The 66,520-nt window shown below is 45.8% G+C and overlaps 12 protein-coding genes across 14 annotated transcripts in view; 6 read left to right on the top strand and 6 right to left on the bottom strand.

The window, feature by feature from the left end:
• Nucleotides 1-7,812, bottom strand: part of LOC107192387 (protein KIAA0100) — an 8,010-nt gene extending 198 nt beyond the window's left edge. Inside the window, exons 1-16 of the mRNA XM_015581627.1 lie at nucleotides 7,696-7,812; nucleotides 7,499-7,625; nucleotides 7,201-7,392; nucleotides 6,800-7,051; nucleotides 6,414-6,575; nucleotides 6,108-6,320; nucleotides 5,760-6,027; nucleotides 5,457-5,679; nucleotides 5,257-5,375; nucleotides 4,862-5,182; nucleotides 4,346-4,788; nucleotides 2,132-4,232; nucleotides 1,795-2,039; nucleotides 657-1,713; nucleotides 351-568; nucleotides 1-221 (exon numbers count right to left, since the gene is read on the bottom strand). The exon at nucleotides 1-221 is cut by the window's left edge and continues 198 nt beyond it. Coding sequence (XP_015437113.1) covers nucleotides 1-221; nucleotides 351-568; nucleotides 657-1,713; nucleotides 1,795-2,039; nucleotides 2,132-4,232; nucleotides 4,346-4,788; nucleotides 4,862-5,182; nucleotides 5,257-5,375; nucleotides 5,457-5,679; nucleotides 5,760-6,027; nucleotides 6,108-6,320; nucleotides 6,414-6,575; nucleotides 6,800-7,051; nucleotides 7,201-7,392; nucleotides 7,499-7,625; nucleotides 7,696-7,754 — 6,221 coding nt within the window. The 5' untranslated portion in view covers nucleotides 7,755-7,812. The remainder of the gene's footprint in view (nucleotides 222-350; nucleotides 569-656; nucleotides 1,714-1,794; nucleotides 2,040-2,131; nucleotides 4,233-4,345; nucleotides 4,789-4,861; nucleotides 5,183-5,256; nucleotides 5,376-5,456; nucleotides 5,680-5,759; nucleotides 6,028-6,107; nucleotides 6,321-6,413; nucleotides 6,576-6,799; nucleotides 7,052-7,200; nucleotides 7,393-7,498; nucleotides 7,626-7,695) is intronic.
• A 227-nt stretch (nucleotides 7,813-8,039) lies between these two features.
• On the top strand, nucleotides 8,040-13,603 carry LOC107192718 (tRNA-dihydrouridine(16/17) synthase [NAD(P)(+)]-like). The gene is made up of 9 exons (XM_015582042.1): nucleotides 8,040-8,221; nucleotides 11,456-11,737; nucleotides 11,814-11,973; nucleotides 12,056-12,251; nucleotides 12,334-12,582; nucleotides 12,711-12,856; nucleotides 12,942-13,042; nucleotides 13,123-13,281; nucleotides 13,380-13,603. Exons 2-9 carry the CDS (start codon nucleotides 11,456-11,458, stop codon nucleotides 13,536-13,538), a joined length of 1,452 nt encoding a protein of 483 aa, XP_015437528.1. The 5' UTR covers nucleotides 8,040-8,221; the 3' UTR covers nucleotides 13,539-13,603.
• On the top strand, nucleotides 9,288-11,240 carry LOC107191591. Its single transcript, XM_015580656.1, has one exon. The coding sequence runs from the start codon at nucleotides 9,288-9,290 to the stop codon at nucleotides 11,238-11,240; it is 1,953 nt and encodes a 650-aa protein (XP_015436142.1).
• Nucleotides 13,604-13,810: 207 nt separating the features above from the next.
• Nucleotides 13,811-15,865, bottom strand: LOC107192116 (protoheme IX farnesyltransferase, mitochondrial). Its single transcript, XM_015581315.1, has 7 exons — nucleotides 15,845-15,865; nucleotides 15,616-15,741; nucleotides 15,258-15,534; nucleotides 14,963-15,158; nucleotides 14,718-14,893; nucleotides 14,306-14,623; nucleotides 13,811-14,206 (listed from the first exon to the last, which is right to left on the bottom strand). The coding sequence occupies exons 2-7, from the start codon at nucleotides 15,694-15,696 to the stop codon at nucleotides 13,911-13,913; spliced, it is 1,344 nt and encodes a 447-aa protein (XP_015436801.1). The 5' UTR covers nucleotides 15,697-15,741; nucleotides 15,845-15,865; the 3' UTR covers nucleotides 13,811-13,910.
• Nucleotides 15,866-16,668: 803 nt separating this feature from the next.
• Nucleotides 16,669-19,987, top strand: LOC107193376 (ubiquinone biosynthesis protein COQ4 homolog, mitochondrial-like). Its single transcript, XM_015582812.1, has 4 exons — nucleotides 16,669-17,375; nucleotides 18,588-18,935; nucleotides 19,226-19,449; nucleotides 19,790-19,987. Exons 1-4 carry the CDS (start codon nucleotides 17,115-17,117, stop codon nucleotides 19,968-19,970), a joined length of 1,014 nt encoding a protein of 337 aa, XP_015438298.1. The 5' UTR covers nucleotides 16,669-17,114; the 3' UTR covers nucleotides 19,971-19,987.
• A 1,882-nt stretch (nucleotides 19,988-21,869) lies between these two features.
• On the bottom strand, nucleotides 21,870-27,488 carry LOC107193188 (discoidin domain-containing receptor 2-like). The gene is made up of 14 exons (XM_015582592.1): nucleotides 27,398-27,488; nucleotides 27,147-27,252; nucleotides 26,492-26,717; nucleotides 26,046-26,193; nucleotides 25,444-25,748; nucleotides 25,142-25,358; nucleotides 24,407-25,060; nucleotides 23,969-24,126; nucleotides 23,446-23,610; nucleotides 23,265-23,374; nucleotides 23,015-23,191; nucleotides 22,847-22,939; nucleotides 22,615-22,756; nucleotides 21,870-22,542 (listed from the first exon to the last, which is right to left on the bottom strand). The coding sequence occupies exons 1-14, from the start codon at nucleotides 27,486-27,488 to the stop codon at nucleotides 22,213-22,215; spliced, it is 2,922 nt and encodes a 973-aa protein (XP_015438078.1). The 3' UTR covers nucleotides 21,870-22,212.
• A 2,600-nt stretch (nucleotides 27,489-30,088) lies between these two features.
• On the bottom strand, nucleotides 30,089-32,129 carry LOC107193340 (protein prune homolog). The gene is made up of 6 exons (XM_015582747.1): nucleotides 32,091-32,129; nucleotides 31,422-31,663; nucleotides 31,079-31,350; nucleotides 30,709-30,950; nucleotides 30,453-30,611; nucleotides 30,089-30,376 (listed from the first exon to the last, which is right to left on the bottom strand). The coding sequence occupies exons 1-6, from the start codon at nucleotides 32,124-32,126 to the stop codon at nucleotides 30,194-30,196; spliced, it is 1,134 nt and encodes a 377-aa protein (XP_015438233.1). The 5' UTR covers nucleotides 32,127-32,129; the 3' UTR covers nucleotides 30,089-30,193.
• A 427-nt stretch (nucleotides 32,130-32,556) lies between these two features.
• Nucleotides 32,557-43,171, top strand: LOC107193342 (type I inositol 3,4-bisphosphate 4-phosphatase). Its single transcript, XM_015582749.1, has 18 exons — nucleotides 32,557-32,923; nucleotides 33,386-33,588; nucleotides 35,506-35,598; nucleotides 36,429-36,584; nucleotides 36,695-36,895; nucleotides 37,333-37,487; nucleotides 37,560-37,732; nucleotides 37,834-37,975; nucleotides 38,082-38,197; nucleotides 38,284-38,370; nucleotides 38,480-38,640; nucleotides 38,718-38,901; nucleotides 38,991-40,222; nucleotides 40,493-40,758; nucleotides 40,846-41,063; nucleotides 41,356-41,681; nucleotides 41,771-42,038; nucleotides 42,173-43,171. Exons 2-18 carry the CDS (start codon nucleotides 33,471-33,473, stop codon nucleotides 42,303-42,305), a joined length of 4,029 nt encoding a protein of 1,342 aa, XP_015438235.1. The 5' UTR covers nucleotides 32,557-32,923; nucleotides 33,386-33,470; the 3' UTR covers nucleotides 42,306-43,171.
• A 533-nt stretch (nucleotides 43,172-43,704) lies between these two features.
• On the top strand, nucleotides 43,705-48,202 carry LOC107193341 (protein scabrous-like). Its single transcript, XM_015582748.1, is given in 4 exon segments — nucleotides 43,705-44,415; nucleotides 44,769-45,108; nucleotides 46,544-47,162; nucleotides 47,165-48,202. Coding segments are annotated over 4 exon segments (1,980 nt in total). The 5' UTR covers nucleotides 43,705-44,182; the 3' UTR covers nucleotides 47,953-48,202.
• A 162-nt stretch (nucleotides 48,203-48,364) lies between these two features.
• LOC107191599 (zinc finger protein 782-like) lies at nucleotides 48,365-50,232 on the bottom strand. The gene is made up of 3 exons (XM_015580669.1): nucleotides 50,080-50,232; nucleotides 49,819-49,998; nucleotides 48,365-49,210 (listed from the first exon to the last, which is right to left on the bottom strand). The coding sequence occupies exons 1-3, from the start codon at nucleotides 50,230-50,232 to the stop codon at nucleotides 48,365-48,367; spliced, it is 1,179 nt and encodes a 392-aa protein (XP_015436155.1).
• A 2,841-nt stretch (nucleotides 50,233-53,073) lies between these two features.
• Nucleotides 53,074-59,395, bottom strand: LOC107193280 (SCY1-like protein 2). The gene is given in 17 exon segments (XM_015582685.1): nucleotides 53,074-53,184; nucleotides 54,932-55,070; nucleotides 55,072-55,309; nucleotides 55,404-55,460; nucleotides 55,553-55,722; nucleotides 55,903-56,071; nucleotides 56,255-56,498; nucleotides 56,607-56,760; nucleotides 56,959-57,104; nucleotides 57,197-57,311; nucleotides 57,398-57,528; nucleotides 57,698-57,843; nucleotides 57,984-58,067; nucleotides 58,293-58,413; nucleotides 58,575-58,796; nucleotides 58,985-59,119; nucleotides 59,243-59,395. Coding segments are annotated over 17 exon segments (2,481 nt in total). The 3' UTR covers nucleotides 53,074-53,127.
• A 3,557-nt stretch (nucleotides 59,396-62,952) lies between these two features.
• The window catches only part of LOC107192723 (DDB1- and CUL4-associated factor 11), a 3,958-nt gene continuing 390 nt past the window's right edge, over nucleotides 62,953-66,520 (top strand). The window contains exons 1-11 of one of the 3 annotated variants that reach the window (XM_015582058.1): nucleotides 62,953-62,993; nucleotides 63,100-63,208; nucleotides 63,658-63,781; nucleotides 63,851-64,097; nucleotides 64,173-64,319; nucleotides 64,414-64,595; nucleotides 64,663-64,755; nucleotides 65,012-65,258; nucleotides 65,341-65,496; nucleotides 65,575-65,681; nucleotides 65,767-66,520. The exon at nucleotides 65,767-66,520 is cut by the window's right edge and continues 390 nt beyond it. In XM_015582058.1, coding sequence (XP_015437544.1) covers nucleotides 63,129-63,208; nucleotides 63,658-63,781; nucleotides 63,851-64,097; nucleotides 64,173-64,319; nucleotides 64,414-64,595; nucleotides 64,663-64,755; nucleotides 65,012-65,258; nucleotides 65,341-65,496; nucleotides 65,575-65,681; nucleotides 65,767-65,922 — 1,539 coding nt within the window. In that variant the 5' untranslated portion in view covers nucleotides 62,953-62,993; nucleotides 63,100-63,128 and the 3' untranslated portion in view covers nucleotides 65,923-66,520. Of the gene's footprint in view, nucleotides 62,994-63,052; nucleotides 63,209-63,657; nucleotides 63,782-63,850; nucleotides 64,098-64,172; nucleotides 64,320-64,413; nucleotides 64,596-64,662; nucleotides 64,756-65,011; nucleotides 65,259-65,340; nucleotides 65,497-65,574; nucleotides 65,682-65,766 lie in introns of those variants that run through there. The other 2 variants (XM_015582050.1, XM_015582066.1) reach the window with 2 other exon arrangements.

The raw sequence follows: 66,520 nt of genomic DNA on the forward strand, positions 1-66,520 counted from the left end.
AGTCTAGCTTTATCCTCTTCTTGCGGAGCAGACTCTTCCTGTGGACCTCGCGGCTTGATTTGTAACTTCTGCTTAATAGCTTGACTCAATATTACCCGTCTAGAATCACTTTTCATAGCCAATAAGAGATCAAGCCATGTCCAAGTAACATTATGGTACTCTAACGTAGGTATTACAAGAGCAAAGTCACGGACATCTTCTAAATTTTTCTCTTTGTTTCCCTGCAACGAAGCATATGATCTGAACACTTTGTAACTATAATGGTAACCTCAATCAGTGAGAGGTCACTCATCGAACTACACACTGTTCGAGGCTGCCCGCAAACTGTACCATTCAAAAAACAGATATACCTTATAAGATACACGAACTGGAACTTCTGGTATTTTGATGTATATAAACAGTTTGTTTTTATCCGCCCTCTCTTTCATCTTTTCCACATCGTCTCTTCTTTCCATCGGTACATAAAACGAGGAATCCCGTTGTGGTGCGGGTGGTTCCTCTATTCCTTCCGGATCTCTCTCGGGAAAACAAAACTTCAACATAGTGTTGAAAAACTTCTTCGTTAATCCTAAAATAAACAGGGAGGGAAAACGATGGATATAGTCTGCCCACAAGTATTGGATAAAGGGGGGAAAAAACAGAAAATCTCAATTTACCTATCGTCAGGGGAACCACATTAATTTCGAAATGTTCTTTCACAGATATTCCCGCAACCGGCGCCTTTTCTCTGCAAAAAACTCGAAGGGCTCTCTGTCTGTCAACGGGCATGTTGCTTTGCAACTCCGTAGGCGTCAATACTTCCGTGTAAATTTGATTCGGTAGTAAATTGGTCATTCGAACGTATCCCAATTCGAGAAGATGTTCAACCGAGTCGTCCGTTTTGCTGGTTTTCGTGTACAAGAAATTCGTTAAAATCAGATCGGCAATTCCCAATTGACCGTCCGCGTCCGTCAACCTCCACTGTGCGTGTTTGAAACAGATTTCAGCGACTCTCGCCACCGCTGCCGGTTTGTCCTTCAAAGTGGTGGACGCTGTGGCAGGTGCGGTAGTCTCTTTGTAACAGCTCAGCATCACATCGAGTTCCTCGGCTTTCGCGGCGAGTTGTTCCTTGCATTCGAAAACTCCCGCCTCCAATCGTTCCATTTCAGCGAGCAACTCGGGACTGGATTCCTCCGCCAGGGCTTTTTGAACCAGATACGTTTCCCGTTCCAATCGTCTCAATTTCGCCACCAATCCGCGCACGGTGTTTTGCAATTGTTGAATCGGCCGTCGTTGAGCCTCGACCGAGTGAAGCTGCAATTGAAATCTCATTCTCTGCAACCGTTCCGACGCCTCTTTTCGTCTGGGCTCCACGTAAAGCAGCAGATTATTCACGATATCCAGAATCATAGCGTACTGCAGCGAATTCGTGCAAACGTCCAGATCGTGATGCATTAATGTGAATGCATCGGCAGCCGAGAGGTCCTTCCTTTCCCATGGGCTAACCTCTTCTCGCGGTGGCGGTGGTACCTGATCAACGTATCCAACGTCTAGGGCTTGACCGTATCCAACATAGAAAAATTCGCATTTGCACCGGGAAACGATACGTTGGAGCTGGTGTTGGGGTCCACCACCGCCGCCAACGGTCTGACTGACAACTCCGCCGACACTCTGCCCGGAGCCTACCAGCGCCGGCACATCCGGTAAACCAGCTATGACCGTCGAATCTTTTTCCTTTGGTAAATTACGATAATTTCTTTTAATTTCTCCATTTGCACGTGTTTATTTCATATAAGTCGGTATTTTGTAACTCACCTGAATGTTATCCAAGGTCAACCACATAATATTATCATCGATGTTCTCGTCAATGTTGGCGCTGACGGTCGCATAATACTGCATACACTCCAACGAACCGACCCATGTCGTCTTCGACACCAATGTCCTCTCTTTCCATACCGGTTGATGAATCCTCTGCAATATCTCCGCCTTAGCAGCGGATAATATCACGTAGCCTCGTGTCTCGATACCTTTCAGCAATACCTGACTGTTCACCAACGCGACTGAAAGTGCCATAAGATGTTAGGTCTATTTCTTGTATCTTATCTGTGGCTATATTCGAGATACAATTAGAACGCGCACGATCGCCCCATACTTAGCCAGTTTTTGTGAAGAACATCGTCCTGGTGACAGGCTGCCAGTCCACGAAGCTGTTGCCCTCTGGTCTGCACGGAGAGATCGTCGCTAAATGCAACCGGTTTGTTCGCAGCCTCCGCTATCAATCTCTGTAACATCCCGACAGCCTCACCCTGTTGCGGTTTTGTCGCGGACGACGAGCTGATTTGTGCGGGTAAAGGGGTCTTTTGTGGATCGACGGCCCTCTGCCGATTTTTGTGCGGTGTCGACGAGCTCTCTCTGTGGAAGCCCTTCAACGCGGCGGTGGAAAGGTTTTTCTTCAGCTGTTGCGTTTTGATGAACGAGTCGAAAAGCGCGAACGCCACGTCCCTGTTTGTTTTAGTCCAAGCCCCTTTGAGATCGTGCACGACCAATCGATGGGTGGGTGTGTCGCCGCCGCTCAAACCCGCGACCATCGCCTCCCTGCCGTAACTGACACGGGCCACGCTCAAGCAATAACACTTCTCGACCGGCTGCCGTAACGACGCGGTCTCCTTGTCCTCTTGTAACGCGCTCTTCAACCATATTTCAGCGTCGCTTAGCTCGCAGTTCATATAGACCACGGACCATTCCGCCCGAGGCCGATGTATCAGATCGTCGAGGATAGGATGCAACGATAGATTATGTTCGCAGCTGCAAGCCACTCTGCCGCCGGTCACCTCGAATCCCCGTTGCATCGCGAAGGACATCCAATAGCTAACGTGAAACCGATGGAACGCCAGTGTTAATCGGACTTTACGATAATGCCGACTAAGCTGTTTCTTTCGGGGTCTGATGTTTTTGAAGAGGGGCCCTTTCCTGGTCGGCCTGGTCGCCCCGGACAGAATGAACTTCAGGTTCTCGAACCATCTGAGAGTGCTCCCGTATAGTAACGCGGTTGGTGCGCTGCTCAGGGCCGGTGATCCGGTCGGCTTCGTCTCCAGTGACAGGCTCACGTTTAAATTCTGCGAACGGAACGCTCTGAACGAGTCGTGCTCCTGGTTACTGGAATACTCCGGCAGTCTATCAGGGGCGCAAGGAATCGCGGCATGGTGATCTCTCGGATCGCCCAAACAGACCCAGGCTAACTTTATGCTGAGACGAACATTCGGCAGATGGAGTAACCTGCAATCATCGTACTTGCTTGCCGTGCGAACGTACACGTCTAGATCACCTTTCACGATTATTCGGCCTTGCGTCCAATCGAGCTCGAGCCCCGTCCACGTCAGCTCCATTTCCTCCGTGGTGTTGTATGGATCCAGCGAGGCGTGCAACAACACCGTCAGCTGCTTCACGCAAAGTGTCAGCCTCCCGTGCAGGGCCAATCGCATTTTGTCCCAGAACGGTAACGGGGGACTCGGGTCCCGCGACGGATGTAGAATTTTCTCGAAGCTCAGATTGCATTGCGCGATCACCGGCTCCCAGCACGGGCCGAATGCGTACCTGAACTTGTCGATGTCCCAATTCAGATCGTGGTAATACTTCAACGACGTCATTCCTCTCTCGACGACTATATCCTCCCACGGCGCGCCGATCTCGATTCGTACGGTTCGTCTGGCCCTAGGTGGCGCGAGCGCCTCAGCGCCAGCCAACCTGCCCCAGACGCTTAGACTCTCGACCAACAGCAACGGCTGCGGGAAATCCCGTAGGTGTAACTTCCATTCGGCACACTTCAAGCTTATCCCGCGGACCCAGAGCGTGCTGAACTCGAGGCCATCCTCCGGCCAGGGTGTCTCCGCGTCCATTTCCCGCAGGGACCTGACCGCGTTCTTCGTGCCGTCGATCGACGGATCGGCCAACGCCAATATCTCCAGGTCCAGCATAGACCATGCGAACAGTCTCGTACGTGCCGGGCCGGCCCGTTGCATTTGCTTCCATCGTTGCACGTAAATCTCCGCGTTCTTCTTATTCAAGCTTGCGTACAACTCCTCGACTTTACCCTGCGGCAGCAACAGATGGGCCCGACAAAGCTCTTGGACTTTCGCGTCGAGCATCGCTTGCCGTTTCAAGCTCTCCTTGTACTCGTCCTCGAGAAGCTCGTAATTGTCCCGCAATCGTACCTCGAACGGATCGTCGCTCACCTCGAATACCCATTCCTTGATCTGCAACCCGCGCCAAAACATTTTCCTCCCTGAATATTCGACTGCGGTGTATTACACTCGAAATATTATATTACAATTGTACATACTGAATACCGTACAGTCGTGAGACCTACCTTTATGATCAGGTCACAGGGCAACGCTTTCATTTTTTTACCCCTCGAAGATGAATGAATCTCCTTCAGCCATTTCCTTATGCTGAACAGTTCATTTTGTATCGCGTCCGTGAACTGATGCTCGTACGGGAAACAAGCCTTCACCGACTCGATGTTAAGCGTCCAGGTTTCGTTCCAATCCAGAACGAAACCCTCGTTACTCTGTCGTTCGACGCGAATCTCCTCGTTGTCCGGCACTCGGACCAGCTCGAAGCCTTCTATCATAATTACGTCGGCCATATCTAAAGTGATGCGAATGTAGCTCAACCTCCATTCCCCTTGGGACCAACGCAACTGATCCGACGACAGTTCCAAAAAGTGTTTCGGGGAAATATCGATCGACAAGCTAATACCCCCGGTGGCCAGAACATCCAACACTCGCTTCCGTTCTTCAACCTTCTCGCCTGTGGACGAAAATTTAGACCACGATAAAATTAATCGTGAATCGTGACCGTGCGTTGAACAAGAGCAAAATACCTTCGACGCTGACCGGAGATTCACCTCGACCTATAATGGATCGAAAATCTGTGGACTCTAGCCAGAGTTGCAAAAGTCGTAAATGTAAATTCGGGCTCCAGGCTAAATTTGTGCCGTCCAAACTAATGTTTACCGTTTCAGAACTAACGGCGCCTTTGCATTTTCTTACAGCCAAGAACGGATGAGCTAACGCTTGAGCGTGTTGACAAATAATCGGCTCGTTTTTATTCAGTGTGATCGCGCTTACACCCTCGGCCACGGCTACCAATCGTTTCGCGCTGTGCTCGAAACTGGCGGCATCCAAGCGCATCATAATAGACACTAGAAATTAATAGAAGCGTCAGAGAAACGTCGACGCTTGACGCAAAGCTTGTGCACTACGTGTACATACTTACGATTATTTTCCGCGATAAAGAATGAATTACAGTTCGTAACTTTGAGATTCAATTGAATAACATTGTCCGTATCTCTGGCTTTATTCGTCGGTTCGGTTCTTCCGTATCGTTGACAGCACCTTTGAAACAAATTTAACACTTACGGAACGGTGTTATTGGATGTACATTACGTAAAATTTGTTTTCAGTAGTACGACCCACTTGAACGCTTCTTCCAGGAATCTTGCAAGTTCTAAACTCCATTCGGTCACAAGAGCATCGACAGCAATTCCAATAGCATTGGTACGCGTTGTAGCTAAGAGCACACCTACGGATAGAGGCGTACCCCATCGATGTGACGTTTCCGAGGTAGCGGTATTGGGACCGTTTAAAGTACAATACAACGATTCCACTACTAGCTCCGTATTCCAACCATCAGTCGTGTCTATCGGATAAAACCAACCTTTATTAAACTCTATTCGTAAAGAGAAATTCGACGCAAATGATCACGTGTCACATCCGCACCTGTAAGTGTATTTAAAGAATATTTCATATGAGCCACGCTGCACGAGACTTCATCGACATCCAGTAACTTGATGCTCAGGGAGGAATCGTAAAGTTCGGTGTTCACTCTTACATCCGACCAAGGTAATTTATCCTTTAATGTTATACCACTAACGGGCCTTGAGATTTCGTGTTCTGCACTGCACAGTATCGTCTCCCAATCTTTGTAATCGTAAATGATTGAAAGACTGTTGATTTGCGTGGTAGTTTCTAAAATGTTCCGATCCACCTGTCCAAGGTCAACATCGCCGAGTCTTTAATAGAGTGCAGCAAATAAAAATCTAGCCGCGACATGTAGTATACTAGTACCTTTGAATTTATCAACAACGATCGCAGCGTCAAAATAGGAAGTTTGCTACGAACGGAGAGCCCATCCAAGCTTAAAGTAAGATTCAATTGAAAGCAGCTAGGCTGGAATTTCGTACTAATTTGAAGGCCCTTCATCGTACCTTCTAAACCAAGCACCATACCGTCTTCTCCGCTCGTGATCACAGAGGAATTACCTATTTTCAGTGTGAAATCCTGCAAATAATATTTAGGCTCGTACTTGCAGCGACACATAACGGAACATACAATAGCATTCGCAGGATCGAGATGTCTGATTGCGAACTTTACCTTCGGTATAACTGGCGCCAGTCGAGTTAACAAATCGTCGGAAGGATCACCGTCTGTCCTTGAATACGAAGACGCGTCAGTCAACGAGCTCCTGTCTTTGAAGAAGGTAACTAGTCCCGCACCACCGGAACCCTCTGTCTGCATTATTCCGATGTACAATTTCTATAAATTAGATCCTGCTTGATTCCACTTTATTCCCGTTTCAAAGGAGAGTTGTTTGGGATCGTCCATTAAGTGCGCTGAACACAAACAGCTACCATTCAAAGCCTTGAGCAAAATCTTTGCATTTTTTATATAATGTATTTTCAATTACTCTACGAGTCTCGGAATCGTCATGCGAAAACTAACAGTGCGTGCACGTTGTAGACAGAACATTTTTTCCTCACCTCCACCGAAAGTTCTCCATGCGCTTTTAGTGTAGCCTCTGCCGTTCCCGCAAACGATATTTGCGACAGACACGCGTCAGACGAATGTCGTAACAATTTCATCGCACCGCCAACAACACCGGCAGACGCGAAAAGCGTACGCGCTCCATGGACAACGCTACCGTCTAAACTCAGACTCTCCGCGCTACCGTTCGCGAGCCAGCCGTTGCCCAATATCAAAAGACTTAGATTCTCTATGTGTACAGCCATAAACTGAAAAAATTCAAGACAAAAGACGAAGTCGATTGGATGCACCTGCAAAACTGGGACTACTACTGGATTTTTGCATCCCTGTAGTTGTAAATTATACTATTTGTTTACAGTATGTTGTATGCTCTTTCGGGTTCGGTACTTAAATATACCTGTACAAATGTTATGATTATCGGAGGAATCTTTTTATTCTGAAAGTCCAACGGACTCGCCAGATTTTTCGTCGAACATGTGACTTTGGTCGGAACATCTTTATTTATTCTAACATCTTTCATGATCACAGCCAAAAGTTTTGCTACGTCACTGCTGAACAGACTGCTGCGTATAGTAATTTCCTCCACCTGCTGATAGTGGTTGTAATTTATTAAAATCTGCCAGTGTAAAAAGCTTCTCGATGTGTTAACAATATACGCAAGATTTTTCAACGAAAAATCTCCGGTGAAAACTTACTAACGTGAATCCATTTTTAGAAACATTTACGTCCCGAAGTATAAAATATGGTAGTGAAATGTAGCCGACCCGTAAATAAATTTTGTATCGTCTCTTCACTAACCATGCCACAAGTCTAGGTATTATCCTACAAGACGAGTCCAAAACATTATTGTTATTGTACTACGGAAAAATTACGAAGCAAAAGTTAACCTTACCACGTGAAACTGCAGTAGAGAACAAAGCAAACTATGCAAAAGACAAATAAGCCTGTCATCTCTGCAGATCATCCAACGTTGTAGAAATACAAAATGATTCGTTTCAGATCATTACAAATTGTTGTTGGACGAAGCAAACAGTTTCAATGACAGCATCATCAGAAGCAGCAACATCGAAATTTCCTAAATAAAGTAGCGTTATCGATAGTCGATAACTAATACTCGAATCGCACAAATGTCTCCTGAAATTGTCGATGTATCTATCGATCTTTCGTCATCGATTGTTTCTTCGAGAACAGTTACGACCATACTCGTTTCATTCAGTGATTGTCAGTGATGTAAAACTGACGTGAATTGGTGCAGGTTACATGAAGAAAAACACGGTTATTCTTGTATATCTCATATAAAACACAAACGCTTCTAAATCAACGCATGAAACCAAGTATATTTCGTGGTGGTTTCGCCGATAGCAGAACAGCATCACGTAAAAACGCAGATAACCTATACGTTGGATCACGGAAGTAAGGTTAGTCAATGACCGTGTTCGTAAAGTAGCAGATTTTAAGGATTTAGCGATTAAATATACCACGTGTGTGACGATATTTGTCACCTATTGATAAAATAACCACGCACAAAATATTTGAAACATGTTTGAAAACTTTAAGACGTAAACAAAAAATTTAATAAAAACAAATCATTTGAATAAACTTGAACGATCGTTCATGTGACGAAAGAGACCCATCATCTCTATTCATGTAAAATGTAGATAATAAATTAAATGGAAGATTCCAAAATCCTTCAATCCGTTTCATCTTATTAGCACGCAAAATATCCTCGCGATTCGTAATTCTATTCGAAGATCAACAGGTTCTTTGTCGCTCAATCAAAATCTTGGGATTCCGCTTGACACATATCGAAAAAAAAGCGTAAATCGTTGATTCGAACCGTGGTTTTTATTCAACATTTTTCAACACGTTCGAAAATGCAAAGTCCCCATTACATATTCAAAAGTGTGACACGCATGAATAATAAGAAAGGTGGTGCAGGGGGATACGAATTAGATCCATAAAAGTGGAAAGAAAGGAACGATTAGAGCGTAGCGTGTGCACGTGAGGAATCGTATTTTAGACAGAATAAATTAATCGGGCACCACTGGCAACGTCATCCGTAGAAAACAAGGATAGATACATATTTTTGAGAACGTTTACGCGACTACGTTGCCATGCGAGTATCGATTCGATGAGCCCCGATTCGTATGTCGCGAGGGCACATTCCGTCAAACGGTTCGTTCGACCGAGTTTCCCCGAGAATTCTCGAGGAGTCGCACGATGTCGCGTCGTTGCAGCCGGACAGTTTTCACGAGCATTTAATCATTCAATCGGCAACAAAGTCACACGTAATCGGAACAAGAGATACAGACACGGAAATATCAGGCGACTGAGCAGGAAACAGGGAAACAGAAGCAAGAAGAGGCGCGAATTCGAAAGAGCAACCTGATACGGAGAAATGGGCGAGAAACAAGGAGACGAAGAGGAAGGAGAACGGAAAAGAAAAGGTGGTTGATCGGAAACGGGGCGTGAAGAACGACGGAAATGCGAAATAAAGTCACCAGAGGTGTCGTATGGAGATGGTGTTCGAACGAAACCGGGTACACGACTCCGGAACGGAGAAAATATAGACGCGTACACGGGCTGCAGTTTCCGTTGCATCCGCAGCAAGTGTTCGGTTGGATTGTGATTCTGGTGATCGCGGTGAACACGTTCGCGGTGCTGACGCCGTTAATCGAGCCGTGCTCGCGTTCGGTTTTCTCGATCGTGATCGCGACGATATTCTTGACGCATTGCTGCTCTCATCTGACGGTGCTGCTGTTGGACCCGGCAGATCCTCGTGTCAGATCCCAGCCGGCGAATAAAGTGCTGCCGGAATTCGACCGAACGAAGCACAGCCGTGTGATCGAGAACGGTCGGTGTCATCTTTGCAACATAACCACCGACAGCAAACGCACCAAGCACTGTTCGATATGCAACAAATGCGTCGCTCGGTTCGATCATCATTGCAAATGGCTGAACAACTGTATCGGGGCTAGAAATTACAAGGCCTTTCTCGTTTGCCTGATCTCTGGGATTTGTGGCAGCCTGTTGGTTGCCGGCTTATGCGTCGCCGAATTGTTGTTCGCGTTGCTTCCGAATCGGACGTCGAACGGGAACACGAGCATGGAAAATACCACCGCAACTACCGATTCGTTGCCACGGGCCGTTTTTTCGATCGCTCCTGTATCCGACACAGGCTCTATCATCCTGATCTCAGCGATCGGATTTCTCTCGGCGATCGCGGCAATTCTTTTGATTCATCTGTGCTTTTTCCACGGTTACATAGCTTGCCTCGGTGTGACCACCTACGAGTACGTGCGGAATAAACGCGAAAGGAATATGACCACGGCAGCTGTCGCAGCGGCCACCGCTGTCACCGCCACTGCCACCACCGGCAATATAATCGCGAATGTCATCGAGAACGCAGCCAAAACCAGCGGACTCGTGTTGAGCAGACGGGACGACGCAGGCACGCATTCACCTTGCCCTAACACCAACAGAAACATAGCCGCCTTGATCGAAACGGAATCGAGTCGAGACGCGATCGAAACACGTATCATCCGTCCACGGAACGACCAACGTAAGAACTTTCGACTTTGTTTCTCCTATGAGATCGAGTCAACGTCGAACGAAACTTCGATCGAATTCTCGTCCCAGGTTCCATCCAGCGCGAAACGCAACCAGTCCACGATCGTGTTCCGTGACTCGATCGATCTCGTCGGCTCGTCCACACCGTCACCGGTCTCCTGTTGCTTCGCCGCGGCCAATTCATTGACGACACGTTGCCGTTCGACGAGCAAGACCAACGCGTCGAAGAAACGACAGAGCAACGACTCCCTCGAAGCCGTCCACGTCTCGACGAACAGTTGCGAGGCGGTGCAGAGAATCGGAAAATTCTTGAGAACGTACCTCAGGAGAAACGGCCGTAGACGAACGGTCAGCGCGGATACACTTCGCGGGACCAAAACCAAGCAACCGTTAGCATCTACCAGCGATTCTACTCGTCGATCGGAAATCACCGTTGATCCCATAGAGCCAACGATGCCCTTCGGTGTCGATGCTGCAGGCTCCGAGCCTGTCCCACAACCGTCCGTCAAACTTCCGCCGTTATGTTCACCCAGTGGACATCAGCAGGTTCCAAGTCCGCCAAGGAAACTGAACGGTTCCTCAACGTCCAGGAGAACCGTGAACCAAGGACACGCTCGTACCCGTCGTACCTGTACCTTTCGAAAGAAACTTAGACTGAAGATGAACTCGCGTGTAGCCCAGTCCATACAGCTGTCGCCTATCCTTGAGTCGGATATGTCGAAACCAGCGTCGCCGCGATCCCCGCGTTCGCCAGTTTCAATTCGATCGCCCTGTTCCCCCTGTTCCGTCCAATCACCGCGTTTCACCCGCTCTCCGTCCCCTTTGTTCGATTCTCGATTTGTTCCGACGTCGCCGCCGAAAATTTGAGTCTCGACCTAGCTTCCGATTATCATTTTCTCACGACCATTCGGTACAGGAACTTTTTTCGAATCTTCTGCACGTTCGCGCGATTTAACGAAGACAGGAGGCGTTTTCATCGGAAACCACGCGCCGTTTGACGCGCGGAAGTGCGTGAAGAAGAAGGTTATGTCGCGTCTGTCTTCCTTGTGTTTGTACATTCACGACTAATTTCCCCTTTGTAGATGACGTCGTCGTCAGTTACAGCGGAATCGATCTTAACCGATCGAGTCGGCGGTTCTACGTTGCGAGCCGAGAACGTATGGGAAACCGTGCTGGGCTCACCGCGATACGTGGTCGCGCCTATGGTCGACGCTAGCGAATTGGCCTGGCGATTACTCAGCCGACGGCACGGTGCTCATCTTTGTTACACGCCGATGCTTCACTCTTCGGTATTCTGTAGAAACCCGAAATATCGGCAAGAAGCACTCGCCAGTACCGCTGAGGATCGACCATTGATAGTTCAGGTACCTAATTCCGATACATTTCGATTCTTATTTCGCAAACAAGATTATTTAATTTTCTGGTTCGTTTTTATTATAGTTTTGCGGCAACGACCCGAACACGTTACTAGAGGCGGCGCTTCTAGCCGAGCCGTACTGCGACGCTGTAGATATAAATATAGGTTGTCCACAAGCTATCGCGAAACGCGGTCGCTACGGTGCCTTTCTGCAAGACGACTGGGATTTGCTTCGACGAATCGGTTCGTACGGCCAGTCCACGTCCTCGAGGACCGTATATTTCTTTCTTGTCATTCCACGAAACACCTTAGCCTTCTGTTTCAGTGAGCACTCTGAGCAAGGGACTCCGGGTACCTGTGACTTGCAAGTTGCGCGTATTCCCGGAGATCGAGAAAACCGTGGAATACGCTCGCATGCTCGAGAATGCAGGGGCACGATTGCTTACCGTGCACGGACGTACTCGAGAGCAGAAAGGCCCATTGACCGGTCTAGCGTCTTGGGATCATATCAAAGCAGTCAGGTACCATTAATCTCATTATAATCGTTAAAACTAACGTTCTGCCCCCGTTCATGCGTTTCTTTTTACTGGTTTTAAACATCAGGGAAGCCGTCGCGATTCCCGTATTCGCAAATGGTAATATACAATGCCTACAAGACATCGAAAGATGCATAGAAGAAACTGGGGTTCGAGGTGTGATGTTGGCCGAGGGCAATCTTTACAACCCATACATATTCGAGGCGTGTTATCCGGCCAGCTGGGAGCCGGCACTCGAATATTTGGATCTTGTGGAACGGTATCCAGCTCCGTCCTCTTACATTCGTGGTCATCTCTTCAAATTGTTTCATCATACGTACGTACAGCTTCCGTCAACCTAACCTATAGCGGCTTTTAAAGTCTCCATTTTTGCCGTAAACGTTTTCGTGAATTGTCGTTTCTCGTTTGAATCGTGTGTTCGGCGTTCTTTTAACTGGAGAGTAGACTTTCTTTACCAGAGAATAAAGAAGAAAGGGAAAATCTGGCCCGAAATTCTACCATGGAATCGTTTAGAAGCGTTGTCTACGCTCTAAGAGATCGGTATCTACCATACCATGAAGGACGTCTGGTATGGCGGGACGAAACGAATGGTATACATATATACAAATCGGTTCTCGTTCAATTCCATCCACGTAATTGTTAGTTAATGCAACACTATTTTCGGCTTTGTTGTAGACTGTAACTTGCAATTGCCGCCGTGGCTGTGTCGACCGTACGTGCGCAATTCACCGGAAGGAAAAGAGACGTCTACGCTTGAAACGGAGAGGATTGAAACGGTTCGTTTGACTGATGTTTTCCTATTCGTTCGTTGTGTTGTGCTTATTATATATAACCGAATGTTCATGCAATCTTACAGAAGGACGATACCGCGAAGAGAAAATTTAAAGACGAGGATGGAAATGAAATATCGCGAAAACGTTTGAAGAAGCTCAGACGAATAGCGCGTCGACCCAACAGGCCACCTGTTGTCGTAAAGAGAGGATCCGACTTGTGTCGCGATTGTCCGAATCCAGTGGTTCGTACAACATAATTTTACAGTTTTGTTTTCCGAAATATTTCTGGTTACAGGCAGTAGTTTAACTTCGATCGTTTTGTTTGTGTTTTTCTTCGTAGGGCCTCAAATGCGTTCATAAATCATGTAGACAGTGCTGTCGAAACAAGTGTTTCACGGAAAATCTAGATTGCGTTGGACATAGAAATTTAACCAAAACTAGACGACAGATGGCAATAGAATTCGCCGCAAAACGAAAAACTATCGATGGTATGTTGTGACTTTACGTATAATAAAGAAACCTCGAACAAATACGCACATACGTTTGTGCTCGTGTACAGTGAATACCCGAATAAAATCCATTTAAGTCATATTACTGATCAAGCTGTGCTATTGTATGATCCTTTCATTTTTCATCCCAGCAACGTCTGTCCAAGAGGCGACCACCGAACACTGTTCGGCGAACAGTAGGTCTAGTAGGATGCCGATGACGCGATGAAACGTACATGGTATGATAATCTTATAAATAGAATAAGAGTCTGTGATTTCGCTGTTTGCGTAATTCAACCATCACGGCGAATACCTATTTTTATTTACACATTGTACTATTTTACAAAATATGTTGTCGGTAAACATTTTACGGACTCATTTTTCTATACATCGTTCGTCGGCAGAATATCGCTGCGATTCGTATTATTAGGTTTCTGGATGACATCGGAAAAGTAGTTTGCGCTAGACGTCAAAGGCGTCAGTGCGAAAAACTTCGTCAACAGTACATGAATATCGCTCTGCTTTCCTTCACTGATCAGCGTGTCCTTCGATTCTTCATCGTTAAACCCGTGTTTCTTACTTACCAAGATAAGAATCATAAGCGTGGGTAAATGAATTAACGAAAAGTGGAAGAGTTTCCGTGAACTTCCACTGTCCGAATGCTTATAAAAATTTCGAGCTAAAAAATGGAAGAGCCACATTAGAACATGTCACGCGATCTGTACCTCGTATCTAGAATACAGACTTTATTATAAATTTTGTTCTGTATTCAACATACCGAGATAAAGAAAATACGCGTTGAGCGGTGTCGATCCCACAATGAACCACCAGTTTGTCACGTCTAATAGAGGCGCCAGGTAACAAAGGCCCATTAATATACCAGTATAACGTAATGCTGTTTTACGGCATAGATTTGGATCCGTAACGGCCATCATTCGATAACCAGCACGCGAGTAATCTGGTCTCAAATTCCAGGACAGCGCGTTAAAGTGAGGAAACTGCCATGCATATAACAAACCAGACATAATCCAAGCACCAGGCGACGTTATGTCACCGAGGCAAGCTGCCCAACCCATCAACGGTGGTATGGCTCCCACTGAATAAACATGGTGCAACTTTCATTAAATGTTAATCGGACAATTTGTACCAAGAAACGTTCGCGGATGAAGAGACAATAATAATACACTTACCAATTGAACCAACCCAGGTGTTCAAAATACTAATTCGTTTCATAGGAGTATAAATTAGAGTGTATAGAATCAAATTAGTTGCACCCAATGCAGCGGTTAGACCGTTAACTTCGCTATAGAGCAAAGATAATCCACAGATACCGGACACTGTTGCAAAAATCGCCGCATGCGCTGGCCTGAACAAAATAATGCTACGTAAGTTTTTCATTATGTGTCACTCAAGTGTACATCCCTTTAATACATACGTTAAATGACCCCGAACCAATACTCTGTTTTTCGTTCTGGACATTTGTGCATCAAAAGGAACTTCAAAAAACTGATTGATAGAATTTGCTGTTGCTGAAACTAAACCAGTTCCAACGGAACATGCCATAAATGTATAGGTGTCAAAAGCTCCAGGTGCCAAAATGTATCCCGCCATGGTTGTTACAACTACTAGTGCTGAAATTTTGAGTGATCATTAATTTCATGTATATGCATGTATAAGGTAGAAGACAAAAGTGTTAACAGGATGTTAGAGAAACATACAATTTTACTTACATGTTAATCTTATTTTGGATAACATGAAACAGTGTTTTTGTAGGTTGCTAGAATCCACTTCCATGTACCTCCATTCCTGATCATTGCTTGAATGTACGCCTTTTCGAACTCTTTCAGATTCATATTCGTCGATCAAGGTGTTTTGTCGATCGATGGTAGATGTTATTCGGGGAGAAATTGTTCGAGTTTGTAAACTTTTCGAAACGCATAAGCTCGATTGTCGTTGCAACGAGGGCGATTTTTTCGCGACTGTTGAAAACCTAACCTCTTTCGAATACTGGAACAAATCGCAATATCTTTGACATAAAACTACAATTTGTAAAACATTGAAACACTGTATAGAAAGCGTCATGCGTACCGTTGCAATAGCGAGTTTTAATAACGAGGAGAAAGATGATACATTCCGAGATGTTCTGGTTGAACAAAAAGCATATACCATGTTAACAATATCTTCTATTAAAGTTAATAATTTAGTCCCTCCACCCTGAAAGTAAGAAGAAAGTATTTAGAAGTTCCGTAAGAGTTACAGCGGTATTATCTTTGAACACAATTTTGTCTAACCAAAACGTAAAGACTACTGAACATACATTTAAATTTCTTTAATGCGGAATGTCGAACTTACATCTTGACAAATTTTTGTTCTCCCAAATTACACGTTCAGTGTTACATAATGAAAGAACTGACTGATGCGTGCCTTGCATTGAAGACTGATAAATTCTGTTAAATATCCCAGTCTTCACCGCTTTCGCCGCGATCCCATCGAAACACGCATTATTAATTGGCGACATGTGACAACGATAGACGCACTACCATCGAAAACGCATCGATGTCAACCAGATTATGTAAATATGCACTTTTTCACTCACAAGCAAACGAATAAGAGCTGTGAAATACGAACAAATTGGTCTCTATTCCAATTCTAAAACTTGGGCAGCATTGGACGAATTAAACCGGGAAGGCCTCAATCTTTTCTCTAGTTTCTCTAGTTTTTCTAGTTTCTCTAGCTTAAGAGTGGGTCACTGTTGTATTCCGGGACTCCTGGCCAGGGAAACTTTACGAAAAATAGCTTCTCCATCTATACCACGTTAATCCACGGCATAGACAGGATTTATTACTTTGTTACGGTGCAAAATAGAAATAACTCTCTTATGATGGAAATCGATACAGGAAAATATAGGAATTTGTATTCTTCACAGTTTTTATCGTTAAGCTTGATAACGTTCAATGAGTTTCGATTACAAACATTTGAACTATTATTTGTCTTGTGATTAGAAGAGACTGACGATAATCGTTTCCATTCTTCTCAAGTTGTGTGATTGTGACGTTTTAACGGAAATCGTGGGGGGTAACGTGTCGAACGGATCATTGACGGGAAAGAGAAGACGAATGTGAGAGTAGATGCGCACGCGCGTGCAGTGCATGCGATATACGAATGACCGTGTGATGAAAAAAGCGACGAACGAAGTTTATACTGCTGTATACGTGGTGGAATAGTTGAAAACAGTCGTGTAAGGACGAATTATACGGTGGACAGTACATGATTTGAAATCCCCTGATCGGGGAATCAATGTTAAATATCAGCGTGAACGAGCACAGTGATTGACAATTGTTTTCGTGAATTGTTCGTGCGACAAAAAGCAAGCAAGCAAGCTAAAGGAAGGAAGAAACGAAGAAACGGCCAGACGTCGGGTAGAGAAGAAAGAAAAGAACGATGATAAGGTTATGCCAGAGTATGTTCCATGACACGTGACACAGTTTTATTTGGTAACAAGAATAATCGTGTATTAGGAACCGGGTAACAACGGTGAAGAAAAGGGGATCGAAGTGTCAGATGCGAGTGTATGAGCGAGAATCAGTATGTCGACGACTGAACAGAACGTGATATTCGCGCGGGCCGGTTCCGCCCTGTTTTACGGGTTGTCGTCGTTGATGATCACGGTTGTGAATAAAACGGTGTTGACGTCGTTTGAATTCCCGTCGTTCCAAGCGCTCGGCATAGGACAAATGCTGGCCACGATTGCGTTGCTGCTCGGCGCGAAGAAATTACGCTACGTTGATTTTCCTAACCTAGAAACGGGAACGTTCGGAAAGATCTGGCCGTTGCCGGTGATTTACATCGGTAATATGATATTCGGATTAGGCGGTACCAAACAGCTCAGCCTTCCGATGTTCACGGCCCTAAGACGATTTAGCATTTTGATGACGATGATCGCCGAGTATTATATACTGGGAGCAAAGGCGCGCGTCTCCGTTCAGCTGAGCGTGTACACGATGATTCTCGGTGCTGTGGTGGCGGCCGTGAACGATCTCGCTTTCAATTTGGAAGGTTACCTATTTATCCTGTTAAACGATTTCTTCACCGCCGCGAACGGCGTCTACATGAAGAAGAAGCTGGACTCGAAGGAGCTGGGAAAGTACGGATTGATGTACTATAATTCGTTGTTCATGGTTGTTCCTGCGATTGCAATCGCCTGCTGGATGGGAGACGCGCGCTCTGTTCTGGCGTTTCCCCATTGGAACAACGTTTTCTTCGTTCTGCAATTCGGGCTGTCGTGCGTTATGGGTTTTGTGCTCTCCTATAGCATGCTCCTGTGCACGATGCATAACTCCGCCTTGACCACTACCATAATCGGCTGTCTAAAGAATATATGCGTTACGTATCTCGGAATGATTATCGGCGGTGACTATATATTCACGTGGCTGAACTTTATAGGACTGAATTTAAGCGTGATCGGTAGCCTGGTCTACACGTGGGTGACATTTCGGCGTAAAGAATCATCGGAGTCTAAGTATTCTCTGCTTTCTCAGGATCAATTAGCCAAAGCTCAAACGGTGTAATCTTTTGTGATCGCGCGTACCTTCGTCTTCAGCGTCGGGGATCGCACTTGTTACACAATCTACCCAGAATCTCTCGCGTAGACAGTCGCTTCACTTTTCTCCGTTTCGTTCTCAAGGGAGAAACCCATCCCCGTTGAAGAAGTGATTCCCGTATGCCGAGCAGCGGATCGCAAAATCGCCAACGGTTTGGTTGAATGGAGAAAAGCAGCGCAACGGACATACAAACGTGATACCAAAGCAAAAGCGTCGTTCTTAGAAACGCGGCGTGCCATAAACCTTCCAGACTGCGGTTAAACGCGACGGTCGTGCCTACGAAGCGCAACTTGTAAATACCGAATTATACTTTGTACATTTTTTTTTCTTTTTTTTTTTTTCAGAAACAATTATTTACGTCGAATGTGTCGCATGAGTGTACAGAAACAAGAAAGATTTAATCGAAATAAATTCTATTTATGGAGAAAGATAATGACCGATCGTTATTGTCCTCGGTCGGTTTCAGGCGGCCCGATACGAAGATTTTCCAGCGATGCATCGTTTGCGAAGGATTACGCGAACCATCGCGTCCCTCTCACGCGAATGCAACACGCGATTTTGACGATGGGCGCCGCCGCGGTATCATTCGCCGATCCATTTCGCGGTGACATGATCGCATGCCTGGGAGAAACCACCGGGTCCGACGCCCTCGTTCACTGTCAACGGCGAATGCTCGAGACCGCCGAAGGACGTCGCATCCTCGTCGATCAGCCACGCATTTCAACCAAAACGGTTGATCTTGCCGCGTTGAAATGCTTGCCAGTGGGCACGGTTGGCAGAACCTACCGTGAATTTTTGGACGCGAATGTAAGCTCTGTGGTTTCGTTAACGTACACAACGTGTACACATTATCTTGAATCACACCGTTGATCCGTTTTCCCCGCCTGTATTTACACGCCTCGACCCACTTAATTCCCAATTGTATTTGACCAGACACCGCGTCGTGTGTATACACCACGTGTCGCCTTGTTTACCGACGTTATCGAATCGCGGAAATGTCTCCGCCGGTACGTAAGCACCGGTGGAAATGACCAAGGTGTATACCACCGGTAGAAACGGTTGGCGATTCGTAGATCAAAATGATTACTCTTTTGCAGAATGTCACACCCGATTCTAGACCGTCGGTCAAGTTCATAGAGAATACCGAATTGGCATACGTAATGCAACGGTATCGAGAAACCCACGACATATTTCATGCGGTACTTCTAATGCCGACTACGATGCTTGGGGAAGTGTCCGTGAAATGGATAGAAGCGTTACAATTGCGTTTACCGATGTGTCTCAGCGGAGCGATATTCGGAGCATATCGATTACGTCCAAGGTAAACACGTTAAACGAAACGGAATATATATAATACGCGTGACACTCGATTAACACGTTCAATGCGGACGAATCTTTACAATTCCAATCCCAGTATGACGTAATGAAAAAGTGACTTTATCGTACAACTTTGGGGGAATAACACACGAAATGTTCGTATCGATCTTCTCTGCGAATCGAACTCAACAGTAGTATTGGCGGGAACACGGCTAACGGTTACTCGATACGCGTATCGATCTCTCGCCCCTTAGTAGCGTACATCGCATCGATAGTATCGACCTCGCATTGAACGTGCTAACGACAGACGAGCGTAGCCTGGGCATCTTTTCTCCGGCTTTCAGGCAAAGAAAAATGTACGTCGAACATCATCTCCCGTGGGCCATTAGAACGGGCGTCACCGCGAAATTCTTATTGGGAGCGTACTTCGAGGAACGTTGGGAACAAACGCTCGACGACTTTCATCGGGAAATGAATATTCAGCCGCTGGTACAGATAGACAATTACGTCAGTGAAAGACGATAGACATATGTGCCCCCTATCACCGGATATATCACGGAAGAAACCCATTTCGGATGGTATAACAATGTTTTTATTCGTCGTAACGTTTGGAAATATGAAGAATATAATTTTCGATGAGATACGTGTACGATTTTTGTATTACAAATTTCGATATTAATTCATTAACTTGTAAATAGAAGGGATTGTTCGATAAAGAGGAACGCGAGACACGAACGCGCTACTGCGATACGATCGATTGTAGGTTAGGAGGAGACGGAATCATTCGAATAAGATTTCGAACCCAGAGATCTACTTCGAGTGCTCGATCGTGATCGGAGGAAGCTCGAGTGTGCGTGCGCACACGATTGTCGCGTTTCGATACCACATATCGGTCGGTCAGTTGAACAATGTTCGCGAAATTGATTGTCTCGTTTCGTTTATAGTTATACACGCGAATCATGAGTATGAACTGTCGCTCGATTAGTGGACCAGCGCACGCACACGGTCGCTGAGAAACAAGGAACGCGTGTGCCGTAACGAATATCTAAACTTATCGCGAGCAGAATGCATTCACGGTCGATCGAGAGACAAAAGTTTAAAAACGTAATAGGAAAATTCTTGATGGTCTCTCGCGAAATTGAGATCGAAGATCACGCGTTCTTCTCGCAAGTGCGGTTCATTCGAACCGTTACAATGTTAGATACTTAACGCTACTTAACGGTAATATCGTATATCGTGGCAACGAGAAATTCTCATTCACGCGTGGGGTCCATTCACCGATACCGAGAAACGGTTGTGTGATACGTGTCAGGTAGGACTCGGTATGGTATCTATATCGAAATATCTACTTATCTTTCGCATACATAGTAAAACTTGGATTAGCGCTCAAAATGATTTACAGCAGGGATGGCCAATAGATGTCACGTGAGTCACACAGCCCCCCTTCCCCTAACTCTTCGTACTTACTGCGCTTGATCACGATCGGCGGGTGGGGACATATAAGAGCTAGAAGGTGCGTGCGCATTCCCGACCGTAGCGTCCTGTATGCTGTATGCCGAAAACTGATCAACGTGCAGTACAACTGATTGTGAGTAGTGGGGGAACGGATTGAGCGACGATAAGGATCATGTGGACGATACCAATAACACGTTCCTCAGGCCTGAACTACAACGTAAGTACCCAGTGTTAATCACTATCATTAAGTGTGATTCCCTTTGACGCACCGTGCGGCTCAGTCACTCTTTCTTATTTCACTCGTTGTCTTTTTGTCTTACGTTCGGCATTGATACTGTATTTAGAATTGATTCTTCTACTTCATAATCGCTCGATTTCGGTCTCAATTCTCGAGCACTAATCCGAGTTTCACAGTACAGCGATCGCCGCGGGTCGAAAAAAATGGTAATCTGCCGATATTGGAGCAAAGTCACCGACAAAAATATTGGCCGCTTGAGGCCATTCGGGGAACATTTTAGGTTAGCTATGTATATGCTAGGTATACTTGGGAGCTGACGAGATGCTCTCTAATGAAATTCGTTCGTGACAAAGAGAGCGAACGGGACACATGAGATCAAGTGAGATAGAGCGATAACAGAGTAATCACGTGGTAATGACGTAGCGTCTTGCTAACCATTGGTTGGCGAAATACCCCTCTTGCCCCTGTGCCATTCAGTTTGTAGGAGCTCGGCACCTCAGCAGCTCTCAACTGTATATAACTCTCTGATATCGGAACGCACGAGCGTCGTTCACGGTCGGTGAGACCGATAGTCATCGCCGATCGATTTACCGCAGACGATTATTCGCATAAACGAAACAAAAACGAGAATATCCATTTTTTTATAAACAAAAAAAAAAGAAATTCGCCCCTTTCGATGACGGTAAACCTATTCGTTAGAATTTACATAAATATTCTTAGATACATAAAGATCGATTCGAGTAAACCTAGTTGAGCATTACGAGTTGATGGCTAGAGCATCCTGGGAGCGACGCATCGATTTGTACAGTGATTTCGTGAAATCTGAGATCCCACGTAATCGAAATAGGAAGAGTGGATTTATAGGATTGGCGGGGGAGAGGTGTGGATGAGGATTTGCATCGCGTTTGGTCTATAGTCCATAAGAAGGGGAACAGTTCAAGAGAGAGAGAGAGAGAAAGGGATCTAACCTAAACACGAGCGTAAAAAAGATAGATTCACGTACACGAGACAGGATGCATCTTAACTGATTGTAGCCAATTTGGTCCGTGCTATTCGACCGAGTATCCCGAACATTCAGACGATCGCCATTCTCTCGAGATAAAAATAAATATCCTCGAAGGTGGGTCTATCTTCGATTCGTTTGCTCCAGCATTTGTTCATCACCCGATAGAGATCGTCCGAGCAAAGGTCCGGCCTCGACAGAACTCGAGGCTGATGTTTCTCGTCGTTGTGGCCATGATCGATTCCGTTTCCGATCCACGCTTCTCTTTGACACCAACGACTGCAATTCTCGACGACCTGTTCAGCCGTTAAATCCGAGTACGGTGTATCCTCGCAGTTCGTGAAAATTTCCCAAATTGTCACGGCGAACGACCAAACGTCCGCCTGGCAACTGCGTGTACTCTGACAGTGCAAACAAAAAACGGATGAAGATGATGCAAGGAAGAAAGGTTGACCAAAGTTGTATATTCTTACCAGTATAACCGCTTCCCAAGCCATCCAACGAAGTGGAATTTTTGTGTTGTACGCGTCGACGTAATAATGGTGGTCGTACTTGCTGCAATAGATCGCGTGATCAGATACCTTAACCTCCAGATTGTGTCCTACGATGCAGTTCCTGAAACAGACGCATCAAATGCACAATCCAACGACACATCAAACGAAACAATTACTCAAGAGTCATCGGTATAAATAATATTTTGCCAACCTTGCCGCCAAATCGGAGTGCGGAATGTTTATGGACTCGAGATACTTCATGCCGGATGCAATTTGCCGGACGAAATTTACACGATCGCCGTAGCTAGAAACAGGAGAGACGAAATGTCAGTCGTGCCATTATTAAAAGTGAACACCGTGTAATTGTGTTATAATTAACCTGACAGCTGCTTCGTTGCCGAGTTTTTCGCGGCTTTCCAAAAACGTAGGAAGATCCCCGAGTTCGCTGTATTCGAACACGGCTCCGAACGGTTCTTCCTCCACCAACGCGAGCATTTTCGTCATGTTCGGATCTCTGAGCGTCGCCAGAACTCGCATGTCTTTCGTAAAATCGATCCTGCAAGGATGTCGAATTCCGTGTAAGACACAACAACACCAGCAAAAATACAATTAATAGGAGTAGAACGTACCTCAAGGAATCCACGACGCCCCGCCAGAGAGATCTAACGATCACGGTCTGCCTATTTTGGATAGATCCCATGTCCGTGTTTACAATGTCTTTCGCCTCGCATAGGTGTACCTGGCGGGCATAGATATGGCATATAGATTGAGGAATCAATGAGAAAATGATAACACGATTCGTCCCCTTACCAAGCCGAAGCTTCCCTCGCCGAGCACATCAAGAATCCTTAATCTGTGTCTGGAGATACGTGGAACGTTGTACGCGTCAAGGGTACGCGGTATACGTACGCCTTTGTCACGGATATGTAATGGTGTGAATGGACTCAGGATCGACATCTCTCCTCGCCTCTTAATCTAAAAATCATACGTATTTACCGCTGCTACTCATTTGTTTTCTGTCTCATTGAAACGTGTATCACCCCAACTCTTCACTGGAGAATTCTGGGAGCATTCCTTATCATAGGGACAAGGTGACGTCACATAGAGCTATATACAGTGAATCATCGATGAATGTTTGAAGGCACTAAGTGTTCAAACGTCATTCCACCACTGGGAGGTCCTCGTGGAACCAGTCAAGCGCTGAATGGTGGGGATGGCGTTTGAACACTCATCGATGATTTACTGTACACAAATACGACTTGTGCACACTTTCCTATTTTTCGCAATGCTGATTGTGATCCTTTTTTTCACTTACATAAGTGTCTCATCTTACCGTGAAAATATCCGTTGCGGCGTAATATCCTTCGTGCACTTTTGAAATTGTGTTTCCCGTTAGACAGTTGTGCGTTGTTTTTTTGGACGTGAGCGCTGTAACCGGCGGCGCATATTCTGTGGTGGTGTTTTTTGCAAAGTTGGCTGTACATCTGAAATCTGTAAGATTCGCGCGACGATCGATGAAACATTCGTGTTTCGCTAGATTCGATTAGGATTAACTTCGAGGACTATACAGTAACTTCTCGATAACTGTTCGGAAGGTGCTCTACGTTAAATACTTCTGCTTCATCCCCACTACTGAATGGTTTCACACAGGCAGCTAGATGAAGTGACAATTCAAGAAGTGCAGAAATCGTGTCCTTCACAACTACTCCAAAGCGACCCCGAATTTGGAGCGTTAATCAAAGATTTACTGTAATGCAGATATCAGACTCACCAGTTACGCTCGTAGACGGGTTCGTATCCGCGTGAATGACACCTTCCTCGGAGAACAGCTTATACGTCCTTTCGTAAACTGTCGAAGAGCGACGATTCGGTATAGAAGTGGGTTGAGAATTGATGCGCGGACGGTGCGGTCGATCCGGTTGAGCAGTTATGTTATCAATCGAGTCCGCTCTTACGACAGTGGCGGCAGCTGTGGCGGACACGTGACCGGTAGTGGGCATCGTTCGACTGGTAATCGGTTTGCGAATAAGGGACAGCCCGTTCACTATCGAATTGTGAAGCTTGACGTCCTTTGGGCTGATTGCGATACCAGCCGCGGACGAGTCGCAGAGGAGGGCGGTGTGCTTTTGCAACAGGGCCACTTTGTTGCGGCCCCTCTGTTTGATCAGGAACGCTGTACAGGTTAAGGAGAGAACGAACACCGTCAGCAATCCGCTGACAAGACCGACGTATGTCTGCGAGGTCCCGACGGGAAACGCGTCCGGCGTGGAACCGTCGTCTTTGAGAATTTCGTACACGTCCGTCTCGTTGAAGACTGACATCGTGTCGTCCGACTTCGTCCATAATTCGCTTCGATTTCGTTCCTCGGTGAACGATCGATCGACCGATCGGTAAGAATTGATCGAGGGATTCTTGATACCTGAGACTAGAGATGCAAATGCTCTAAAATAGGATTTCTGCGAGTGGTTAGAAAAGAGATTCATTGGAATGGAACAGCAAATCGTACCCGTATAGAAAGTGATCTCGCTGAGGAGTAACCATTTGGCGGCAAGACTCAATTCCACTTTCACGAATCTCCCGATTCTCGACTGTAACATGATCGACGTCGAGAAAACGACACCGGTGCTAAGGTTGTCATCGATCGACATCGTCTCCGATATTTCCGGTGTCGTTTCGTAATTTTCACCGTCGACGGAAAACCAAATGCGTACCCTTGAATACATCTACGAACAGCCGAATTTGGATTAGATCTACGATTGAAAAATTAGCCAAAGCGGGGAGATGGTAGATGAGCAGAAACCAGCGTACCTGGACTCCCAGTTCCGGCAAACGGACCGTGTGGATCGAACAATTCTCGAATATCCGTAATTCTTGAAACTCAAAGACCAACTGAACGGCGTCGCGATCGGACCAACCTACCCAGTTCGTGTTAGACGGGTTGGAGGACAAAATTTCCGAAATCTGCCCTAAAATTCCGTCCGTCAGCTGGCCTAAACCGTTGACGAGCATCGAATCGGTCTCGAGCTCGATACCATCGTACGAGGAATCTTGAACGCTGCATCCCCCCGGACCGATACGCGCGCCCTGCGGGGCTGTGTACCTAGCAACGTTCTCTGTAGAAGAAATTTCGAACACGATTTCTTGGTCATTGATGGATATGTAATTATAGTCCTGGATACAGTAGACATTCGTTTAATGTAGGCCAGTTTATTGTATCTTAGGAAAAGTGCCAACATCGAGCCCACCCTATGTGTAGCTACATCGAACAAGTGAACGTACGATCAACAGGGAGAGCCCCCGTGTGATTGGTCCTCGTTTATTGCAATCATTCCTGGAAATTCGGCCCTCCACAGCTCCGAAAGAGACAATAAACGAATGTCTACTGTACATACATCCACGAGGATACTCACGTTCCCACAGGCATCCATAAATTTCGACTCGCATGCACACCGTACGAGGATGTTGACTGTACGGAACGAATCGCACTCTGCTCGCGACAAATGGCAAATCCAGCTTTTGTTTCTCCACCAGGTAGGTGTTGCTGTTTCCACGGAGTACCTGAAACGAACGTAGGTTCCATTGATGTCGTCAGATAAATCCTGTAATTTATTTTTTTTTTTTTCACAGCGCAACAGTCACAGGAGACGTCGCGCTTTGCCCCCAAGAAGCTACTTCCGTTTAATTCTTATGAAGCCAAAGAGAATATCGTCGACAAATCACGCCCCCCCTTTTCTTTCTGGTCAATCGACGTGTGTCTTTCCATTCCCGCCGCTGGAATCCGCGTATAACCATCGTGTTGTGAATATTTCGAAGCAACGCGGACGACTCCCGCGGTCGATTTACCGACGACACGAACTCTGTCACCCTTCAAATTCTTGTACTGATGCCATTTGGTGTCGCGCCAGTACTCGAGAAAGAACGCCTCCGCGTATTCTTGTCCCTGACCGTTGCCGAACCGTCCTTGTGTTTCGGTCCACGTGATCAGATGGTATCTCGTAAGGTCGATCTCCAGATACTCCCGTATCGCGTTGCTGATCTGCGCCTTCGGACACCATGCACCGCCATTCTTCTCCTGTCGTATTCTATGAACATACTCGAGAAAAATTCGATGGTTCAGACAGTCTCCGTTATTTGCTGCCGCGTTTCGCTACCCATTTATCCAAACCCCTTTTTGTCTTATCCAATTTCCGTACGTATACACTTTTCTGTGTCACGTATACCGATATGTGTAGTGCATTCATTCCGAGTGACCACAAAACGAAAGGTAAATGGACGTTTTCAAGGACTGAAATGGAAACCTTGAATAAAGTGTCTAAAACACACTTACAAGAGAAGGCACGGAAGTGTCCCCCTCCGATTTTGATGAAACTTCATATGTCTGTTAAGCAGTCAAAAATAAGGGATACGTATTTTTTCTTATCGGCTGAAACGCGACTTTAAGGGGTGAAACCATCCCACGAAGTTTGAACCCGAAAGCACTATCTCGAAACTAAGCATCGCGCGAAACGTACCTCGCGTTCTGCGGGCCCACCGATTTAGTCTCGTAACTGGAAGACGCTGTGATCGCGTCGTCCGGAATCTTTCCCTCTTCCATGCCCAACGGAAGAATGCATTGACCTGAAATATGATCAGGTCATGAGCATCGTTTTATCTTGTCTGTTTCCATCGTTCCCGCACACTTGTTGGACCGACCCTTGCGGTTCCACTCGCTTCACCCTTCTCATACGTTTTCGTTTCTGTTTTCGTCTCTGTTTTTGCTCACCGAAAACGTTTCTCGTTGTATCCTCCGTGGGCGGAGACGATGCGACGACCAACACCACCGCCGTGATGACGGTCAGCAGCGCCCGGCGCATCTTGATATCGGATCTTGGCATTCGTCTCGACGTGTTCACAGTTCATGATAGGTCGAGTGACTTGGTCGCATCGCTCCAGGTCTGGACACTGTAAAATCTATCGATCGATACACGTTTCCTTTATCCTCGAAGTATCTATAAAGCTTCCCAAAAATGTTCGACGTGACGGGACCGAACAAGATATACACTCCTCGAGAGAATTAGGGGATCGCTGATGTGGCTAGTCCTGTTCTCGTGCACCAAGCGAACGAAACAAAACGTAAGTGCTACAGGTTAAATTGATACTTTTTCCGTACAACACCATTCACACCTAATTACATTTGTATGAAAAACTTTTCAGAAACTATGAACTATGAATCCTCTAATTGTCTCGAGCGGTGTAGAAAGTAGGAACTCGATAAGAAACGTTTGGAAAAAAAACAGAAGACGTACTGCGCCATACCTATGTAAATTTCGAAACCAATGTTCGTCAACAAAATTTTTAAACAATGAATCGTGTATGGACGTATTGTTCCGGATTGAGAATCCAGACCGGTTCCCGGTAGAGTGGGAGCTATCGCGTTTTGCACGGTTCGTGGCTCGGTGTCGGACGTTAATTAGATTCGCTGATGGAATATACGAGGAAGGACAAGGATGGTCGCGGGGAATGCGCAACGCGCACAGGGTCGAGGTCTCCGCTATGCGTGCAACAAGTAAACCGCGATCAATACGAGCGAACCGTAGGAAGGAACGGACAGACCGACCATGCCCGAGGTGCTTTTTCCATTTCCTCGAAAGGATCGTTCGCGATGCATATGATAACCATTCCGCGTGATATAACCTTTTTTAGTCCCCCCGATTCACTAAGGGCACCACCCTTTTCGCGAGGACAAACGACTGTGTATTCTACAATTTTCATTCTTGAACAACGTGAGAAAATCTTAAGCATGCGTTTTAGCCAGTCACCTCGTCTTGTCTGGACCAATTTGGTGTTGTGTTCCGATTGTTGCGCGTACACGAAATTTGCTTCCTCCATGATAATCGTTTCACTCGAACAAGTGATGGGAATAAGAGTAAGTGAAGCAATGTTTCCGAATGATAGACTGTCATTGCGAATAGAAACGAAACCGGTCCCCGATGCCGGCGAAACTGCTTCGCGCACACACGTTGAATATCGATGTCACGTTTCTTTTTCTATTATTCCCGAAACCGCTGAACCCTGACTTAGTACACGCGAGAAAGCTATGATAATTCGATTCAAGTTTTGCGAATAGTAATAGCACATACATTCCTTACCTTTTACAACTGGATATCCCCCATTCCGCATGGAATCACCCATTCGTGTCAGACGGGAAGTATCGAAAGACAACAACATCTCACCATGATTTAAATCACATTCGATTTCTTTCGAATTAATACGTAAATATCGAGAAAGATATTCGAGTATTTACACTGGTGGCACTCGTCAAGGTATTCAGGCACACTCCGTTACTTTGACTTTTTGTCAATTTTTTTTATGTTCCGTCGCGTTTTCAGATCGTTTCAGACGTGGTGGGCTGGCCCTATGCGAACCTCCGTGGTTGGTACCGGGGTTGGCCCAGCCTCCACGCTATTTGTCCCGTGGCGGAGAGTCGGTCCGCGAAAATCCGAACACGACGGTTAAGGAGGGGGAGAGCTGTGCGCGTGGCGGTAAACCGTTGTAGGGGAGAGCCTCCCTCCGCGCACGAACACGGATCCCTCGGCCAGTGACGACACCTGCAACGGTGCTGGTGCCGTCGTAATTGCTACAGCATCCGCCATTGATGCTCGTTTCGGTGAAGGTGGTTACGAGAACGGTAGGTAAAAATGGTATACACAACGACGATACTACCTTGCCCGGAACAAAGATATTAACCAAGATCTTATATTCCGTATACGCGTGTATCAAGAATATATACACTTCCGTTACGTACAAGCATTAGGGCACACTTATCGAATATGCAGTAAATGTTACAAGGCATTACGAAATTGCTGAAGGTTGGAAATAAATATTATTCAGGGGATATTGAAAACTCGACAGGCCAATGCAAAACACATAATTTTTACGGTACTTGACAATTTTTTCCTTTTTGCTTTTAATGTTAATTATGATTAAGTATGATTTTATTATGTTTTTGCTGTTTCGTATGTATATTGGGCGCATTTACGCCTGTTATCATAATTATTTTCTTCGTACAGGCCGGGTGTCCTAATACTTATCCGCGGTAGCATATGTTTCAATCTGCAACGTGACAAGGAAGGATCGTCTGGGTTCCATGCAATAAATCAGGCAGTTTTTAATCAAACTTTATAAATCTTTACAACGCGGTATACAAACTACAGATACATATATGGAGGGTTCAGAAGTCAATCAGTGTAAGTCACTCTTTCATTAAAAATGGCTTATGCCGTGTAAATACACTTTCATTGTTTATTTTTTATTTGTTAATAGGATATATTACTTTTTACAGTCCATTTTTTAAACAATTATCTCTGTTAACTTACTTTGCGACTTAACTGATCGGTTTCTGAGCCCTCAATATACATATATGTTCACATTTAAAAGCACAATTTTGTTCTCACGCTACTATTCGTGTCCCGTATTGATTACCAGATATCTTGAATACTATTAATTACAATTTTTGGCGATGCGCGGTCAGTGGTTTCCAACGTCCAAAGACGTAAGTAATGCTTTAGAATATTTCCTCTCAACATCGACACTGTGACGTCATCGTGTTCCGAACGATCGGCAGTATTTGTTTCCGGGTGGCTCGTAAATTTCCCTGTGTATACAACGATAAGCTGGCATCACCACCACTTTTATCTTCGATTTCCGTTGTCAACGTCAAGTCCAGTGACGATTCTGCGGATAACGTGAGCGCTTCCATCATCTGAAATAAATTTCAGGTAATCGATTTATTGCACATCCCACCGTAATAGACGCACAGTTTCGCCACGATTACAAACCTTCGTTTTCAATTCGTCGGTAGTCAGTGAAAAAATACCGACATCTCGAGACAATTTCTCAGTAATCACTTGCATCCCGAGCAATACGACGATCGTGGTGTCTCTAGACACAGCGAACTTTCGAAGAACCTCGAACACATTTTCTAATTCGACGAAATTCTAAAATATAATCGAATTAATTTTTTGGAACGAAAAAACGCAAGAAAAGAGTGTAGAATCTCCGTTACGCGTAAACGACGCGCGATTCGTACTTTACCTTGACCAGAATTGGTAATCCAACGATTGGCACCCCTGCGGCAACCTTCAAGTCTCTGATTAAAAGATCATCGGGAGTTAATTCGCTGATATCGGTTTTTGCACGGATAATTTCATCGAACGTGACATTTCGAGCGATACTTAGTCGACCGATCGTTTCCAGTTGTTCCACCACTTGGACGTCAGTGGAAGTGGCGCGATCTGCCTCCTTCGAGAAATTACATGTATCGATCAAGATCGGACCTGTCAAATTTCACGCATCGTACACACGCTTTGAAACTCGAAATTGTCTGAGAATGTAACTATTGCAACGTTAATTCGCCCGAATATATTCGATCGAAACAGTTCCTATACGTGTAACAGCTGCTTGCCTCGTAAAAAACTCGCCAGAACGGGGTCCACGACATCCGGATGTTTGGAGAGAATATTTCTTGCCACCAGAGTGGCGCAACTGCCCACAGTTTCTATGTGCACTTTACTCTTGAGCCAAGGCCAGTTCGCATCACGCGGTCGATGATCGATGACCTCGATCACAGTGTCCGTTAGAAAAGCATCCTCGTCCGGGAGGCTGTGATGATCGACGAGTATGGTTTCTAGAGTAACAACACCCTCGTCTTTCAACCCTTTTAAATCTATCTGATCCCTGGAAACGAGACGAACAGTCGATCACGGTTTAACACGTATTTTGGTGCACTAACAGAACCTTGAACTCACCGAAATGTCAATAGACTCGTGGGGATGTTGTGATGATTCAGAAAGTATATCACTTCCGTTTTAACGCGATATTCCCTCTCGAATATGTTCATTAACGGTATCACCGCCATATCTGTTTCGGCGTTTTTCTTTTTACCAAGATATTCGGAATAACCTTGAGCCAAGGCGGACACGGCAGAATCTAAATCGCATGTGCCGTTACCCAGGACGATACGGACTTTTTTGTAGACCGATAAGTTTGACTAAAAAATTTCAAGTCTTCAACGTTTTTCGTCATATTACTCGGTCTCGTTAAAAATGGCAAATCGATGCAACCATTTAAAAAAAAAGGAAGGACAACTCAAGTTAGACGTATATAAATAGTAATATATTTATTATGTATATGATATTGTACCCGAGTACTACATGTAAGTCACCCAGTAAAACGTATTCGTCTAGGTTCATGGATTTTTTAAAAGAATAAAATAAATCAGTTTTAGCGAAAGAAAGACGGACTGCCGAGTGCTGTCATGGGAGACATATATTTTCTATGTTGTAATAGCAGGCAATAGCAGCTCGTCACCGGAGCTATAAAGATATGTATTTTAGGGACCACTCTCCTACCGAGAGGGCACTGTGTGTTACTCGTACACTATATGGGAATGTATATTGGAAGCAGCAAAAATTTACCAAGCTTTTCTTCGACGCTGAAAGGAACGATTCCATGATCCCTTCGTCTCTTGGTGTACGATTCACTCGGTATCGATCGTTTCTTTGAAAAAATTTACAGTGTTGTTGACACGAAATAGTCGGTTGTTTTAATGGTTAACGAGAACGCATTGACGAGTGGTTATCGTAAAGTTGAGGACGTTAATGTCCAAATACAAACGTAAGGAAATGAACGATCGATTAATTCCGGTAGTAGTATATTATGAACGTATCGTTCGCACGATTTCATTGCCAATGAAAGTCAAAATTGTCTCAATAAACGCAACAATTTGCAGTGTCCGACGTGCACTGTGTACTTTCTCTGCCTCCCGTTTCCCGGTATTGCTCGGAAACCCTCGGGAATCTTCGAATGTAATCGGGAACGGCCGGCGGGGATCGAGAAAAACCGACGCCGAACGATGCAGAGTGACAGTAATGTCCGCGAACGCTCGTTTCGCTGTGCTTGCGGTCGGTACAGTTTGTCGTTTGAGATGCGAGCCACGGTACGCGATTTTATTACGGTCGATGGATCGGTATTTCGATACGCTGGCTGTTGTGTTTTCGTAGTTTGCTGCATGCACATCCGTCCAGAAGCATGCGCTTTCGCTTAAATGTATATACACACACGCGCATTCACTGTTAATCGTTACAACGTGCCGCCTCAAATTTGTTTTAGACACTAGCATATCTCGTTTTGGTACTATTCAACATTGAACGCCATGCGTATGTTCGTTGGAACGAATTGTTACGAGGAAAAGGAGCGGAATAAACATGATTTCCAAAAGGACATCGCATGATTATTTGTCCCCACGGAGGTTGGTCTGTTTTGTTCATAATGAATCCAGGAATTTCTAATTCAGGAACGAGATTGTGTTCCCATTGTGGCTTTTCCAGCTGTGTCTGTTAATTATCGAGAGTAAAAACGTGCGCGTAGTGTCGAGAAAAGCGATTACACGAAAAAGAAATGATTGATACCGTGAATAGAGCGAGAGGAAGGAAAGAAGGGAGTGTTGTGTGTGCGCGCGCGTACGCCTATGTGTGCATGTAACGCAGGGCGCAAGACGCGTAGGATGGAATAGGTTAGAGATGTCATTGACTTAACGCAACGACACGCACGGTTTCGACAGAATTCAAGAATCGAAAGAGAAACACAAATATAATTTCCCATTCGTCGTGTCGGTCGATCTTGCTCTCGACTTAACATGTATTACGAAATCCAAAAAAGAAACCAGAAAAGAATTCGAGATGCGTGTCGTTAATGATCTGCTTGTTAACAGATGAGGATAAGAGAAAGCACGTAATACGGATCATTGACGGGGACAAGGTGGGTGTAACCGAAGGACCCGTGTTTCAAGTTCCGAGATGCGATTCAACAAGCAAGAACTGCTGACTCTGGCTACGCAACCTTCGCAAAAATTCGAGAAGGAGGGTATATTATACGTACGCGAGCGACAAGAAGGCTTCTTTCGCAGAACAGAGAGTGAGTGATCCAATTCTTGGCAAATGCGAATGATATCATAGCCGCGACCGATTGCCTCTGTTTTTAAAACCGACTGAATTCTAAACATGTTTGATCCTTGAAAAATAAATTCACGTGACACGCAAATTCTTCGTCGTCTGTTTAATGTAGAGCCCACATCATCCGTTTTCGAAGAACACGATGCTCGTGTAATACATTCATTGTATATTCCCGCGTCTCGGAACTCGAGCGTTTTCATTGCACGACGTTCCGTAAATCACGTCGCTCGTCAGTATCGTCCTACAAGATTCGAGATGGTCCGCAAACGTGTTGTTACCCGGCGTTCACCTGTATCGACGAACCGACGAGCGTCGACATGTCGACCCGTACGCGTTTCACGCATGAAACGGGACCGTAAATCAAAAAGTTTCTCGTCGTGTAACGAAGAATTTGTCGACCTCGTGCAATCCTTGTATTTTACAAGGGTATCCGTAGCTCTACGCAACATCCCGAATCGAGATCGTTCTATATTTACATTTCTCAACTTTCGAGATATGTGTCACACTGTGCATTGTAAACGATGAACATGCGATACAATTTTGTTGTTTCTTTTCTGGGTTAGTATCGAAATTATACAAAATAGAGAACAATTCCATTGAACTGGACTTGCAGTAATTCCATTGAAAATGTAGACTTTTCGTGGATTAGATTTTGCAATTTATAGAAAAATCACACGATATTTCTGACAAGTCAAATAATAAAATTAATTTTACTGTACTCAGAGCCGCCCCTAAAGTTTGCGGAGCCCGGTTGCAAAAGTCAATATCATTAAACACATGTAACCGAAAACAAATAATCTTATTTTTCTATTTCAATTTTGACAAAATGCAGAAGACCCTTAGCACGAGGCCCGTGTCAAGTGCCCTGCATACTCGGTGCTAACTTCGCACTGCTAAGGGCGGTACTGAGTGTACTCTAAACTAAACTCTAACTCTAAACTAGTGACTAAAATTCAGGATGTTGCAGAGTCCTAGAAACACTGTATCAACGACGTTTTGCCAAAGGCAGGTAGATTTATCTTCGTTTAGTTTGTATCTTCGACTTTGTAGAACCGTTGATAGTGTGCCTGTTTTTGTTTCCGGTTATATTCCTGGAAGAATTATGCGAGCTCGCATTGAGCATGCCTTCAAAGTTCGTTTCGTCAAACGGTCGGAATTTTGCGAATCGAATTTGTTTCTCGATAGATCGGTCGCGCGTCACGGTTACGCAGGGGTTTTGAAGTTAGGTTATACTGTTACGCAAATGTGTTGCATCGAGAATGGGTTTCTCCGTTTCGCGAACCGCATACATATATTCTTTTCAATCATTTTTACAAGGCAAGTAAACATTGGGAATAAGCATAAAGTGTGTTACCTGTTTAATAAATATTATTATGACGAAGGGATAAAGAAATTTCGCGGTTATGTATATGTATGGTTGATGGCAATGCATATCGCAGAGATGGGCAAACTCATTATCTAGATAAAAAGTTTCGAATAACGAATAAAAGATAAAAAAATTATTTCGTCATTTCTAATTGTTTAAACGTGGAAATTTCAATTTTTATAATAAAATAATACTTCTTTATGAATGAATCGACATTTGTCGAACAATTATTTAATCTCATTAACTGTTCAAAGCTCAGAACGACACGCTTAGATACTGCTGCTTTTCACTGTGTATTATTCGAATAAAATTCTGCCTAACTCTGGCATATCGGGAATTCAAAGCAGGAGCGTATAGGGCAACGGACAATAACGAAACAAGCGACAAGTATAATCTCGTCGTAGAGAGAGTGGAAAAGCCAGACGCGCCTAGCACGCACATGAAAACGCCACTTTCGATCTCAAATTTTGGGAGAGATTAAAAAATATACCTGTAGCTACGTATAATTTCCAGGTACAGGTAAAAAATCTGACAACAAATTTCAAAAGGGAAAAACGCATAAGACACTACGAGACTTCAGTTGCGTTACTGCCAGTACGAGTAAAGGTATAATCGAGTTTTTGTTTCTTTTTTTCCCCCAAAATCATTTCCCCCACTCCCCCCCTTCGCTGTCTTAACTTGATTTATTGCGATTAACACGCTTGTCGCTGAAAACCGAGTCGAATCGGGTCGAGTTGTATCGAATCGAATCGAAGCGGTTTCTTTCCTCAACGGATGTGTACTTTTAAAATGTGTGCGAGCACCGACGCATACGGTAAATGGCTTGGTGCTTTTATATAAATTCACCTCATCCTTAATGTCCTTTTACGCTCTCATTCCTTTCACTTGGACGCTCTGCTCCCCCATTTGACGAGAAAATTCTGAAGGTCGTGATGTATGTGTTATTTCTTGCACGAGTAATTTGATCTCCAACAATACATCTCACACAACGTTAACACACTTGCCTGGCATGCTCTCTCTTTCTATCCTTCAGTTATTCGCTTTCGTAGATTATCGGGAGTGTCCTGCACGTGTTTTCTTTGCGCATTTCGATCGAAGCATCACGAAACCATGAGTGTATCGAATCATCTGAGTCCTTATTAATATGACATTACATACACATATGTATATACGTACCCATAAAACATACACGAAATACGCGTCCTCATAACCTTTTCGTTTCCCATTATTTTCTTCCCTCTCTCTCTCTCCGTCTCGTGATTTTTGTTCTTTCGATCATCGAGGTAAGAAAGGTGTGTGGTCTCATTGATCGTTCTTTCTGCTTTTTTAAACGTTATCATCGGCGAACACTTCCCGAAAGTTTCTTGCAAATTCACGATGCCGTTGAAGTCGGAAATGTAACGAGGAAAAACCGTTATTCTTCTCTGTTTGTATAGTAAGTTTCGAGAGGTGGTGCAGACTACGGGGGAACCTATTGTTTTATTTCAAATCGCGGGAGCAATGGTCGGAACCGTTGGGAGTAATAATACTCGAGCAATGCTTCGTTCGTGTGGAACAACCGAGCAATCAGGTTCCCTACGGATTCAGTATAGGTAAGCCTCTTTGGTTTTCTTTTCTGTTACGTCGTACCAAAGGCTACAACGTGATACGTTGCAGCGACTGGTCAAAAAGAAACCAGTAACCGTTTAATTGGTCGTTTTAGTTTTCGACGGAGGTCTGTTTCAAGCGTTAGGGGCAAACACGGCCGAGGAACGAGACAGTTGGTTGCAGGCACTTCAGCTGGCCAGCTACGAGTGTATGCGGAGTCAGCTGTTGGCACTGCGGCAACGAATAGAGGCGTTTAGCGGGCACAAACACGACACGGACATTCAAATGTTACGGTTGCAACGCGGGGTCTCGACAGGTTTGACTCGTCCACAATCAGCGTTGCTAGATTTTTTTATAAGATTCTTGCAAACACAGTAATATAGGTATATAGTAGTGCTGCAAAAAAAATCTTGAAGACACTGTTAACGTAGGATTTTCAAATTAAAGTACATATACATGAAAATATATACAGGATGATACAGAAAAAGGGTTCCCAACTTTTAGGGTAGATAGTACTCGTCAAAATATTATTTTTTTGAAGTTATGAACCCTTTTTTTGCATCACCCTGTATAATATACAGTATAAATTTGAAATTGTTCATTTTGCGATTTCCGATTTCTACAAAAAGGTCGTCCAAAATTGCGATAAGTTGTTTGATCTGGCAACACTGTCTAAAACGAATACATATGAGTTTCTTCTTATATTTATTCGACGACTTTCACGATTAATTATAATCCCTGTGTTTCTTTCAGATCCCGCCGAAATACCGATGTGCGAGGTATCGTTGGCGTGCGACAATCTTCTTTGCGACGGTCACGGTCGGCCACCTAATCCCGTTCTAGAGATAGACGTTCAGTCGAGAGGCTCGAAAATGTGGATCAAATACGCGCGGACAGAAGTGGTAGAGGTAAAGCTGAAACGTTTTATTCAGGAAAAATCCGTTGTCCTGTTCCGTTTCACGATCCCGTTGTTTTTGCAGCGAAGCAGCAATCCCGGTTTCCTGACCACCGTGAGCTTTCGTGTTAGCGATGGATTGAACACTGACACGAAAGTCCGGATAACCGCGTACGACGTGAGGGAACGCGTTAGCCAAACGGCGACGCCGATCGGGAGCGTGATCGTGACCCTGAACGCGATTCAGGATACTCCCAGGTAATTTTAGCGAACCTGGTCTCGCGATCGCGTTTTCCCATCCTTTCGTCTCGAGGTTCGTCGAGCTGTCGCGTCTCTGACTAGCAATCGGATCGTTTCAGGTTGAGGATACCGTTGAAGTCCGCGAAAACGACCACCGTCGGCTTCCTGACGATCAACGTATGGAATCTAGAGGCGGAGGACAAAGGTAACAGCACGGAGAGCACTCCGTCGAAGGAGTGCACAGCCGGGCCGAATCAGCAGGTACACGTGACTTCGTTCGTTAGAGCTATCGGTGGCCAAATAGTCGTTTACCAAAAGAGAAAATTAAATCAGTGATTTATCATCGACTTTGTTCGCGATCCGGCAGGTACTCGCGCACAGGCGTTCGCAATCGTTGCCCCCGCGACTAGGAACGAAGATCAAGTTACCGCATCAAGGTCAGCTGAAGCTTCTTTTCGCGAATCCACATGTACAAACGTACAGGTACGTTGTGCGCGACGAACGAAAAGTTATTACCCGTTTGTCGTATCATCTCCGATGGTGTGTTTTGTGCAATATCGCCGTTTCAGGTTTCACTCCGGCTTAGGGGGGGATATCTGTGTCCACGAGATCATGGCCGAGAGTAAACTCTGCTTTCAGTTCCCGCAAAATCTACTGTGAGTATTGCACCCCACGTGCACGCATGACCTAACCTCTGTCGTCCAACGACGCCTACGATCCGTGAATCTAAAAAAAAACAAACGATTCTTCCAACGATCTTCCCAGCGCGATTTGGATTCAAGAGGAGAAAGAATTGCTGCAAGAAGTCGCTGGGATGGGCGAACTACGAGAACCCTGGCACACCAAGCAAGTCGAGTTGCTCGATCGTCACCTGCACCTTTTGCACCTCTATTCGCAGGCTAAAGAAAATTTGACAGCTTTCAAAGGTGATTGTGCCGTTTTGTGACTTTCTGGAATAAAGTCTTCCCCTCACTTTTCATCATTCGTTTCGTGTCTTTCTCAGGAAGCTACTTCAAACGGTCATCTCGCAGAAACGATAGAACGCTCGAGTTTGCTCCTTTGAATCTACATCTTCAACGAATGTGGGTTCACAATGACACCTTGAACAAGTGCGGATTTTACGACTTTATAACGGTCGGAGCGTTCACCGCGCATTCCCATAAAAACAAGAACGGAGGTCTCATAAGGTAAATTGACGGAGATCACGGTATCAGACTCGAAACTTGAATTCAAGTGGGGCGTGTAAGTCGGTGAGATACGAGAAGATTTCTTTTAGATTGGTGCAAGCCTTGAAAGAATCGCCGACCCGAGGCAGTCAGTTGTACCAAGGAACCTCGAAGATCACGATGGCGCACGACGCGATACAAGCGATCAAGCAACTTCGCCGGGACGTGGTCGACGCGATGCGTGCTCTGATGAAACTGGCGAAAGAGAAGCAAACCAGCGGCATGTTGCCGATCTGCGAGGATATGATCACGAAAACCAGGATTCTGCTCAGTCTCTGGGACCCAGGTCTGGTCGAGGAAGCATTAACCTTTCTCGAGGAACACAAACTCGCCAAGGTCCCCGAGGATGCCGACGAAGACATCCATAATCTCGAGCTGAAAGCGAACCAGACCTTGTCCCCCTTCAAGCGTATCACTCAGCAATTGAATTTCGACTTGAAAAGTCCGGATTTCGATGATTTCGTTACACCGGACACACCGGAATACGTGAGAGATCTGTGGATGAAGGAGAACGAGAAGAACAGTTATCCGTCGTCGTTCTTCTCGCTGGGCAATTGCGTTGCTTCCAAACGTATTAGTCCAATCGAAAACGACGACGAAGCGACGATCCAAGAGAATTTCTTGATATTTCCGGCCGCTGAGAAGAGTATCGACAGAGACACGGAAATGAAATTGTACGTGGAGACGTGTCGCAGTGCCATTAACGTCGGTCACCCGGCAACTATCGCGGAGCACAACGAAAACGATGGTAATGACAATCACAGCGTTCCCGACAACGATGTCGACAACGAGAACGCGAATCGTAATACGAACGCAAACAGCACGATCGTCGAGGTAGAGGAGAACGAAGAGAAAGAGGAGATGAAGGGCGAGATCGATCCGTGTAAACGATTTTTGGACACGCAGAAAATGTGCAATTCACCGTCCGCGAATTATTACAAGCCGACGGACGAACCAGAACCGTGGGATCTGACGCAGTTGAACATCGAGGCGAGCGTGATGTGCCTGGTGTCGAAAGTGAAATTTCTTTGCGGTAGATGCAGCAGTCCGGCTGTACGTTTGCGTAACAAGAATATTGTCGGGCGTTCGCAAAGCTTGAAAGGATGCCATACGAATGTCACGAATCAAATCGCGGCAGTTGTGACGATTCAACCGAAGAACGATATCAAGAACGACGAGTCGAGTAAGCTTCTCGACGGTGTGGAGAATCATGTTATCGCGCGTCAACATTCCAGTCCTGGATCTGAAAAAACGACGCCGGCTTTATCGAAAGCCAAAGAAGGTGAGAAACTTTTTACGGATTGAAATCAGGCTTGGATTAAGATTTTTCGCGGTCCAGGGCAAAAATACAAAAATCTTAAAAAATTGAAATTTATTTTAAATAAAATTAAATAACGTTTAATCTTAATGAAATGTAAGGTACAGAACGGGGCCCGTAGCTAGAGCCCCCCATAGAACCCCCTCTTGATCCAGTGCTGATTGAAATGTATAAAAGGTTAATTCCTGTTTGGGCAACATTGTCGCTCATCGTTCGCTGTTTCATTGTTTTCAGTGTGCCAGGCGGTCGACTCGATGACAAGGGTGATCAAAAGCAATTCAGGGCACAGAAATAAATTCACCGAGGGTCTGGACTTCGCCTCGATCGTCGATTGGACGAGCGAGCTCAGGCCAAGTATGAAGAAGCTAAGACAAGCTATGGACGGGCTTTTGAAGACCGCTAGGTTAACACATTCGGTGTTCAGAGTGCAAGAGGATGCAAAGACGGCGCAGCGTACTTGTAACGTTCGTTACAGGCGTGATGTGTGTTTCAGTCAAGCGGTAAGCATTTTGTACGACCCGTATAAATTCGTCGACTCGTCGTACGATTCTCTGAAAAATTACAATGTTCTTCCTGTTGTTTTCCAGTTGACCAGCTTGGTGTCAGGCATAATGGCGAAGTTGTGGTGTCAAAGGCCGGATCCCATGTTTCTATTAATTTTAACAACTCTTGGCCCTTTGGTCTCGTTCGAGGGTCTTCTGAGCTATTACGGGGACGAGATAGACATGTGGGGGGACATGGCCGTCGCAGTAGAGGATATGCACACGGTCACCTTCACCTTGACCAGATGCGGCATTCAGTCAAGGTAGGTAATATTCTACATAGATCATTGAACGATAAGCGCAATGAATTCCGTCTAGTCACGTACGATTTGTTTAGTCATCCTATGGCCCAGTAACCATACGTAACATGACAAAATAAAAAGACAAACAGTGACAGCACATAGTATACACTAAAAAATTAATCGTAGAAGAGAATTTTTAATTCAACGAGTACCCATTTCTAAATTTCCTTCCACAATTTTTTATCTTCTTGTCTAAAATAGTACTTGGTATATAATTTATTGTCTGATTTAGAATATTCTTCTTTGTCCTCAGACTCGAGGGGAACTGCAACGTTTCATTGACGCAACTGCCACTACCGAGAGTAGTCGGCTCCCGCGCCGCGTTAACGGTGATGCTTCCCGTGCCGGATGCGATTTATTCTCTGCTGCCGTTGGTACCCTCCGCTAGACAGACAATTTCGTTCAACATCACTCCTGTGTTTTTCAACGTCGGGATAAACGAGATGGCATCCCTCGCGGAGAGCCTCGGCACCACGAAACCACAAGAGAAGAGCAACATGGACAATTTCGACCGATTAAACGAATATTATCTGCGATTCAAAAAGCTGAACCTGCCTACAGAGACGGCGTCGACTCGACGTAAGCCTTTACCTTTTCCTAGGACCCTATATCGTACACCATTTGCGACGAGAATTTGTAATTCTTTCATATATATTTCTCCACTTCAGTCGGTACGAGATCGCCGCTCGGTCAAACGTTGGCGGAGCTAATGGCCAATCTGAAGACGAGCGTCCAGGCCAAAGTGAACAAAAACGTCGAGATCCTGCAGCTGTCCTCGCAGATTTGTCGACGAATGCGCGGACTCAGATTCACCAGTTGCAAAAGCGCAAAGGATCGCACCGGAATGTCGATTACCCTCGAGCAAGTGAACATTTTGACCAGCGAGTATCATCTGGCCGAGCACGAATTCACCAGAGCTCTTGACTGTATGCGTAGGTCAGTATGCAAGTCTCTGCGAGGACAGAAATGTTCACCGTACTTTCCACAGCGTGTGAAACATCTCGTTTTCGTTACGTTTCGTAGACTATATGCGAGAGGCATTTCTCGAAGAATTTTTTTTTTAATTCTAGCGAGGGATGCCGTCGAGAAAACACCTGGAAGAATATCGGGATTCGGAAATACGCGTTCAATAGCCTGCAAATTCTGACGCTTCCCAAACTGTATCGTCCACCTACGGGAACCTACGGATCAGCACAAACGTAAAGGAACAACGACACGCACGACGATGATGATTCGTTCGAGCATCACTTCTTCCACAGTGCATCCCTCTTTCGTCGTAACGAATGTGTCCAAAATAGCGTCTACCGAGTAAGCTCGTTCTTCACAGAGCGAACGTCCCTTAGTTCTGTCAGATACATATATATATATTCTATTCATTCGATTCGTTGAACCGATGGAAGAAAAACGAGAGTGCCATTTACTAGTGTATCGCGTGTTAGCACGAGATTAGGAGAGACCTATACATATGACCGTTGGATTCGTGGAAAAAGTGTATTTTTATTAGTTCTGTACATAAAATTTCACTCGGAAGGATAAGAATCGTGTAATGCATCGGTCGGTTACTTCGAAAACGGAAGTATCGTGATCACCCTTGCACTTATATGTCAAGGTGGGCATCGACTTGTTCTGTATCAACGTGGACGGGCAAGTGTTTCATCGTTGCGTAGGAAAATGTATCGTATGATGATACGCAACGGTGATACGATACGAGTATACGCAACAAATGGATACACACCTTTACGGGGCGCGCACGGTGATTATCGGTGAACATATGGTTTCTTCGCGACAACGGGCAAAAAGGTTGCCTTCTGTTTCTCGTTTCTCAGGAAGAAGATCGATTAATGGCGGACAAATATACACCGAAAAACTAATCGACTTCAGGCGCGAATCTCTTCAAGATTCGATAACGTTCGATTGTATCGAATTGCACCGTATTCGTGACGAATTGCTACGTCGCGTTAATCCCAATACCGGTCATTCGCGGTGCATTCTCGTCGGTATACGGTGCCCCCCCCCCCTAAAAAAACGGTACCTTAAGAACGGTACTTTCTTAGAAACATAGGATTTTAGGTCTTGTTAGGGAACAAGCTGTTTTCAATAAATTATTGACCTTAACGCGGTAAAGTCCATCACACGCATTCACCCCTATGTCTCTCGTCCTTTTAGAAAAAATGTTTAAGTTTTTTTTTTAACATAAGACGATGGATGTAGTTCCGAAAAGGTCCACTCAAATTCCACCAAATATATTTTTTACATACGTTCATTTAGGAGTATTCGGTACAATTTCACCAAGTTTCCTCAAAATCAGTAAGGTGAAAACCTTTTCGAAACTGCAACCAAGATGATTTTAGGTTTCACCAAATAATTCTTACCATTTGACCGCCTGAAAACGGCGAGGTCGAAGATTATCCAAGCATCGACAATAACGAGAACCATACAATTTTATCATGTTTCTCGGGTAACAGAAGAGAGGGGTAGAAAAAAGAAAGGAATTACGGTCGAATAAGGAAGAGTAAAGGAGAATAATTAGTTGGGGTCCCGCGAGCAGAGTTGGCTCTAGCGGAAAAAAGAATGGGGGAGTATTAGGGTGCGAACGGTCGTGGTATATAGAATCGGCGAACGGTGTCGGATGGCCCAATGGTATCGGTGGTCGGTAGCGTGTGGCGTCAGTACATATACGAGGGGCGCAGCTTGCAGGCACGGGACAATGCGGCGTTACGAAACGCACACCTGCTCCGTCGGGGCTTGGGGCCGGCCAGCCGGCCGAACCTGGCTTCGGGGGCCGGCCCATTTACCCCCGACCATTTACGGAAAGTACCGTGGACGATATAAAACTGGTGGGTCGGCATGTGCTCGGGCCAGTGAGCTTCCGACATTCGTGCATCGCGGGCGGGCAGACTTGTTGTTGTGGAGTGTGTACGTTGAACATTTTTTTTTCGGAAAACGCAAGCGATATATTTCATAGGTGTAAAATAGTCGAGATAATAAGAATTTGCAAAAAGATACGACGAATAGTTAGAGTTATCGTTAGCCCGCGCCTGTTGGGGGCGGACAACTTGTCGGTAGTTCACGGTTAAAATATGACCGGTGAAGCATGGTTGTTTCGCGTAACGTTCGTCCTCGTGCTGTTGCTCGGGAGTATCTGTGCCAAAGACGAGGACGTTTCCGACGCGATACGATCGCTACAGGAGCAAGTCAACGCTCTTCTGGACCATAGACAACAGGATTACAATGCCCTCGAGGGAAGTCTGAAGCGAGCGATGGAGAAGAACACAGAATTATTCGTTCTGAAGAACGAAGTCAAACAACTCAGGTAAGGTGTGGTCCCTTTTTGCCTATCTATTCCCCCTCTCTCCCTGCGTGTTTGTTACGCACGTTAACCCTCTGTAGTCCCGTGTCGCTTTGAAATCACATACCGATATATCGATACATATTTGTTTTGGTCTCATTTAATATTTTCCCGCTATGTGGCGTAAACATCGTGTCTATAACCCCTCTTTGATAACCGATAAGATTATCAGCTCTGGTTTCGCGTTACATACATTATTATATTAGTCGTAAAACAACAACTTCAGGCCACAGAGGGTTTAAGCGAGCGACAGGAGGAACATGACAAGTGGAAATATGGTGTTGACGATCTCTGTGTTCGACGGTGTTCGTTTCCAGGAAAGAGGTGAACGCGTTGCGCGGCGGAAACGGGAACGAGGCGAAAAACGAACGATTACGGGTCAGATGGCTGGGAAGCGCGGTGACCGAGCTTCAAGGGGAGGTCGCCGAAGTTCTGAGGACCAGAAACGCAAGTGAGGAGCTGGCTGAGAGATCTCGAATGAGAGGCGAGCTCGCGATGCTGAAGGGGGACGTGGCGGCGGTTGGTAAAGGAATTCGAAATCTTGGCGGTCGAATCGCCAAGCTCGAAGCGGTCCTGGGCACGATTCGCGTTGATATCACGGCGGTCAAGGAACGCTTCAGCCTGCTATCTCGCACCTGCGCCGACATTGCCAGTCAGGTAACGTCCCCCTTGCCACCCCCCCACTCTTTTTTTCTTCGTCTCTCCCATTCCGTTCTCTTTTCTCTCTGGTTCGCCATCCCTTTTCAATCCCGGCCAAGGTGCACACGCTACTTTCCCTCTATTCGTCGTACCATTTTTTTTTCCTTCGCCCGTTCTCCTTATCCTTCTGTCCACCTGCTAGGGCCCGTTCGGACGCGCATCTGCCTCGATTTCGAGTCTTCGTTTTGTATACTCTCCCCCTCCGCCGCTGTAGGCCGTTCAACAACAATGTTGGACGAGAAAAATACAATAATAATAAATAACGCGAGATCGGTTCGAATCAAACGGAACGCCTTGACGAGGGCGCATTGTTGAATTAATCTTTCAGCTACTATGCCATTATAGTGACATTTCTTTAAGTGACAACCGTCGTTATGTTTTCTCACCAATCAGAAACGATCACGAAAAATCCAGAATCACTGAAAACTCACCGCGATTGAGAAGGAATGTGATCACTCATAACTTGCAAGTAGCAATTCACGCCATTTCTATTATTGAACGATACGCCACTGTAGTAGCTTGCTTGTTTATTTCGCGTTGAAAATCTAGTACATTTATTTGTTTTGTAAACACAGCAAAATGAGTAGTGAAAAGAATCAAACACCGTTCGCGGTACTAACGTCGTTTACGTATAGTCTGTGGCAAAGCAGTCGTTAGCTGAAAGGGGGGAAAATTTCTTAACCTTCTTAAGGGCGCAAAAGTTTCTTCCATCGTAGATATCATTGTGCGGTATGTAATCGTGACGGTCGAGGAACGACGGAAACAGCTGCATGCTCGTTCGAGCCGAAAGAATTCCGTGCGCACTTAGTTTCCATAGTTCGCAGCTGTCCCGTGTAACATTCCCTTCGCGCGTCTGTTCGACTATCGGTGTCAATTTCTGTAAGTTATCGGTACACTCGATCGATTTGTCCACCCGTTCGATTCTCCCTCACTTCTACGTGTATCGATTTTTACGGTCGTGGGTGGCACGCGAGTTTCGGTCGATTCACATTTATCCACGATGGAAGAATTTGGGGTGTTGCGTTTGGTGGTGGAATCGTGTGCAGGCGGCGGCAGGTATACGATAGAGAAACGGTCGAACCATAGAGTCCATAGACGCGTCCGCCGCGACAGCTGCAACAGGCGTGTATACACGGGGGTCGAGGACCATCGAACCCGCGTATGCGCAGCCAGCTGACGTGCGTTCTTTCCTTTTCTTCGAAGCTGCCGTTCGAATACCGTGCGTACTAAACAAAAGTGAGAATTCTCGGAACCTTTTCCACGGCTAGATCGACTGTGCATAGGTGTACACGTCGATGTGCGAATCATTGAAAAGCATTAATGGCTGAAATTCATCGATAGCAATAATCGATCTGTACCGTTAATACTTTCAAGGACTCGTGTATGTTTGCAGCTCAGCGCGGTCCAAATCGAGGTGAAATCTGTTGGTTGCCAATCGTCGACAGATTCCAGCAACACGATGACAGGCAGACGGGGCGAGCAATCGGAAGGTAGATCGGTCGCCGCGAGCTGGGAGAACGATCGACGAAACAATATCGACACGGTGTATGCGGATCGTAACGCGGCGACGATTCACCATCGACTCGCCAGGCGGCACGGTTATTCGCGACATGGCGATGAGCATCGTCGTGTCCGCGTCGAGGACCGTCTGAAAAGCTTGGAACGCCGTGTCTCTATGTTGTCGTCGCAGCGTCGGGCTATGCTGGACGCGAAACACATCGCGTACGAGTCCCAAGAATTGCCGACCAGTATAATAAAACGTGTGAAGAGCTTGGAGAAGAATCAGGCGGAATTGTCGCAAAGAATCGCGAACGTCAGCGAAAACGCGGTCTCGACGAAGAATATCGGCGAGTCGATCGGGTCGCGGGTGCTCGGTTCGCTGCGAGCTCTCGAGGAGGTCGTCGAGTCGAACAACACTGTGATCAAACGGGAACTGGTACGACTGGGCGTGAACGCTGCACGGAAAGCGGCCGAGCTTTCGTTGACCCGCGAGGAACTGAGCAACCTGCGCCGAGCCGTTCAGGCGTTGAGCGTCAGCGCGTCGAAATTGCAAGAGAAAAACGATCAGTGGCCAGCCAGTCACCGCCGCCAACAGCACCGAACCAGCTCGAATTCGCGTTAGAGCTGGAACTCGAGAAACTCGAGGATCGGTATCATTTGATCGTGGACAGACTGCCGGCCAGTTGTGAGGAACGATCCACGGACGATCGATCGGACAGGGACGGGCTCAGGCTTGTGGAACCGGGTCAAGGACGTAGACCGATGTTGGTTTACTGTCGCGAGGGATGGATCGTTGTTGCGCGTCGTACCGACGGTACCCTCGATTTCGACCGTACATGGAACGATTACGCCCTCGGTTTCGGTTCGCCGGTCGGCGAATACTGGATCGGCAACGGGATCCTGCACGAGCTCACCAGGGACAATTGCACGAGGCTTCGAGTCGACTTGTTAGACATATACGGCGAACGCTGGCAAGCCGAGTACGATTCATTCGCGATCGACTCACGGGAGACCGGGTACAGACTGCGTGTCGGTGGTTACACGGGGAACGCGACAGATGCACTTTCCTATCAGAACGGGATGTCGTTCAGCGCCAAGGATCGCGACATGGACGACAGCCCGGTTCACTGTGCCGGGAACTACCACGGTGGATGGTGGTTCAGCCGTTGCCAACACGCGAATCTGAACGGCAAATACTCGTTGGGACTGTCCTGGTTCCGTTCCGACACCAGCCAATGGATGTCGATCGCTTCCTCGGAGATGTCCGTGCGCAGAAACCCGGACTGTCGACGATCGCGGTAACGACTCGACGTCGGACAATTTTTTTTCTTGTGATACCAAAGACTGTTTGTTGTTCACGGTTAACCACGAGATCGGAGGCGTTCGATCGTTTCGCCTATCGACGTCTGTATACACTCGTCAATACCGAGATTTTCTAACCCCTTGAAATTAACGGTAGAACGCGACGACGACATTCGATGGCGCCATGCTCGCGTCTCTCGGTCTCGAATCTACGTTAGACCGCAACGAAATAAACATTGTTTTTTTTGTATTTCCTTGTTAATTCTGTTCCTCGATCGGTGAGTGTGATCCCATTCAAAAAATTCATTTTACGAAATCGTGAATACACTGAACTCTCGATACATTACCACGTCCGATAATTTGACTTTCCTACAGCCTCGGTCGTGGCAATCTATCGAGAGCCACCTCCATGCTAAAGGTACGTTTCCACATTCGATTTATATTTACACTTTTTCTCGTGAACGAACAAGCTACCGGAACTACCGTAACCGGTACCGCAGATCCGGCAGACAAACGGTTTCTCGCCGGTGTGGGTGAAGATATGCTCCTTCAGGTATTTGTGCCGGCAGAACGTTTTGCCGCAAATCTCGCACCGATAGTTCGCTTCGCCTGTGTGCGATCTCAGATGATATCTCAGGCCGTTCGAGGAGGCGAACGCGGCGCTGCAAACGTGACAAATGAATGGTTTGTCACCCCCATGGATTCTCTCGTGTCTCTTTACGTAACTCGGAATCGTAAACCGTTTGCTACAATATCGGCACGAGTAAGGCTTTGTACCGACGTGCGATTTCAGATGAAACCTTAAACCAGATTTCGAGGCGAACGTTTTGCTGCAAACGTCGCAGAGGTACGGCTTTCCCTGTTCATCGTCGATCGATCGTGTTGTTTTCCCGAGGTTCACGTTTTCTCGCTGTTCTAGGACAGAGAATGTCCTCGTCACTGATCGGTCAAACTCTCTGTCTACCTCGGACGGAACTTCCAACGATTCTATCGGCTTCACGGTCTCCTCGTCTCTGTCTTCGCATTTATCGTGAATAACTTGCACATTGCCCACAATACAAGCTCCTATATATTTCGCAGCCGATTCTTCTCTAGATCCTCCATTCGTTCGCTCGATTCTCCGCTCGTCGGATGAAGATCGCGTCGGATCCTTTCCATGTGATGCTGTCTCGTTCTCGTGATCGTTACCCAGCTTCTCTTCGTCGATCGAATCACTGGTTGATATTCGCCCACGTTCTCCCGTTCGAACGTCGCGACCCTGAAAGATAAATCGATAGTTACATTACGTGGGGTGAGAGCGTGGGGTCGCGGAGCCCCCGGTGGAGGCGCCCTAGACCCTGCGCGGTGAGAGCGTGGGGTCACGGAACCCCGGTGGAGGCGCCATTGATCACGTGGGGAGAGACCATGGGGTCGCGGAGCCCCCGGTGGAGGCGCCATAGACCCTGCGCGGTGAGAGCGTGGGGTCACGGAGCCCCGGTGGAGGCGCCATAGACCCTGCAGGCGGCCCCGGTGGAGGCGCCATTGATCACGTGGGGAGAGACCGTGGGGTCGCGGAGCCCCCGGTGGAGGCGCCCTAGACCCTGCGCGGTGAGAGCGTGGGGTCACGGAGCCCCGGTGGAGGCGCCATTGATCACGTGTGGAGAGACCGTGGGGTCGCGGAGCCCCCGGTGGTGGCGCCATAGACCCCGCGGGGTGAGAGTGTGGGGTCACAGAGCCCCGGTGGAGGCGCCATAGACCCTGCACGGAGGCCCCGGTGGAGGCGCCTTCGATCACGTGGGCTGAGAATGTGGGGTCACGGAGCCCCCGAAGCATGCTGAAGAGACCCCGTGTGTGTGAGATGTATGATGTACAATTACCCGAACTTACCCGAACGACATCACGGTTGAGGGGAGTTACGTGGCATGTGTTGTTGAAATAATTAAACTCGTATCGCGCGCGTAGCACGCGCTCTGATTCTCTGCACAGCTGCCGAAATTCGTAAGTGACGTCTAACTTGTCCTCACAACGACGACAAATCGAGTTTGGCAGGTGAACGTCTTCGAATAGCTAAATACGATTAGAAAATGGCATCAGGATATTCCTGCCTATCAAGAGGGGCGAAATAAACAAAAAGATCGCTAGACTCACCGAGATGGGACAACAATCGAGAATACGTGAACGTACATGTTCGCTCGTCGGTCCTTCCCTAAATATGGACCTAGACTTGACGTCGGTGCAGAGGCATAGCCTGCACATATCGCTCGTTTCGTTATTATTGATACGAGTCTGTGAGAGCTTCATTCTTCTTGCAAAGAATCGCTTTTAGTCCAGCCTTTCGCCGAGAAAGTTGAGGGAATAGTATTTTCGTCACTCACAAGTGTCCCTTCGGATGTCACGTATTTTGTCCTTTGCAGAAAATAGGACTGTATTGTGTATACACAACTGCGTACACCCAGTTACTACGTTTTGCTCCATGGGATTGGCAATTGCGTGTACGGTGGAACACAGCGACATGCATCCCTCTATTGCTCGGTCATGGCAGCTCCTTCATCTTCAACCCTTTCGCGCACGTACGTGTATTTGTCGCGTATATATGGCTTAGAAAGCCGCTCAAAATTAAATAACATGTAACGAAATGGGAGACTTCGAAGGGGGCCGTCCTAGAAAGTGGAGCCCGGGCTACAGTCCCCTACCCTCCCCCCCCCGCCCCTGTTACGATTCTGAATGGAACGACATTGTTTAAAAAATAAAAAGATCGGGACAATAGCGGGTGAAGAATACCAGACACGGCTTTAGCAACTGCACAACCTCCCTATACAAACATTCTGTCGGTAAAAGTCAGTCAAATGAAACTCATTACAAACGCAATAGACTTGATACGTCATTCCTTTATTTATAGCTTTCGAAAGAATACACGAATAGTACACTCATACCAGTAGCATCGGACAATGGTCCGACGAGTCGGAAAGAAATGGTAGATCTTATTTTCAGTTTACGCGTGTGAAGAATCTCACAGGAAATACATAATTTCATTTATACACCCGCGAACACAGATTTCCGTTGGGACATCGATCGCCACCTATCGCTTGTCGAATAGACGACTCTCTACAAGAATTTCGGATGTAGTGTAGAGAACGACGACAGCGTAACAACATATATGCATATTAACATACAAGTAATTCGACTTTGGTGCAAGCAACACTCGATGAATCGGTCTCGACGAGAGCCGATAAAACGATCGAACGATTTTATTGTATTTTATTCGCGACGGGTCGTAAAGAAACATAAAACGGAGAAATATAGAACGACATAGAAAGTTCAATGAAATTTTCGAAACGTTCGATGCGGTTTAAGTGCAAAATAAATCACATTTGACACATTGCAAGCATCAAAAGAGGATCAAAACGATCGAATTATACATATATCGTTCACCGAATCACTGAGTGCACTGTACACAGATTATCAACTAACAGGTACACGTTAAAGAAGCCATTTGGGTTCACTCGAAGCTCGAGGAGTCGACGCTTCGAGAGAATGATTGTCATTCCCTGACCGTGCTATGCTATCCCCGATCGCGGGAGCACGTGGATATCGCGAAGCTCGTTCGGAAATCGATCCGAGCACCGCGACGTGACGAGAGTCGGCAACAGTCGTCGAGTCGACGTTGCGCGAGCTTTGTAATTGACTCGACAGGAGAGTGGCCGAACGCCACTCTTGAAACGCACGAGGCAAGATTTACAGAGTACTTCGCGAGCACTCGGTGAAACTGGAAAATGATTGTCCATGATTGTCCAGGAATATTCGAAGTTGTCCGTGTGGTTCGGTACCGCGAATTCGATCATCAATAGAACCGTTTCGCGCGAACCTTAAGGACACTTGGCTTGTTAGGATCGCGCAACGATCGCCACTACTTTCTATTTTATTTCAAACGCAAGCGCATGCGCAACTTTCTCCCCCACTCCCTCGTTCCTCCGTTCGTTCTGCGTGCGCCTCGTGCTCCTTACGTGTATATACATATATGTATCATATCTGGACACAAGTATGAGCGTGCAAATGATGCACAGGTACCGTACGTAGATGCATATTAAATATCTGTTCTTAAATACCGAATTAATTTATGTATATCTGTTATCGGTTACGAGATTTCAAACATGACCGAAAAGCGCAAATACCGCCAAAAATGTAAATATATTTAAGTTACTGGCGCAAAATAGTCGCGCCATTGGATATGTATACCAGTGCATCCGAACGCACCGTGAGACCTAGCGATTTGCACGACCGCTACTTCTCAGAGCGATTGTATATTCGCAGATGAGCATACGTAATATATGATACGTTAAGATTATCCATGAACGCGTGTTCCGTAAATAACCAACACTACTGTTCTCGTACTTTTACCTTTTGCTTAATTGTTTTTATCCCCCACCGTCTTTCCCTTTCACTCTCCCTGTTCACGTTGAATTCCATTTGCCTTCCGACACACCAAGATTGTCGTTAGGACAAAAAACATTCCTTTTGTCGATTCGTTTTTGCTCGAGAAACGGGAACGCGCGGTCGTGCAACCGCATCACTTCGAAACTTTTTTTTTTAGAAAAATCTACCTGAAAATCTATAATACAACAATTGACATCTGGACTCTGAAGACCCTGAATTTTCTATCGCAGAAATGAAAACTAAATAGAACATCGAATCTTGCCTTTAACGCGGCTAAGAATATCTGCAGGTACACGCACCTATTACACGGCGAAGACACGAAATAGTACAATGTTTACTTTCAGTAATGCGTATAGGACACAAGACGGACGTTGTTGCGTGTCCGCCCTGCCGCTCCGCTCTTGTGTGTACGTGCTACGCGCGTCCTCGAATGTTTTTATCTAGTACACAGTCGAAAAAGGAACGCGATAGCACGGTACGAGCTGTGATTCATCAAAGTTGAATCGTTCGAAATGTTTGAAAACGTTCGATTTCACGATATAATGAGAAACTTCCATCGATTAATTCATTTGGGTCCCGTGCGTTCCTCGAAAAATATTTTCGTCGGAACCGCAATTTGGTATCGTACATTTGATGAAATTCGCAAGCAGCGTTTTCTATTTTCTTGCGATATCGTTCTACTTAAAAAATCAATACCGTTCGCACGATTGCGATGATTCCTTTTGCTGCACGCGTCGGACGGTTCAGTCGTTGCACGATGGTTTAGCGTCTTGTCGTCGTTATGGTTCCATCGTCGAACTGTCTGGAGAAGAACTGGTACTGGAACGAAATAAAAAGAAAAATCGACGATTGTGATTTTTCGAGACGGATCGATAAATTGAACGATCGAACTGCTCCAACCGATTGACCAATCCGAGCGCGCGTACACTGTTTTTCTTTTTCTTTTCGATTTGTACGAGCAAAAACACGCGTTCCAAACCTTCTTGTTCAAGCTAACCTATAATCGGCAAGTAGACGGCAAAAACTCCCGACGAGATCTCGATCATGTTCAAAGTTTTCGTCTTCTTGTCAGTTCACTCGACGGAGAAAATTTTATGTTCATCGAATCGTTTGGTTGGTCGATTAGAGAAACAATCGAGTACGTGCACATGGCAGGAAATGACCGCGAAGCACAACTATTTACATGTATGTTTAGGCAAATTGGTTGAGAAAAGGAAATGAGGAAGTAATTAGACGAACTAATAGAACAGGTAGAGTAATTAATTAGGAAGCCAAAGAAACTGGGGGAAAGTACGAAGCTAGGTTAAGGCAGACCAATCTAATATTTTGAGGAAGCGTTGCTTCATAACACGTATGAGGTGTTAGGTCGCAGTGATTGAAACGTTTGCAACACTGTTCATAGCGATAAAGAATACGGAAGGCTTTGGTGAACAGATTTTAATCAGATCCATTGGTTTAGAGGATTATTAATTTCAAATTGTAACTCCCCAGTGAATTACTCGAAGACGATCCTATTTTTCCGGCATCTTCTCGATTTTTTCCAACGATACTTAACGCGAACAGCGTGTAACGTTTTCTCTGGTCGACTCGATCGTCTAAGCAACGCTTCCCGAGTTGGCACAGGGTATAACTGTAAGCTGGTAGTTGTTTCATAGCCACTTGCAAACGCTGCAGAGCTTCGACGGATCGTTTAACAGAGGGTGCGTCATTCACTATCGAGGATGCGTTTCGTTTGGAAGGTTAGTTTATACCAGGAGAACCACTGCTACCAAAATGTAGCAGAAGTAGCTAAGTGGTTTCTTGAAACAAAGTGAATCAAGCGGTAAGATATGGCAACTACGGTACGGAGCGGAAAATATTGGCTGATTAAGGTTACATCGGTGTGGTGGATACTTGCTGGAACCACAAACGATTGACTACCGTGCCCGCCGTGTCCCTTGATCCGTTGTGTCTGAGTTTCGCGTTCGTTTCGATCCTAAGCATGCAGGGATGCCAGGCGAAGGTATCGAAATAATGGTCATGTGACGTCACAGTACGTCATAGGGTTATATAATAACATACATATATATAAACTAAACCAACCAGTGTGACCAGTTGAGGGATTTTGAAGGAAAATGACGGACTACCCGTCATGGTAGTGGGGGAAAGTAAGGAATGACGTCACAACTGTAGGCTTCAAGTGGCCATGTTCACCCTACTCTTGGCAACCCTGCTAGCACGTTTGTCTGTCGGTAACTCGGGCATGTAAATGCTTTCAAATCGCAGTGGCGGGCGCAAGGGTGGGATAAGGGACCACCTCGAAACGGCCAATATTTGCCGCGCCCAAAATATACTGCGTTGTCGGATCACGAGCACCAAGCGTCACTAGGACGTACTTATGTGCCAAGTAGAGAGAGAAAAAAAAACACGCGAGACGCTGCGACGATGGATAAGCTACTGAGTATCCTTACACTGTAACGAAGGGTCAGTGGGAAAGCTGTCCCGGTAGCTGGAGTAATGGAGAAAGTGTTGGTGGTTGTGGTGGTGGTCCATTGAGGTTGAGGCAGATGGGGAGTTGTTGTCTTACCATGCTGGAGCCAACCTGCTGTAGAAAACCGGCGCCCTGTTGGGACGACGTTGACGAGACCGACGGACGTCTCCAGCTGCGTATACTGTTCATGCTCGAGCTGAACAAGTATGGCACGCTGCTACTGGTAGTACGATACCGTGGGAAGCGACAAATTGATGGTGGATCCACGTCGGTCTTGGGAACCAGTGCTCGTCGAGTGACGTCTAAACATCGGTAATCCACCGCCGGGCGTGCCACCTGGCGAACTTACGCAGGACGACGGCACGCCTATCTTCGGCGCCATTAGAGTATTGTCCGATAAACGTCTGTTCGGAAAGGCGTTCGACACTTTGAGGAAGTTCCCGTTATTTTTCGAGGACGAGAGCCAACCGTATTCTGTTAACGTGAACGGTATTGCAAGATTAAGAATATGTGGATCGGTCGTGGAACGAGCCATCAATAATTGTACCGAATATGAATATTGGCTTACCCGCCACAGAGTTCTTCCTTGCCATGTTTTCGGCCGAAGCTGTCATCGATATTGAACCTGCAATCGGTAACCGTTTGTGTCAGACAATTAACGCACCTCGTGTCCCCATTCACGTGCAACCTTGTGCGTTGTAAATGTAATTTTTTCACCTATGCTATTTTTCCTAGCCATATCCTCCGCGGACGATGTTTTACGCTGAGAATTCGGCACGAAAAATGCCGGCACGTGCGTGTTCGTGCTGTACTGATGTCGCAAGCTCCAGTATCTCTCCGGGCTCGACAGAGACAGATTATCCAGCGACAATTGATTCTTCTGATTTCTGTGTTCAGGCGAAACATCAGCAATGCGATAAAAGGGATGGAAAAGCAATTGAATGAATCAGCATAAACATGTACATACATAGGTATGTGTAAATGGAATAAGATGAAACAAAATGTTAACGCAACAAAACGAACCGAATTAAACTGAACCAAATGAAACTGAACCGAAAAAGGTTCACCTCTCGATGTGATTGAGCATATCTTGCAAAACTTTGAGAAGTAGCTCGAACTGCTGCAAGTTCAACGACGGGTTAATCGTCTGGGGTAATAAGGACGGCATCGCTCGAGTCGCCATCCAGTTCACCGTAAGTCCGTACTTTTTATCGGACAGCATTAATCTGTAAATTTCTGTCGTAGCCAGAATACCAACACCGACCACCCCCCGACACCATGGATTAGTAAAAGTTATGTGCTCAAGGTGACGTAGGCGAGTGCGATCGATCAGCACGACGCGAGTGTGCATTTGATCGCATCCATCACACACTGAACGGAATGAGGAGAATGTGTTACACCTTTTTCTCGTATACTCACTTACAACCCGCACGATAACCTCCGGCTCCTGAAGCTTTACGTTGAACAACAACGGTAATATACAGTCGACGATCTTTTGTTTCTCCAATCGGTTCAGGACGCACGAGACCACGTTCATGAGTACACGAATATCGGCGGAATTCTGTTCGAAGGCTTGAAGCAATTTCGGCAGTATGATATTTCGAACGGCTTCGTCGTCGTTGATGTGCTCCGTTACGTTCGAAACGGCTACAAACGCCGCGGTCTGTGAAGTCAGAAGTTTTCGGTTCACGCTCGGAGTAGGTACGCTACCCTATTCTCATTACCTCACATTCTAACGAATCTTCTCCCCTTTTACTCTGACGCTACGCACCTGTACTTGAGTGTTTGTATTTTCGAACGATTCGTATAACAAACGAAGCACCTCCTTGTCTCTGAATTCCAACGGTGTTTTCTTCAGTATCACATGTAAATTCGTCAGCAGCGTGACCGTCGCTTGAATCGATCTGCGATTCATGAAGAGCGACCTACGCAAAAACAATACTATATTGCCATGGTCGCGGTTATAGGGGAGTAAAATGGCAAAGAGTTGAGAGTCCCCTCCATGCTAAGTTCTATCGTGATAGCCTTGGCCTCAACGCCTGCGTAAAGGAGAACGAATTTGTGTGCTCGAAAATACGTGTGAAGGGGTAGTGCCTCGCGTGGCAATACGAGGTTGGGGTTACCTCAACACTGGGAACACGATCTGATTGTATTCCTCTTGGGTGCTGTGCTGCACGATATGAAGTACTGGCTGTAGAACGGCCGACTGGAGCTCTTGACTCTCCAGATCGGTTTGTAAGTACGTCCAGACATGCTGATACCAGAGTTTCTGCGAATTTACAGGTTGTTATCGGTCGCGATCGTCGATTCACGTCCAACAACTATACTAACGCTCGTTTACCTTCGGGCTAGATGGATTACCTTTGGTATATAAGGTAATATTCCTTGGAGGGTGGCCGTGTAAAAATGCTCTTTCTGTAACACGTCTTTCAGCTTGCTCACGTCCAGGAATTGGAGCGCGTATACAGGCGGATCTCTGGAAATGAACAAAAAAAAATGGCGAAGTTCGAACGGATTGTTCATTCGACGGGGATTCGATTGGTAATCGTGATCGTTACGTACTGAAAGTATTTAATCATCGATAAAATTTGAACCGTCGGTCTTTGTTCCGGTTCGTTGTGCAAGAGACGGGTAACAGCCTCTCGTAACGGTAGTGGAATCAAAGGCAACATCACGGTGACTTGTTGCTCAAGCTGCGTTGCAACAACAGAACCAAAAAGAATTACCCCATTTGGGAACCACGATCACGGTGGATTGTTGGCGTAAGAAGTAATCATAATGTATAAAACTTGAGAATGAATGGCGAGTAGGAAGAGAATTTTCTTAAGATACGTCGACGATAGTGTGTTATATATCACTCACGTTCTCGATTTGTTTCAGGTATTCGGAGCAACTGTGATTCGCTTGAATCAGTGGTCGACCTTGATTGAAAATTGCACATATAGTCATGCCAAAGCTGTACATGTCGCTGTAGAAGCCTCCTTCTTTCTTTTGCTGTATTTCCGGGGCTACGAGTCCCAACGTTTTCCGTGCGAATAAGTTCCGTGAAAAATGAAAAAAAAAAAAAAAACAAGAAATTGTAAAAAATGAAAGAAGATGCTTGGGGGAACAGGCATATTCCCGCGTATTCTTGTTGGCGTTTCTTTACCTGTGTAGTCGAGATTCGGCTGCGTCATTTTCGGCGCACGATTTGTCCACGGTTGCAACGATATCGGCACGTCGCTGGCGTTTTCTACGAAAAGAAAAAAAAATAGATCAGGTACAGGCGTTACGGGGAATTCGAAAGAATCGATAAAACGGAGAGAACATCCAACACCAATACGTCGCTGGCGTTTTCTACGAAAAGAAAAAAAATAAATCAGGTACAGGCGTTACGGGGAATTCGAAAGAATCGATAAAACGGAGAGAACATCCAACACCACAGAGGGCACGATAGAACACGTGGGTATCTACTTACCGATAAATTCAAGACCGGACAATTTCCAAGTGCCTCTCTTGGTAATTATTATGCTCGCCGGGCAAACGTTTTTGTGAAGAAGTTTGCATGTTCCGTGAAGAAATAGCAGTGCCTCGGTAATCTGACACGAACGAAAAAGAGGGACGCATATAGAAAGGATATGACACGCGGAAATATCGGAAAAATCATCATTCCCGCCGTCAAGTGACCGAGAAGACCCGTATCAACAACCACCAACTCTCGAAATTGAAATTAGATGAAGTCTGCCTCCGCGGTTCTCACCTGCAACAGCCCGTATTTGATCTCGATATCGAGCAGTTCATACTCTTTCGTAAATGTGGTGCGATGGCTGGTAGTCGAGGAAGCTTGCTTGTTTGCGTTGCTCGTGGATTGATCGAGATTGGCCGCTTGTTGCTCCTGATAGGCCAGAACGTTCGCGAGGCTAGCCAGAACGGGCTCCGAGGCGAAGGCGAGACTGTCCGCGCATTCTTCGACTTTGATGGCCTACCGGGAAATAAAGAACAGAATTGGGGGTGAATTCCTTGGTACAGACTAGGTCACCTACTACACATGAGTGTATGTTCGAACTCCTGACGAAACGTTCAAACGGTTCGAACAATGTTTGGTCGTTTCGAACGTTTATTGTTTTTGTTTATAGATCCATCGTTAGCCTACACCGTCCTGACTCTTACCCCAAGTATCTTCGGATGAGCAAATTGTTCCATCTGTCGTGCGCCCTTTCGTAGAATTTCCGTGACGATCTCCTTACGCTTCGGCTTGTAAAGCTTCTCTACCGATCGTTTGTCGAACAGGAATATCGAAACTTCCTGGAACCGAACGAGAACAAAAATCGACCGCTACAATCAACCATACCGATCGACGACGTCTATGGTCGTCAATTCCGTCGCGTTCTCGGTCGGTAACGATCGAGAGAGATTTTTCGTTCTTACCTTTCTGTCTGCTTTCGTGTATCCGTCGTATATACGCCATGCGTTCTCGGGGCCCGCGGTTGCCGATTGTTTCCCCACTTCGTATAAATTCTGCAGTGGATTTGTGAGGAAAACGTTCGGCGTCGAGCCGCTGGTTTTCGATTTTGCGAACATGACGGCGTCTCCACCACGATCGGTCGTTTCCTTAATCCTTGACGTTCATCGGACTGTCCTTGTCTTCGATCGAGCTTCCACTTCCTTTCGACTCTGGCCTTCGTCGATTGGCTCGCTCCTCTAATCCTTACACCCCGGTCGGATCTGTTCGAACGTTCCAATTCCACTTTACTGTTCGCACGAACGCCAACGTTCCATTCGATTTGGAGCCAAATACGACCTATCTAACGTACGCATTATGTACACACGCTGTACAGTAGACATTCGTTTAATGTTGGCCAGTTTATTGCATCTTAGGAATTTTATTTCTCACACACGTGCGCGGACCACACTCTGTCGCCCAGCAAGGAAGCTACAGAATACATATGGTGTCGCGTTTAACATTAGTAGAACCACCAGCGTTGAATGTATGCCAAATTAAATTGGATAATACATCGACATCTATAATATACAGTACAGTATAGCATAATATAGTGTAATGAGAAATATACAGTAAATTAAAGGTCGACATGAATAACGACAAAAAGCAACTTTACGATTCGAGTAATTGTAAAATAACAAATCTGAATTGCGTCATTTAACGGGTTTGAGTACTTCTAGTGTTAACTCGAAAAATATTTCGATACCAATTTTTGTAAATAAACTTTTTCGATATCCCTAAAAATAACGGAAATATTTGAGGTGATTATATACTATATGTAACTACGTCGAACAAGTAAATGGAAGATCGACGGTGAGAGCGCGCGTGTGATTGGCTCTTGTTTATTGTATCATACCTGGAAATTTGGCCCTCAATAGCCCCGAAAGATGCAATAAATGAATGTCTACTGTACGTACGTGCGAAATCGTCGAACGATGCTGTAACGGCTGACAATCGATCGGTAACCGAATATAGATCGATTCTTCCTTTTTCCCCGATCCTATGCCCCCTCAACCGTTTCCTCAACCGTATGGGATTCTACACGCGTGTATAATACTCGCTGCAAATCGTAACACACTCGTGGGAAAGGTCACACCTCGTTCGATCATTCAATTGCTCGATTTCCAATCACGTTTACCTATCAATATCGTCGTTCCAACGATTCTCCGACAGTTTCGCTTAATCGATCGATTCGAGTCCATATGGACGATTAAAATTTCACGGTCCTCGGGTGTCGGAATCGCCGCAGGTACGATGCAAGAAGATTCTGGCGTCCTTTTTTTCGAAAAAGGCTGTTTTTCTTCTCCCTCTTCGACGTCGATTTCACGCGGCGTTTAACGTTTCGTTTTCGTGCACGCGTAAGTACACAGATCGATGCAACGACCCGTCGGCCGAAAAGGTTTACCGCGAATTTATATTACTTGAAATCTTCACCGAATGGAGAACAATAATTACGTCGAATCGTTTCAGGTTTGCGCGATTCGGTTTGTATCCGTATTCTTAACGTACAACATCGTGTCTGCACGGATCATTTGCAACCACTGAACGAGCTAATTCGAAAGAATTGTATCCTCCCCCCACCCCCGTTTCGGAACGTCACTTTTGATACGTAATACAGGTCGGTTCGAGGAACGTTCTCGCAGCCAGCGAAAGAACGTTAGGGTCGATTACGGTTTAATCTATCCGGTGAGACCGCAAGGGAAACCGGATCGATCCTGGAGTTGGGTCCAAGTTCCAAGTGGGCTACCGCCGCGACGTAAAAAAAAAAAAAAAGCACCCCTAATCGTTTCGAAGCTGTCGGACGAATAACAAGTTCACGCGGATCCGTTTCACCGCGAGAATCGACCAGCGAATCGGATAGCGGAGAACTATCGACGAATCGACGAGAGAAGAACGGAAACTACGGACACAGAGAGGAAAAAGAGACACGACGCATGGAATAGCTCACCTGTTGCCGACGTCGAACGCGAATCGTGTAGCTCTCTCGCGTAGAAGCACTATAAGCGGGCACGAAGAAACCGAAAGAAGGGTAATATGCGCGCGATGCGCGATCACACGGAGCACGCGCGCGCCGCTCGAGGAACGCGCCAGGAATCCAAAGGAGGTACGGTTCGAGCAGGACAGACGTTTACGTACAGGCTCTTGGACACACTGGCACTCTCGCCGACTCTTCCCTGGATCTACTTGATCTCCTGTACACCATTATCCTCTTGTTTCCTCCTGCTTCCCTTTTCCGTTCCGTCTTACACGAGATTTCACGTTCCTTTTCCACTTTTCCTTCCTGATTCCAAATTCCGTCTCCTATATCGGTTCGATTCGCGTTCCCCTTGTACTTGTCCCGTACGTTCCCCCTGCTCTCGTCTTTCTAGTCCTTTCGGTCGTCCTGCTCGGTCATCCGTCGACACGTCGCTGTTTTCTCACAACTGTCAGCGTAGACGTTCTACTGGAGTACTTTTGTCATGATACCCTACTGTCCCCGTATTCTTCTCCTTTGTCCCGTAGGACGATGTTATCGGCATCGTACGAATTAACGTTGTCGTCTCATCCGATGGAAGAACGGAGAGAAACTTGCGAGAGCAGGCAGGCGAGAAAAAGACGTATGCGCGCGCACCCCGGTCCTGGATATGATTTTAGCTACGACCTCGGCCACACACGGCCCCGGTGCCCTGTCATCGTCGGCTCTGGCCAGGGTGTAAGCCTCTACTTGAAATTAATATGTATCCAGGATAACTACCGGTCACATGTGCCCTGAAATCGGGTTTAACGGATGATGTAGCTGTTAACAGGTGTGTGGGGAGCATCGTTTCATGGGGGTTATTGGTTGAGACAGTCGGATTACGGAGTGCACCTATGGGTGGCTATGGGACGTGACGTACAAGAAGGAATAGTGGAAAAGCGAGGGTAACAGAGATAGAGATACGGCGCGAGCGAAAGAGAGATAGCGAGAGAGAAAGAGTTGCCTTGGAGAAGAACGGGGGTGGCCACGGCGGAGGTAGAGGGAGGGGTGGGTAGACATAGGGATTGAGAATAGATCGAGCTAGTTTTTACACGCTGACGTACAAATTGTAAACCGTGTCGAAATCAAAAATCAAATACCACCCATCATTGTTGAGCATGAGTCCTCTAGGAAACGGATCGATAATTTACCGACCAATCGATCGATTATGTAGCTAAGTTAAGGGAAAATATTTGTTTTGCTATTTAACAGTGGATCGCGAGAACATTTGGTTGGTCATTTGGCATATGTAAAAGAATATATTTCAAGAGTCTGTTGCGTTTACTAAAATCTTTTTCGATATGTCGAACATATTTATTCTTACGTTTCTTCTCCCACTCTCTTGACCACCCACGACAAGCGTAAAGTTATCCATTGGAAAATCTTTCACGAATCAACGGTACGATAATTTCTAGATTGTTGATTTCGAGATTTGAAAAGAGCGATTACGTGCATCGTATGCGCGCCATCCCCCCTCCTCGCCACGCTTCATCGTCGCTCATTCCTTCTTTCTCGGTTTCAACGTGTTTATTCTGAATGTGGTATCGTCCGTACGTCTGTGACTTGGAATTCCATTTTATTTTTCTACGACAGACGTTTTCACGCGCGAAAGTTTTCACGGAACAGCAAGAGAACTCGTATCTCCGTTCAGTTTCCTCTCCTCGTCGAGACGGTTACTTCAGGTTACTTCTCACGCGCTCTCTCTGTTCCTGTCATCGTCTGTTTCAACTGTCATAGTCACTGCACTAACGCCATCAACCCTTGGACGTTTTCCTTGTTTGCTTTTAGACAGTAAATAAGATTCGTTAATTCCCTGCATGGGAGGCTTTAATACACGGACTATGGACATCGAACATGATCGAGGGCTGGCCGCTGTCTTGCAATATTTGATACGCAGGTTGGTTGAACGTTATCTCCTTATCGAAAAATTCAACATCATCCGTGGATCTTTCCACTGACTGTGTGTGTAATATGTACGCATTAATGGGACAGAGAAAGAGGGAGACAGATAGAGACTGGACAGAAAGGAGAAGGCGCGAGACAGAGAGAAAGAAAACGAGAGAAATTCTAACCTCTACGCGTAAATCGTCGTCATTACACATTTCTAACGTTTCCGCGATGATTACGATTTTTGCAACGAACGTTCCCGTTTGCCTCAGGACTTCCGTTCATCACGAATCCGTTTCCTTTTTTTTTCGAAGTGTCCGCTGAATGGTTCCTAGTTCATCCCGAGTCTCGATTTTTCCAAACACGAACACACAATCACGTTCATTGTGTCCTTCTCTCTCTCTCTCTTTGATCGCTGTGAATATCATAAGCGCAATAAATTTCGTTTCATCGTTACAGCGGACAACTACACATCATATCCTCGGATCATGATGACTCGGACGAAGAATACATCGCGAATTCGCAACCTCCAAGATATACATCTTCCTATTTACATCTACATCCAAATACGTCCAGACTAAATGTTTGTTATTTATGAATATGCGACGCGATCGTTCACATACGTAGTATCACGTAATCTGTTCCCTTTTAGAAAAGTGAAATAAGTCTAGCCACGAAGCAGGCTTGCGGATATATAAAGAATGCCGATAAACGCAATATGTCTGTCACGTCGATGATTCAAAGAAGAGCCATTGGTCCTGGTTTTAGTACAGGCGAAAGATGCAGAATAAGTAGTAGTTTTTTGCCAAATAAAATGCATCAGGTTGCGCAGTACAATAACAAAGCGTTTTGTGGCTCCTATTCTAAAGATGGAAGATTTTTCTTGACTGCCAGTCAAGGTAAGTCTATTTGTAACCTTTTTATTTTCATCACATTCGTACACTCCCTGTTTAATGCAATCCTACATGTCTTAGATAAATTTCTACGCCTATACCGGACAGACGGCGGTGACTTTGTAGAGTTCAAAACAATTCCTGCGCGTGACGTAGGTTGGAGTATTCTAGATACTGCTTTTAGTCCTGATGGCAACTATATTGTATATTCCAGCTGGTCAGAGTGTTGTGAGTAGAAACACATTTATGAGAATGACAGTTCAGTTTGTTTCGGTTGATCTTACATGCCACGAACCACTTTGGAACATTCTTTTCTTTTCAGTATATCTGTGTCCTGTTTATGGCGATTCCAGTGCACAAGAATCATTATCCCTCTGTCCAGAGGATCGAAGGTTTTGCGTGTTTTCACTTGTGTTTTCTAGTGACGGCCGAGAAATTCTCGGTGGGGCGAACGATGGTTACATCTACGTCTACGACCGAGAATGCCATCAACGTGCTTTCAGGGTCTGTACATGTGTATTCTTATGATACGTTCATATTGTCTAGCGTAAATCGTTTATTTTTCTTCTAGATCGAAGGTCACGATAATGATGTAAATACAGTTGTTTTCGCCGATAATACATCGCAAATTCTATACAGTGCTGGAGACGATGGTCTTTGCAAGGTACTGTCAAAATTTTTACACAAAAGCTAGCAAAACTATATTGTTTTTCAACTTTCTCTCTCTTTCTTTCTTATTTCTTTTTTTCCTTCTTTCTTTCTATTTTCTTTGTTGATACATTTTTGGTTATGCTTTACTTTTTGTTTATTGCATACGTGCATACATCTTTCTTTTTCTTCTGCGTGTACCTGCACACGGTGTCTTTCTCTCTCTCTCTCTCTCTCTCTCCCTCCCTCCCCCCATTTCTTGGTTTATTTAGGTCTGGGACAGGAGAACGTTGAACGAAACCGGTCCGCGTCCGGTGGGAGTATTGGCTGGTCACATGGATGGTATAACGTATATCGATCCACGCGGTGACGGTCGATATCTCATCACGAACAGCAAAGATCAAACTATCAAACTGTGGGACGTACGTGCTTTTTCGGATAATAATGGTGAATTGAATACACGCATGGCTGTCGCGAATCAAAACTGGGATTACCGATGGCAGCGAGTACCAAAGCGAAGTGAGCATTCATCGAACAATATCTGTATCGGGATTTGGGCACCGAAATTCGTACTCGCTCTTCATCTTTTCTTTTATTATAGTACATAAAGCGAAACATATGTTGGAAGGTGACACAAGCATTATGACCTATCGCGGCCACTCGGTTCTTCAGACTTTGATACGTTGCCATTTTTCACCTTCCTCGATCACCGGTCAAAGATACATATATACGGGTTGTGCCGCAGGACGAGTGATAAGTAAAATCTATTTTATTCTTCATAAACTGTACCACACTCGGAACAAAGTATATGACTGTATTTACCGATTAATTTCAGTATACGACGTTTTAACGGGTAGGATAGTCAGTACTTTAATGGGACATCATGGATGCGTTCGTGATGTCAGTTGGCATCCGTTTCATCAAGAAATTGTTTCTACTGCTGTAAATATTTTACTTCGTGGAATTCAGTTCTGAACGACTACCCTTCCCGTTTACGGTTTACTCCAAAATTATTTTCTCCTTTCAGTGGGACGGCGCGATTGTCAGTTGGCGATACGCCGGAAAGACCGCGCTCGATAATTCCGACTCTGAGGAAGAAAGTGACAACGACTCACCACCCCAAAAGTTAAGACGAAGTCAACGAATAGCCGCTCAAAGGGCGAAACATGCGGCAGCGTGTTGAGGCTCGTAGTTGTACGCCGGGTAACTGGATGTTCTCGGGATTTTCAGTCTTTTCGTTCCTACGAAGAGGAAGGAGTTAGTGCTCGGGAATTTTTGTCGGCAGGATATTTTTGTATCGATGACTGTTACTTCATCGACGTTCAGAGGAGACTAACTTTCTTCTACAAGACTGAGTTATTGCTGAATGTTACCGCGGGGCTACCGCGGAAACAACTGTCGTGATATTTTTCGGCCGTCGCGAGGATGCGTGTTATCGGAACAAAACTTAAAAATCGTTGAAAATGAGACGAGGATATAATCCAGACCAGAAGACACGTTTTCGCCGAACCGAACTTCCTCTTTCCCAACTATCGAACATTGTTTTTTTCTCTCTCGGTCTTCGTCCACCCTCCCTCCCATTCTCATCCCTCCTCTCTTTCTTTCCTTTTTATAGGGTTGACACATTCATTTCAATGTAATAACTACAGCCTAGTTACTAAACTATCGAGAAGTAATTTTTCTGCCACAGAGAAAATGGTTCATCCATTCCTCTCTTTTCTCGACATTTGGACGAATCGAAATGAGCTCCTGGTACCAATAGTAAATATATTATTTTAATT

The sequence above is a fragment of the Dufourea novaeangliae genome, unplaced genomic scaffold, assembly GCF_001272555.1.
Source record: "Dufourea novaeangliae isolate 0120121106 unplaced genomic scaffold, ASM127255v1 scaffold7, whole genome shotgun sequence".
Taxonomy (NCBI): domain Eukaryota; kingdom Metazoa; phylum Arthropoda; class Insecta; order Hymenoptera; family Halictidae; genus Dufourea; species Dufourea novaeangliae.

Excerpts from the sequence above, each read along its gene's own strand:
- LOC107191591 (XM_015580656.1), top strand. The coding sequence starts at position 9,288 with ATGCGAAATAAAGTCACCAGAGGTGTCGTATGGAGATGGTGTTCGAAC.
- LOC107192718 (XM_015582042.1), top strand. The coding sequence starts at position 11,456 with ATGACGTCGTCGTCAGTTACAGCGGAATCGATCTTAACCGATCGAGTC. Across the intron at positions 12,252-12,333 it reads GATCATATCAAAGCAGTCAG|GGAAGCCGTCGCGATTCCCG; the intron begins GTACCATTAATC and ends TTTAAACATCAG. Across the intron at positions 13,043-13,122 it reads AAACGGAGAGGATTGAAACG|AAGGACGATACCGCGAAGAG; the intron begins GTTCGTTTGACT and ends GCAATCTTACAG.
- LOC107192116 (XM_015581315.1), bottom strand. The coding sequence starts at position 15,696 with ATGGTATATGCTTTTTGTTCAACCAGAACATCTCGGAATGTATCATCT. Across the intron at positions 14,894-14,962 it reads TTGGTTCGGGGTCATTTAAC|GCCAGCGCATGCGGCGATTT; the intron begins GTATGTATTAAA and ends TATTTTGTTCAG. Across the intron at positions 14,207-14,305 it reads CGCGTATTTTCTTTATCTCG|CTCGAAATTTTTATAAGCAT; the intron begins GTATGTTGAATA and ends TCCATTTTTTAG.
- LOC107193376 (XM_015582812.1), top strand. The coding sequence starts at position 17,115 with ATGTCGACGACTGAACAGAACGTGATATTCGCGCGGGCCGGTTCCGCC. Across the intron at positions 17,376-18,587 it reads CGTTGCCGGTGATTTACATC|GTTTCAGGCGGCCCGATACG; the intron begins GGTAATATGATA and ends TGTCCTCGGTCG. Across the intron at positions 19,450-19,789 it reads GCATATCGATTACGTCCAAG|GCAAAGAAAAATGTACGTCG; the intron begins GTAAACACGTTA and ends TCCGGCTTTCAG.
- LOC107193188 (XM_015582592.1), bottom strand. The coding sequence starts at position 27,488 with ATGCGCCGGGCGCTGCTGACCGTCATCACGGCGGTGGTGTTGGTCGTC. Across the intron at positions 26,718-27,146 it reads GTGGGCCCGCAGAACGCGAG|AATACGACAGGAGAAGAATG; the intron begins GTACGTTTCGCG and ends GTATGTTCATAG. Across the intron at positions 24,127-24,406 it reads CCCGTCTACGAGCGTAACTG|ATTTCAGATGTACAGCCAAC; the intron begins GTGAGTCTGATA and ends CGAATCTTACAG.
- LOC107193340 (XM_015582747.1), bottom strand. The coding sequence starts at position 32,126 with ATGGAATCGTTCCTTTCAGCGTCGAAGAAAAGCTTG. Across the intron at positions 31,664-32,090 it reads CAGCGTCGAAGAAAAGCTTG|TCAAACTTATCGGTCTACAA; the intron begins GTAAATTTTTGC and ends GAAATTTTTTAG. Across the intron at positions 30,951-31,078 it reads TCTGGCGAGTTTTTTACGAG|GTCCGATCTTGATCGATACA; the intron begins GCAAGCAGCTGT and ends GAAATTTGACAG.
- LOC107193342 (XM_015582749.1), top strand. The coding sequence starts at position 33,471 with ATGCGATTCAACAAGCAAGAACTGCTGACTCTGGCTACGCAACCTTCG. Across the intron at positions 37,488-37,559 it reads CGCGGACAGAAGTGGTAGAG|CGAAGCAGCAATCCCGGTTT; the intron begins GTAAAGCTGAAA and ends TTGTTTTTGCAG. Across the intron at positions 37,733-37,833 it reads GCGATTCAGGATACTCCCAG|GTTGAGGATACCGTTGAAGT; the intron begins GTAATTTTAGCG and ends GGATCGTTTCAG.
- LOC107191599 (XM_015580669.1), bottom strand. The coding sequence starts at position 50,232 with ATGAAGCTCTCACAGACTCGTATCAATAATAACGAAACGAGCGATATG. Across the intron at positions 49,999-50,079 it reads TCGATTGTTGTCCCATCTCG|CTATTCGAAGACGTTCACCT; the intron begins GTGAGTCTAGCG and ends AATCGTATTTAG. Across the intron at positions 49,211-49,818 it reads TCAACCGTGATGTCGTTCGG|GGTCGCGACGTTCGAACGGG; the intron begins GTAAGTTCGGGT and ends TTTATCTTTCAG.